Genomic DNA, 71846 nt, shown 5'->3' on the forward strand with positions numbered 1-71846 from the left:
ACAAGCCAGTAATAAATAATTTGATCTTGAATAAAATTTCATTACAATTGTGCCAACCCACTAATATATAATTTCTTAGTATAATAACATTTAATTCTAAAAGCATTATAGTGTGTAGTCTATAGAGATATAGATACACATGTTCATCCCGTTCATCCCCCCATTTATGTAGTAACCAACAAAAATACAAGACTTGCCTCTAAACTCCAACCTTAACCACAGGTGTCTTCTTCAACAAAAACAAGTGATGATCCTTTGCATCCCATATGATCTCAATTCTCAACCATTCCCAGTTTCCCATCACAATCCTCTGCCACGTGCTACATGCAATGCAAATTAATCACATGCTATGATTGCATTATTATCATTCTCCATCAAAACTGCCGCCGCCGCTCGTTTTAACGAGAGCGTCCCACAGCCGTTCGATCTCTCCAAAAACATCATCAGTAGGGAGCCGGAACCTGCAACAAGGACACGTGTTCCTCTTCTTGAGCCAAGGCAAAATACACAGCCAATGAAACAAATGCTTGCATGGTAACTCACACACGTCCCTCCCCTCTCCCATTTCCTCTTTACATATAACACAACACTGATCGGCACCGGCACCGTCCACCGACGGCAGCCCCACCACGGCCGCCACCGCCGCCGCAACATCTCTCCCTTCCTTCTCCCCACCACGAACACCACCTCCTCCCATTGCGTTTACAAACCTCCTACACCTCGTCACCATCTCAACGTACGGCAACAAAACCGCCCCTTCGTAAGCACCGCCGACAATGCCCGAGAGAGACAAAGCGCTTTCGCAAAAGTGCTTCCCCAAGACCGCCGGCCATTTCGCCTGCGGGGCGGCCGAAAGCGCTTCTGGGTCTTGTTGGTGGACCTCGCAGAGCAAGAGGAGAAGCAAGACGGCGTCGTGATCGCGTCTCTTGATTTGATAAGTCGATGAATGGGGAGGAGGTGCTCGTGGAAAGCACTGAGTGAGGAGTTGGAGCGAGAAGAGGAGGTGGCGAGCGATGAGCAGGGTTTTGTTCGGGAGGGAGAGGGAGTGGAGGTGGTGGAGAGTGAGGGAGAAGAGGATTGGGGAGGAGATGACGGCAGAGAGGCGCCGGCGCCAGTGGTCGGAGAGTGAGAGAATGGTGTGAGTGAGATCTTTGAGTTTATTTGGAGTGAGAGTGGAGAGTGCTGAGATGATGATAGTTTCTTCTTCCATGATATGGGATCGTGTGCTTTGTTTGCTCTTTGAGCCTGGGAGATTTGAGAATGTGGATTTTTATATGGGATTATTATTATTATTAACTAATTTGCTTATTACTGCTTATTATTGTAATGACCATGCAATTATATTATTCTATAAAACTCTTGTTTATATGCCATTGGATCGACTCTATGATATTTTATGTGTGTGAACATCATTAAATGATCAGATTTTATTAACGTTTGCTAATTTTTTTTAATAATTTTAACGGTGCCAAAATTATTAAGAGTACAATACTTCCATTGACGGTCATTTTTTGATGATATTTTGAGTTGTTAAAAAGTTCTCACAACACTAGTTCTATTTTTTCCTCTTATTATGTGGCGGTTATTTGCTTAAGAATAGGAGGAGATAAAACCACCCATTAGACTACTCCTTGGAATATGGCAGGCAATTAGTTTTATAAAATTGTAAAGAAAAATGTGGGTCTCTTGGTAACTTGGTCTTACAAACAAAGCCTATTTATTTCCATCAATTTAGGTCGTTGTTATGTTTACTACAATCCTATAAATCTGCTTTTGTTATTTGAAGTGGTGACAAATGAATTCTCAATCAGGTCAATTTCATCGAAGGAGGAGAATTATATATAAATGCTCTCTCTTTGGCATTCACTGCGTCCAACATCACAATTTTAATTCCAAAACTTGAATCCTTGAATGTTTGATAGTGCCCAGCTCATGGTTGAAATTTGAAAAATTTTCATTTGCAGTGGTACTTCATCATCTTCTTCCTTTAAAAATGTTACAAACAAAATATACAATAGTTTTATCTGATAAAAAATAAGCTAAATATAATTAGTCGAATAATTACTTTAATTGTGCCACATCGAGTTCACATATTAGACCTCTATATTAAACCCGACATAATTAATAAATATATGATAATAAAACCGGTGGAATTAATAATCCTATATATATTTTTAATTAACTCAAATCTATTAACTGATGTTGCGTTTGTATCTAAATGGTTGAGTAACTCAAATCTATTATCTGATGTACATAAAAGTTAGTGTGGACAATTGACCCAGCTCAATGAAAAAATTCTTTCTCATAATACTAACATTTTAGAAAATTTTGTTTGAATGGGAATAAATTTATAAAAGAATTTTGACACTGAGACTAATTTATAAATTATTAATTTTTATTATAATTTTTCCTCCAACAAATTAAATTTCTAGATCCTCCCTGCTCAAATTGCATTGCATTAGGAGTGCAATCATGGGTGGAAAAGAAGAAAGTTAGGCTCTGGAATAGAATACTAATGGATTGGCTGAGACTGTTGGGTTGTTTGTCCAGAAGCATGTGTCCGGTTCAAACAAGTTTTGACACAGTTCATTTCTTTATATTATCTCTAATAAGCACTGCCTTAATCAAGTAAAAGAAAACAAGCGCAAGATAGAAAAAGAAACATTTGGCCCATCCATGGCTCTTTCCTCTTGTCCCCTATAACCTAAATTATTGGTAACAATGCAAATCTGAGTGGAATTTAGGAACTGTGTCACCCTTCACACTAGCATGCACCGCCTTCATCTCGATTTGTATGTTAAAAAAGTTGTGATTCTACATAGTAAAAATGAGTCCATGGACCATTCTGTCCATCCTTTACTGAGAATTTTGGTAAATTTATGGAGGGCATTATGGTGATAGGTGAAAGTAGGTATATCAAAGGGGAGACATGATGGGTGGTAATGATTTTGTGACAACCAAATTACAGTCAGACTTAGGCCAACCAAGGAAAGATAATTAATAAATTATGGCCTATTTGGCAGTATGGCCCAAAAATATGGCATTGGATGCTTAATCTACAGGTAAAGATTACCCATAAGAACAAAAGAAAGAGAGATAAAAGCGTCTAAAAGCAAAGAGCTAAAGATGATCCTGTCAACTGGGCATTCTTCATGTTCAAGTGATGATTAAAAGGTAAAATACTGTTGAAAATAATCCTAAGTGCAATAGTTCAAAAGTTTGTTAAAAAAACTGAAAGCAGTGCACTCTTCTCCGAGATTGTATCTATGTCAATGTTCTTTATGATTGGTGTCTATACCAACTCATTTTCTCAAGAAAAATGTAGACATTTCTTTAGAATGGGATCCAAAGTGCATTTTGCCTTTTTCATCGAAACTTCTAAGGCATCGACAAAACTGATTAAAAAGTCAATGTACACTGTTTCTTACCGTCCTTTTGCTTTGTTGCTTAATTTAATTCGAAGCAAGAGGCAATAAAGACTAGCCAATCAGCAGCCATCCGGCTCAAAGCTCTTCAACATGTGGGATGCTTAACAACTGACTTGTAAGCATATTATGCTGAAACATAAGAACAGCCGCTCTAGCTCATTTTTCTTACAAACCGAATCCTCTCAGTTGAAAGCAATAAATAGGTTAAAATTACAAGGTGTATTTGCCTCAGTAATGTTCTTAACAGTAGTAAAACTGCTGCTTCAGGCATTTAAGTACTGTGACCAGATTGCTGGGCATCTCTCAAAGCTTCACAAGGTAAAAATGGCCTTAGAAAGCACCTTGTACGTTGGATTCCCCAGCTGCCTTATAAGTTATTGTGATTCTGATACTCAGGGTTTTAGTTTCAAACATAAGCGCTCTCCTCCTCAACCTCATCCTGTAAAACATAACCTTCTTCTCTCATTAACCCAAGCAACCTTTCCAATATTAAATATATCTGTTCACTTTTATCACCTGATGTGTCCTTTGCAACGAAGCTTTGTAATCCTCCACTGCATTCAATCCAACTACGGCCTGGGATTTTTGCCAGACCAGATTCCTTCATTTGTTCTCTGACCCTATCAGCTTCATCCCATCTTCCTGCTTGTGAGTATAAATTTGCCATGATGATATAATTTCCAGTGTTTTCGGGCTCAATCTCAAACAGATGATCACAAACGAACTTCCCCAGTTCAACATCACCCGAAATTGAAGCCCCATAAAGCAATGCACCCCAAACCTTAGCACTTGGTTTGACTGGCATTTTAGATACAAATTCTGTTGCTTCAGATATCCTTCTGGCTCTACTTAGGACCCCTACCATGCAAGCATAATGCTCGACTGAGGGCTGAATGCCATATTGCCCAGACATGGCATTGAAGATGTCCCAAGCTTTGTCCACCAACCCTGAATGAGCACAAGCTGACAACACTGCTGTAAATGTGACCGGATCTGGCTGAATCCCATTGTTCAGCATCTCATTAAAAAGACTAACAGCCTTACTGGCATCCCCATGGGCAGCATAGGCTGAGATTATTGCTGTCCAAATAATCAAGCTCCGACCTTTGAACCGATCAAAAACCCGTTGTGCTCCATGAAGAAACCCTGTCTTTGCGTAAGTATCAATAGTGGCAGTTGCAACATATATATTACGATCATATCTATTTTTAACTGCATAGCTGTGTATTTCTTTCCCTCCTTTTAAGTTTGAGAAATGGGAAAACAATGAAAAAATGCTCGAAATTGTCACTGCATTTGGTCTTACACCAGAAGCCTGCATTTCTCTAACCAAATCCAAAACTGCCTCATGACGGTTATTCTGAACAAGACCCGAAATCACAGCATTCCAAGTACTCAATCCCGGTCGTTTCATTACTTGAAACAGATCCATGGCTTTCTCAACAAACCCATGAACCATGTAACCAGAAATAATTGCACTGTAAGAAACTTCATCCTTATCACTCATCTCTTCAAGCAATGCTCTTGCATAATCCAAACTACCGCATTTTGCATACATTCCAATCAAAGCATTACAAATCCAAAGGTCCATTTTAATATGACTCTCAATGACAAAGTTATGCACTTCCATTCCGAAAACTATATCACTAGATTGCCCACACGCCTGCAAAACACTAACGACTGTCACCCCATCCGGTCTCAATACCGGTGAGTTTAACATCTCTCTAAACAATGCTTTACACTCTTCGTAAAACCCTCCTTGGGAATACCCAGCAATCATCGAATTCCACGACACAATATCTCTCTTCGACATTCCATCAAACAACGCCCTCGCTGAAGCAACATCATCGCATCTTGAATAAAATGTTATCAAACCATTAACAAGAAACAAACTTGAATCAAGCCCACATCGCAAAACATAGGAATGAACCTCCTTAGCGAATCTCGAGTCGCGGAACAAACCAGTCAATGCCTTCAAAACACAAGTAATCGTAAAGTTATCAGGCTTCAAATCCTCTGAATAAGACGACGCCAAAGACGAAAACAACCTTAACGTATCAGTATACATGTCGTGAACAGAGTACGCGATAAGCATGGCGTTGTATGAGAAGATGCTTTTGCTTGTAATTTTATCGAACACGTGTCGCGCTTGAATGAGACTGTTAGATTTCGAGTAGAAATTGATGAGTTTCGATGCGAGGAAGTTGTCGGGTGCAACGGAATGGAAGATGAGGCGCGCGTGGAGTTGCTTGGCTTGGCGAGGAAGGCGGTAGTCGGTGAAATGTTGGATGAGTCGGCCGTAAGCGCCACAGTCGAGAGTCTGAAGAGCTCGCTGAATTTGGCCACTGTTGGCGCGCAGATTTTGAATGTTTAACGATAGTGAGTTCGCGTGCGTCATTCATTTGGTTTGCTGGCTGCCGAGCCGAATTCACTAATTTGCTTGGTGTTTCTTTCTTATAACCTTAAGGGCTATGGATATGGAAAGAATCGATGGGGTTATGCATTCAAACGGCACCGCGTAGGAAATGCCGAAATGGCACGCCACACAAGCAACCTGTGTAACCTTGCCACGTCGCGAAAATTCGCCCATTTGACTCGATGACACTTTAATGACATAAATATGAGTGAGAAATTAAAATTTGCTAAAATTATGACAAACCATTAGTGAAAATATGTTAATGCCCTTTCTATAAATTTCGTCAAATTTCTCGACTTTTAGACTTATTGACATTTTATGAATTCTATCAAAATTCATCTATAGAAGTCAACAGGTCAAGAAGTTTTTTAGACCCATAATATTTTTTTTTTTTGAAAGGAAGAATTTCATTAAACAACCAAGGAATCACATAACCAGGGAGGAGAAACAAAACTCCACTCTTCCGAACCTGATAAAGAACTCTCCACCCGAGCAATAGTGTGGGCAGCGGAGTTCGCAGATCTACGAACAAAAGAGAACGCCACTTCTCCTAAGGACTGAACAAGGGCTCTACAATCGGCAACAATAGAGTTAAAACTATTTGGATAATCAAACTTATCATGTAAAGCATTAAAGACTAGTAAACTATTCATTTCTAACACAACAGACTTAAAAGAGAAGTTCTTTAGTCAGCTGAGAGCTTCTTTAACACCAAGAGCTTCAGCTTCACGAGGATCAAAACTACCAGGCAAGATGTCACTTTTTGCCGCAATAAACTCACCCCCAGCTGACCGAATTACAGCCCCAAAGCTAATCAACCCTCTTGGCCTAACTAGAGCAGCATCAACATTGCATTTGTACCATCCAGAGTCAGGCTTTTCCCAACAATAGACGCATAATTAAAAGCACCAAAAATAAGTATTAATAGTGCGTTTGAGATTGAGGTTGGGCAGTTGTAACTTAAAAGTTACAGCACTAAAGTATTTGGTTAACACTAGCTGTTGTAGTTTGGAAGATATATTAATATGATTTTTCACTTGTATGTGAAAAATCTATTATATCTTTAATAATTTTATCAAAATTACTATTTAAAATTTATATTTATTACATATTATTAATTTTTATTTTATAGTTACAGTTTTTTTTCCACAGCAGTTGTAACTTAAAAGTTATAACATCTCAATTCCAAACACACCCCAAATAAGTTAACACAAATCTCATGAAAAAAAGAAAGAAAGAAAGTTTATAGTGCTTATATTGGACCTAAAACTAATAATTCATGGAATACCCAAGTGATTTGACACATTATGTTTCTCGATAAAATCTTAAGTGTTTGTCTCAAATTTATTGAAAGTTTTGATTCCTTTTGATAAAAATGGAGGGTATTTTTGTCCTTACACCTCTAAATTGTCATAACAATACATTAATTTTTAAAGTTTTGTCATATTTGCATAAAAATTAGGGATATTTCTACCTTACTATTCGTGTAAACCCAACCCACCTTCCTTCTAAAAAATATTTACAACAAATTCACATTATTTTAATAAATATAAATTAACAATAAATTTTTTTACAGTTAATCAATTAATTTTTTTTTATAACTTTATTGTTATTTTTGGATTTTTGGATGATATTTGACTATTCAAGTTACTTTAACATAAGTTCTATTTGATTATTTTACCCTTATGACATAACATAAACAAATTACACAAATAAATATTTGTTATTGTATATAATAGTTTAGTTATTAAATTCTATAACTTATAATCTATCATTTTTAAATAAAATCTAATAATTTTCAACAACATTGATGTCAATTATATAAATTTGATATTAATAATCATAATAATAAATTAATATTGACATATATTTTTAGAAATAATGAATTCTATATAAAAATTAAAACTAATATTGAAGTTAAAGTAAATTTTTGGTATTTTTACCTTATAAGGAATAAGGATACCTACTCAATTTAAACCTAGGTTAAGTAATAATCTAGATTAAGTAATCTTAGTAATTAGATATAGGATGAGGTTATTTGAACTCACCAAACTACTCACCTAATCCACTTTTTGAAAAAATATTAATGATTAAAATACCCTAAATTATATTACAATTATTGACGCTAAAATATAGTAAAAAAAATAAAAAAAAAGAACTTTTTTCTTTGAATCCATCTTTACATCTAATATATTTTTGTTAAGCCATAATCGACTCGAGGCATATTTCTTCTTCTGTGCCACTTATTCTGTAGTACTGTACATTACAGAAAAAATCTTCTAACGCTGTCCAAGTACCTTTCACCTTTTATTCTTTTTGTTTTGTGAAGTAATTGCCTGAAAATAAAAGACCTTATTCTTTTCTTTATTGAGTGGGTGGATTTTTTTTTTTTTTTTTTGTCAATCATTTGGCATTATTAACCAAATGATATGTCGATTTTGCGGTGAATGGGTCATCTTCTTGCACGCTAACACGAGTCTATGTTGGGTGGTTGATAAGCTATTAGGCATATTTTTTGGATTTTGAATAATTACATTAGAAATTCAATGAAACATTTATTAAAAGTTTATAAATGAATTTAATGGATTTAATAAGTAAATATATTATTATTATACACATTGTGTTTAGTAAGGACATATTGGGTATTTAGATAGGTTTATTGAATAAAATTTAAAATTTTAAAATATGAGAGTGAATTTATTTAGTAAATGAGTTTAATAAATAATTTAATAAGTTTAAATAATCCTACCCATAAATATAATAAAAAAGTCTGAATTAAACAAAATAAATCAAGAAAAATTTTAATTAATTAGTTCGCTGAAAATTCTTGTTAGTTTAACATTTTAAAAAATTACGTAAACTTTTTTAATTATTTTTTAAAAATAGCGTTGGCTAAATTTTAAGCATGGATTGGATGATATAATAATTAGGAAAATTATCATTCGTATATCCTATAGATACTCTATTATTAAAAATATTACAATATTTTGAGGGTGTATCAATCGTTCACCTTAAGTTGATAAAATATATCTGTCGTTCACCAAACCGTTACTTACCGTTTAAATAAGGTAATACCAGAAGGATAATTTAATTTTTTCATATGATATAAGTGATAATTTAAGGGTATATAAGTAATAATAAAAAAAATTTAAGAGTATACAAGTGATATTTTTCAAGGATAAAATCATCAATTCACTATAATTCTATTAATTTTCAAACAACAGCTAACAATTTAATAATCGATAAATAATTTTTTTTAATTTAAAATAAATAATTAATACACTCTCAAAATATTATAATATTTTTAATAACAGAACATCAATAAGTAATACAAATCATAATATCCTAATAATTAACTCCCCCAACATTTCGCTGTTCCAGTGCAGCAGAGCAGTACGTCACTACGTTGTGGTTTCATTGAGAATTGTTTCATTCTTTTTCAGTTGTTCTGAAGAATTTCAAGGTAGTTACTCTGTTACTGCCTATAACTGCTCTGCTCCCTGAAGCACAAAGGGTTCGTTCTCTGTTACGTGCACAAGTTAGGGTTTTATTGAACAGGAGTAGCAATAACTCGCTGCAAAATCGGAGCTAATTCTTTCATTTCTGCTTCATATTTTGATCGGTACATTTATTTACTCAAAGCTAAACTCACTTGTTAAATGAATTATCTTCCTTTTAGGATCAATCAATACTACCCTTTATAAATAATTTGAACCCTAATTATCTTGTTACAATTATTCCGTAATTTATTGAGTATTATTTTGAATTAAGCTTTTTTGTTTTCCGTGAATGGTTTAAAAAAAAAGAAAGAAAGAAAGAAAGAGCTATAGTATTGAATTCTTTTAAGAGCAAATGAAGCGGTTCTGAAACTCTAGAGAGAATTAATGACCAATAGATTGAATCAATTTTCTCTGTTTCTTTGCTTGATAACTGAGAGTTGTTGACAACTATGTGTATTTGCCACTCCATTGTGTTTTCTAGTTTCTTCAATTTAGGGTTCTATTTGTAAATTAGAAGCCTGTAAAAGTCGATGCAGAAATGATTCAGATTAATATGACATTGCTTCAGTAAGTTTGCTTATTGAGATTTTAAAATCTTGTATCTGATATTGGCGTGGTGTGAAAGTACTGATGAATTTTCTTGATTAGTTTCTTGACATTTGGGATGCAAGTTTTGTCGTCTGTTTATCTTTGTTAAAGCAAAATGTCACAAAAGATATGTTTCAGATGGTTTCCCAGTATTTTACTTTCATGATCGTATTGTTTTATTTGATAACTTTCTTGATGCAATGTTCTTATTCGCATAACAGATTTTCTTATGGATGATATCAATTACTGTATACTTGGTGAAGATTTCTTCTGTGATGTGATATGTGCTGGAGTATGTGTTTTTATTTTCCTTGTCTCTGGAGAATGCCCCATATAGTCTATTTTGTCAGGATATTATCTAATACCTATCAGCATTATTAAGCATCAATCTGTTGAATTATATGGTTGAAAGAGTATGAACTATTTTTCTTACATCTTCAAATCTTTGACACTTCTTTCCAGGCTTTATGTAAAAGAGGGCTATATATGGAAACCATGCACAAAGAGTTGGAATCTGAATCTTCTTTGACAGGGGTTTTTGAGTTGCCAGGAGAGCCTGCTGTTGTTATCAACGGGGTGCCTGAAATGCCTTCTATTGACAATGCTATTGTTCTCTCTAATAGTGCGAGTGATGCTGAATCACCAGGAGATGCTGGTTTTGGTGAATGGTTGGAAGGGAGGGAAGTTCGGAAATTGTTTGGGGAGCAATATTACTCCGGTACCGTGACCCAGTTTGACAAGGAAAATGGCTGGTATAGGGTAGAGTATGAAGATGGTGATTTTGAAGATCTTGACTGGCATGAGTTGGAAGAGGTGCTTTTGCCTCTGGATATTTCAATTCCACTGAAAACATTGGCTATGAGGGTTGTCAAGAAGAACCAGAAACCAGTTCAGAAATCTGGTAGAAGTAAGGCTCAGTCATGGAAACATAAAGCCCAAAGAACAGAGAATAAGGGAAACACTACGGATGCAGATGAAGCTTCAGGGACACAATTAAATATTCCATAGAAGGTGAGTGGATTTGTGACACTTCAGAAACTGATAAGCAGAGGCCACAAGTAGTGAACCAGCTAAAGAAATGCAACTGACCCAGCTATTTATATTCAGAATTAGGTAGAGACTTCTTGAGTACAAAATTTGGGAGCCAAGTTTCGAGGTGAAACTTAAAAAATCCTATGTTTCTAGCAATTAATGTGTTGTTCGTGTTTAATGTCTTTTCTTGCTACATATGTAATGTCAAGAAAAAGAAAAGACATTTTTTTTGAACCTGTGTAAAAACTGATGCCTGTTTATACTTGAGGTAGAAACAAACAATTTATGTTATTTCTCGTCTACAATTTGCTTGTGAGCCTGCTACCCTGTTGTTGTGCTCATGAATTTAGTTTCATTATTTGTGGTTTAATTCTAGATAAGAACTGGGTGAAAAATAGCTGTAACAGTTCAATTCAGCAGTTCTGATACCTATTAGCCGAAGTTTTCAGAGCAGGACTATATTTTTGTACTTGTGAGATTGCAGCATGAAACGTCCTGCCCCTAAGACTTTCGTTATATGTATTCGTGGATGGTACAGTTGTCAAGATGATGCCTTTGTTGTTGCTGGTTAAGTAAGAATTGTGTGCTCATTTTGTTTGCTAGAAACGAGAAAAGTGCGTGCTATTTAGTCACAAGGATTATAGCTGATTGTGATATTCACACACCTTTCGTTCACTTAGTCTAAATATGTATGGCAAAATAATTTAACTAATTGTTTTAATTCACTTCTTCAATATTTTCTCTGATATTAATTTTAATATATTACTGTATTTTTTTTTCGTTTTAAACAATTTGCTAACCAAACAAGGTAATAGAAAGAACTGTATGAATATTAGTTTCATTCTTACTTTTTTTTATTCTTTTAAATTTTTAAAAGACTTATTTTTTTGTATACTCTTATTTTATCTCATTTTAATTAATATTAATTATTGAAATATTGGAGAAAATTTAAAATAAAAATTATTATTATTAAGGCAGGCCCGAATTGAAAGTTTGACACTGCAAATTGTGCTCTTACTGTTGGAATCGTTGAAGAGCCAAAAATGGTATTTTATGATATATTGTTGACTTGATTTGTACTGAAACCATCTGTGGGACGCGGCATCAGCTTCCAGAAAAAATTTTGTACCTGTCGAAGTGAACTTGATGATCATAATTTTCTATGGGCATCGGCTAAGTTACGAAATTCTGTAAATAGCAACCATCCTTTGGGAATTGTTAGATTTCAAGACTTTATGATGTTATTTGACAGAGGTGAAAAAATCACTTCAAAGAAAATTAGTGGTGGGCAACCTGCTAATAAACTAGTATCACGTTGCAAACGCGTGATTATTTTGGTTTTACTAACAAATGTTTTACGATTAAATTGTTAATGCATTTGGTCTAAACATTCTATTGTTCTACTTCTCCATCTTATTAAAAATAATTATGAATAAATCAAGGATAGTATGTTGGATAAAGTTAAAAAATAATAATTATTTTTATTTCAATTTATGTGTGGAAATTTATATCTCATCTCTCATAATTAAGGATAGTAAAATGAATAAACGAATTGAATTTAAATAGAATCATAAATGAACTTACCAAAATTTGATAGATTCAAATTAAATTCATTTATTAAATTTATCATAATTTAGGGATGTGGATTTGATTCATTTATTAAATGAATATTCGTTTAATTCGTTTTTTTGTACAAAATTAAATGAATTGAATCAAATTTAGATTCGTTTACAATCTATTTAATTCGTTTGTGCATAATTAATAACAAATCAACCATACGTAGATTTGTTTACAATTCATTTACAAAAATAATAATTAATTAAAAAATCAAGCAAAAAAAATAGAAAAAAAATCACAAAATTGACATCCTACAAAAATACAAACGAATCTTAAACTAATAAATAAGTCAGTGACCTCAAATTTGGATTCAATTAATTTATTGAACAAATCAAATAAATGAATCGTATCCCCAAATCACCACCCCTACTTATAGTACCACTAATAATGATGATATTATTTAGTATCAGACAATTAAATAACAAAACTATCTAACTGGCTAACTTAGCTTTATCAACAATAGAAGTAGGATTTCCTTGGTCTACCCCTAAAATAGAAAGAAAGAAAGTGAGAAATCCAAATATTCACTATTTAGGTTTGAGCTGGGCTAAAGCACCTACTTGAGCATTGAGATTGAACAAATACGGAGATTCTACAGAAAGACTAACTTCTTTCTCAAATACAGAATCAACGAAATTAAAATCAAAATCACAAATAAGGAAACGCCCAGCGGGCAGGTAAAGCCAACAAGAAAGTTATAGAAATTGGCTCAAAAATTGAAAAATTTTATTTTAACTCATCCCTCCATCTTGCTAAGAATAGCATTGTCCTATGAAAAATGTTAAACAACACAAGTGACTTGCAATACTAGTACTAATAGAAATAATTTTCATATAGAAAGAATTATTATGACTCATGTGTTGTTAACTAATATTAATAAACTCGTGTGAGACACATTGGACAATAAATTTTTCTTACGTGCATAAATGTGTGTTTGTGTGTACACTCTTATTAATCCAAATTGATTTCAAAAGGTAAAAACTTATTTTACCTTATGCGTATGTATAAATAACATAGAAATGTATTGTCTGATACATCAAATAATATAAGTATCTTATGCATATGTCGACATTCTTACTAATAAATGTTGATTTCATTTGTGAAAGATTGATTATAACTCATTATTGTTAACTAATTTTTATTAATAGTACGTAGGGATTAGGGAATGTATCTGACTGGGTAGGGAGTATTTCATTTTTAATAAATAATACAAAATCCAGGCCACTTTTGAGAGACAGGATAAGAAGGAGGAATCAGATTAATTTTTGAGATTACTATTATAGTCCCGGGTTTGGACTTATTAATAACATTTTGTACTAAAATAAAGGGACTACCGTGAAATTTTATCATTTATGCAATCACCACTGAGATTGCAGTGAAAGTGGTGATTTCAGAAATTTCGAATCTCAATACAAGTCTAATAAAAATTACTCAAATCTTTTTATTTTAATCTTGTAGAATAATATGAAGAATTGACTTCTCTTCTAAGTCCTAACTATTGAATTAATTTTCCATAACATAGACAGACCCCTATGTTTGATGTTCAATATAAAAGATTTTACGAAGTTGAGACTCACGTTTATTCCTTTTTAATATAAATAAAAATTGTTATCATTATAAATTAATTAAAGGGAAAAAGACATCCCTAAAGTTTGAAAAAATAATCACAAAAATTTTTAAGTTTTAAAACTAGGGATATGGAGACTTTTTTTTTTTTCTAATAATACCATTTGACTATAGTAATTAGAAAATTGACTTTTAAAGTTTAATTAATATAAATTTAATATGAATTATATATTCTATCTAGTAGACTAATAATATTAAATCATTTTTTAACATATAAAATAAGTTAAAATTTTAAATTATTATATTTATTTTAGTAATAAATATATTTGTAATATTATAAAATTTTTAAGTAAATCTTTGGGTTAAATAAATTTTACAATTAAAAAAATCTTTATATTAATAATATTAAAATTAAATTTTACATAATATTTAAAATAATTTTAATTTTAATTAATTTATTTTAATATTACGTCTGTATCTATTATTAAAAATTACTTTAATATAATAAAATAGGTCTAATAGATTGAAAAATATTAAAATATTTTTTAATATTAAAATTATTTTGAAATGGATATATTATTACATTTATTTTAATGCTATATTTCCATTTGTTATAAAATTTTGGGTTATTTTTTGGGAAATTTATAGAGTTAAAGGGTATTATGGTAAAAAAAGAGTTTTGGTATCCCTTTTGTGACCGTTTTTCTAAACCTTGGAGATACATAACTATCCTTTTTCCTTAACTAAATAAAAAAAAATTAAAAGTTAATCCTAATGGGAATTTGTCAAACTTAAATAAATTGGTTTTGCGTGTAAACACACAAAATTAATAATTTTTATAAAAAAAAATATTTGATAATTTTTGCGCATTATGATTTTTACCTTTCATAAATTTCCAATTTTTTCCCACTGGTGAAGGAGACAAATCTCAGCGAATGCACTTTTTGAATATTTTTTATTTTTTTTCCCTGTCTAGTATAGTAATATTGTAGTTTTAAAATAATAATTATTAGTTGTGTTGTAATACTAAAATAAATATTTTATATTATTAATTTTATTTTTTATTATGTTATTTTGATATAATTAGTAATAATAATAATTTTATTTCCTAATTAATAAGAATAATTTTAGATTTTTATAGTATATATGAGGATATATATGAAATTATATTAAGTATAAAATTAATTCTTAAAATTATATTTTGAAAGATTTCTTTTTTTTTTAATGTGATGGGGACAATATAATTTTATTAAAAGTGATTTTTAAAAAAATTCACTAAATATTAAAAATAATTTTTTAATTTTTAAAATTACTTTTAAACCTCGGTCTCAAATTGACTAACTCAACCCTCATATGTACTTATCAGTCTTTTCACATTCAAGATGTGCACACTCTGCACCAACGACCCACGTTTATCCAATTTTCCTCTCAAGAAAAAATAGCTTCTGCTGCTTCTTTGGTGACGTGATTTATAAAACTTCTCCTTTATTAGACTCTTGCCATTCCCTGCTCTGACTCTCACTCTCTTTCCCTGGCCTGTCTCTAGGGTTCTTAACGATCAATGCTCTCAGTTTTCGTTTGTTTCCCCAGAAAATAACCCCAAGGTACTGTTGCTCACCCTTTAACTCCATGTTTTTTCATTAGTTAGAATGAATAAACGTTGTCTGGGTCGTTATCATACATGCAGAGTTAGTTAAGGCAAAAGAGATTTTTTTTTTCTTTTTTCGGTCTATAATACATGGAAAATCAAAATACATGTTTTTTTTTTTAATTATCTTCTCTTCATGGAATTGAACTTTTCAACCAACCAAATGGGTCGTGATCATTTTATTTGTTGTTCTCTTATAAACATTTCATGGATGCCTTGTGATTGCTACGGTTAAGTTTTGTTTCATGGATGCCTTTTGTTTTGGTTGCATTTTTGCATTTTGTATTTGCAAGAATCAATTGGTACATTGTCTAGTTCTATACTAGAACTCGTATTTGCTAATATTTGTGATTAGTCTTCTATGCTTTGTTTCGTTTAATTCCAAATTGAATGCCATTCTGAATTGTGCCCAGAGGTTGTATTAACCTGTTAGGCCATGCAAAGTTTTGTTTTTACTGATCATTTCATTGCATAATGAGGAGTCTTTTGATTCAATATTTTGGATCCTTTTGCTTGATTATACCAGCAATGAGGCATCATAGTTGGATTTGATATTTTTTCTAATCTTGACTGTCAAATGCTTGGTTTTAGTTGGATTTTACAGTTGGTAGATGTTGAAAAAGGCGACTAGAGCTCCAAATGTACCTGAACCTGTTTGCGTGGATAGTGACTTTATTCCATATCTCTCTTCTCAACATCAGCATGTAATCTCGAAACCCGAGAAAGATGGAGAACCAAGTTCAATTGGGATAGTGAAGAATGTGGGGTTGAACCTTTCACAGATGGAAAATTTGTCGCATCAACATCGTTGTAGAAAGAATAAGCGTAAAACAATTCCCAATCAGTCAGATAGTATTGCGTGGTATCCTTCTTATCTCAATCAGATGGTGCAAGGAAATAAGTTTGGGGCTGCTTATGGTGCAAGAACAGGTCGAATAAAGGGGGAGTATGGTGTGGAACTATCGACCTGCATTGACGCAGCTCTGGCTTTGATGGAACTGGCAAATGAGAGTTTGGGTTTGCCTAAGAACAGATTATACTCTAATGTTGATCAGACACCAAGTGGTTTGGTGTTAATGGATCAATTGAATGATACAATTACCTACAGTAACCATTCTCAAACTGCTGGTTACAAGACCAAGCTGTTTGAGAAGTTCCAACAATCTTCAGTTCATAATGAGGAAAATGGAGAGAGGTTACCCAAGAAGAAGAAGAAATTCAGGAATGCACCCTCTTTGCCTCCAACAAAGTACAAGAATGATGATGATGGTGAGGAGAATAATTTGCAGAACAAAGTACAGCAACGTGTTAAAGCTTGTATGAAATGGGGTTGTGATCCATTAGACATGTCAATGATGTCATCATTCAAATCTGAAACAGAGAAAAAGAAGCAGAAGAAAAAGGTAGGTGTACCATTCATGTCTGGCCTGGTTGAATATGATTGTATTCAGTTCGATTCAAGAAAGGTCCTTGATGAACCAGTTATTTCTACTTTGAAGAAACATGCTTTGACAAAAGGAGAAACTAATGATAGCTCTTCATATGGGTTAAATGCTAATTCATTCCTGTCAAAAAGAAGAGCTAAAAATAATGCAATGCCAGAAAAAAAACCATTAGGAAAGCTGGAATTACCTCCAGTAAGCCCCAAGGTTCATAAGGGATTCTCATTCTCCATTATGCATTTTCTTTCTGCCATTCGCACTGCAATGGTCACGCCAGAAGGAGAAGAAGATACTTCTGTAATTGGCAAGCACCTTCGGAAGGACAATTTTAATATTGCACAAACAGAGAAAATGAAGTTGCCTTCTCTCACCATACATCAAATTATTGAACGTGTGAGAAGAAGTCCAATAGGTCCTTGTATTCTTGAAGCCAGGGAGCCTCTTGAGGATTTAGTGAGAGGTGCTTTGCATATATTTTCTTCTAAGCTAGCACCTTTAGGTGTCAAGGATTGGCAGCCACTCACTTCATATCTGAAATCGACGAAGAGTTGGTCCTGGATTGGTCCAATTTCCTTTAAGCCAGCTGAAACCATTGAGGAAGAGGTATCTGTTAAAGCTTGGGGTCTCCCACACAAAATGCTAGCAAAGTTAGTTGATTCTTTTGCTAATTGGCTGAGAAGTGTTCGAGAGACACTTCAGCAAATTAAAAGCCTTCCTGCACCACCTATGATTTCAATGCCAAAAACTGCAGATTTGGAGCAAAGATTAAAAAGTGCAAGGCCTCGGAAGTGTACAGCCACCATTAGCCCATCCTCTGCAGAACTAAGGGCTTATTTCCATATTGAGGAAGCTCTCAGGTATTCAGTTCCAGAAAGAGCTTTTTTATATACAGCAGTGGATGGTAGAAAATCCGCAGTTGCTCCTATGAGAAGGAGCAGTGGCAAGCCATCATCAAAAGTCAGAGACCATTTTATGCTTAAAACAGATCGGCCACCTCATGTCACCGTGCTGTGTCTTGTGAGGGATGCAGCTGCGAGGTTGCCTGAAAATATGGGTACCAGGACTGATGTTTGTACGCTTATGCGTGACTCACAGTACATTGTTGAAGATATCTCTGATGAACAGCTTAATCAAGTTGTTAGTCGTGGTCTTGATCGTTTGCATTATGAAAATGATCCCTGTGTACAGTACAATGGAGATACAAAGTTATGGGTTTATTTACATGGAGATAGAGAAGAAGATGACTTTGATGATGATGGTACCACCCATAGAAGAAGCTGCTAACGGCAATGGCAATGGCAAAAACTGGTAGGAATTTCTTGTAATCATATAGGTTCTGTTCTCATTATAACTGCTTCTCTGATATAAGTGATCTAGTATGAACGTTGGTCATAAGATTGATCTTTTCATGCGTCCTGCAACGAAATTTTCTGGATTATTTTTTGTTTGAAATCCACCACTATTAAATTGACACGTCAAATTTGTGTTTGAATATTCTTACATGAAAAATAATATAGGTGTGTTCGTATTAGCTCAAATTTGGTACGATTCATTGAAAACATGACATAAATATAAAATGATTACATCAAGTACCGACATTAGTTATAGAACTTCTTGTTGGATTTGCTATCTTTAAGAACCAACTTATGTGGTAAATGCGTTGCGGTTGTATAAATCAGAATGTGGCTGAGAAATGATAAAATAAGTAATCATTTTTTTAAGAATGCAATATTATTTGTCCAATTCGTTGTGTTTGTATTATTGATCTAAAACATTAGACTAAATAAGTTTTAGATTTTTTGGGGGTTTGAAGAGACTTAGCTGACTGGTTTTTAAGTGGTTTTATTTGACTAACTAATCGAAGTTAAATTTAAAGGGGAGTATTGATAATATCCCAAGCTTTTAATTTTAAATTTCATCTCAAATGATGTGTTATTAATTGAGTAGTTGGTAATTTTTTATAAGATCCAAGTGAATTAATTGTACTATTTTATCAATCAATTAATGAATGCTACATCATTTGTGATATATTTTTATGATAAAAATTTTGGAATGTGTAGCATTACTCTTTTAAGAGAAGTAGAGTCTTGAAAAATTAATTTAAACTTTATCCACCCTTTACTTTTAGAAAACAAAAATTTATTTTTTTAATGTAATTTAGATACGTTTCTTAAAAAAAAAAAAATAGAATGTTACTATTTTAGAAATTTAAAAGATTTAATTTTGTCCTTATATTTGGAATGCTTACCCTAATCCCAATTGTATATTAATTAATTAAACCGAAGGTGCGGCAAAGATGCCCGTATTAGAACACACATGCTTACAAGCACGACCAAGCACTAAGCCCTTAGATTAGTTCACAAATGAATCATAGGCTGCATGTTTTCACGGGGTTTTGTCAGGTGTGAATATTATTTTTCTTCGAACATGTACAAAAAAGAAACCCTGTTGTGCTATACAAAGTCGCCAAACTCTATCAATCATCTATAGGTCTTCCTGTTCACAAAAATTGAAACAGACATCGTCAAGTAAGAGCTTACACAAGGCTCTGAGAGTCCTTGATAGTTGATATCATGTCGCCCAGAACTAGAGTCAGTACAAAGACCGAAGTCCGTCTTTGGCTCATTCAGGACTTTCTACAAACAGATTCCAAGCATCTCCATTCGCAACAATTTAACCATGATTTCACCGGTACAAATTCAACGTTTGGATCATCAAATGTATTTGATCAGTTGCTTGACACTTCTGTTGTTGATGTGGAGAACTCAATCTCCATGCATCATGATTTGCACAGGGAACGGCTGAAAATTGATGCGAGTTTTTTTGTCAAATGCCAGTGACTTCATGTGGGTCTACACGGAACATCCGTGGTGGTACTCAGTACCAGTGCTTAGCTGTAAGAAGTGGGTTTGTTGCAAATGTTTATGTAGGGAGTTCTTTGATCAGTTTTTGCGGCAAATGCGGCGAAAATATTGATGTATATAAAATGTTTGAGAAAATGCCCGTTAGGAACGTAGTGTCATGGACAGCCATCATTGCTGCCTTTGCTCAAGAATGGGAGGTTGATATGTTTTTACACCTTTATTGTATGATGAGAAATTCAGTGTTAGAGCCCAATGATTTTACGTTCACTAGTGTTTTGAGTGCTTGCACGGTCACTGGAGCTCTTGGACGGGGAAGAAGTGCTCATTGTCAGACGATTCGTATGGGTTTCTTTTCGACCAAATGAAAACTTTAGCCTATTTGCCCAAAATGCACGAGGAAGAGGTTGATGATGCTTTACATGAAAGGATAGATAGAACCGTCTTAAGTTATAAATAGTCAAAACCCTAACGTTTGTTTTCATCTAAAGCTCACGCCATCATTGTCACTTGCTGCCATCGTCAACACTTTCATGTGCGCTATCAATTGAAAACTCCTGAAATCCGATGGTTTCAGTTCCATTCTCAAGATGATGGTGCATTGGACGCAATTGAGTTCACAGAGAGATAGAGATGAAGATCTTTTCTAATCTTCGCTTAGAAGTAGCTTTGATTCAACATAAAAGGCTCGAAATTGTTAGGTGAGGTTCTATCATTTCCAATTTCATAGCTTTTATTGAAGCATGCCAATGATGATTAGTGACCAGTAATACCTTGATTGCTTTGCAATTGATTGATGCTGATACTGTATCACATTATTTATTCGTGTGTGGTATGTGTGAAAATGGTTATGAGCAGAGAGCTGAATTTGTACCGAAGTATTTGATAATCATCTTGCATAATTAATTAAATGCCAGATGATTAGCCAATATCACTCAACCTACTAGCCAAATTCCCATGTAATATCACTGTTTATTGCTGGCATTGCTATAATAAGGAGCCAGATTTGTCTAAATTCATCATATAAATTGAGTTACTTGTTTTCAATTCTGTTTGAAACGCTATCAAATCATTGGCTCTTGTTCTGGAACTTGCGATTGTAATTAGTTTAGAGTGGAAGTATGTGAATAATTACAATTTACTAGTTGAGTATATTCTCTCAAATTAGTATAAGTGTCCAGGTTGAAGCAGTAGAAGCGATTGATCGTAGCATAGTATTTTCCCTTATTTTTTATTTAGATCATCTATATTTCCTTTTATTAGAGTTTTTTTTATTCTGTTTCTTCCTTTTTCCATTTTCCTTTTAACTATTATATGTTTAGAAAATTTATGATTCTTTTCAGTTTTCACTCTTGTCTAAAGTATTAATTAAACAATGGTCCTGACATTTTTCAGGATTATTAGGCTTGCACCACATGGGAATTTCAAACAACAATTGGCTTGGCAAGAGTCCATATTGTTAAGGTTCAATCGATAGACTGTCTCTTTCCTTTACCCTGTAGACAATATGGCTGTGATGAATATTGAAAGTGAGATTCTTGAGTAATTACTTGGAAAACATGCTTTTGGCTTAAACTAACACTCAGAGACAAAAATAACAATGGGATTTGGAGAGGCCCTTCATTCTCTGGACCTTTAAAAATGCCCAATGGATGAGACCTTTACTATTGGTAAACTTCCTTATCTTTTTACTTAGTAAAGTTAAGAGTCTTTGATGCACAAAAATTAGGCAAAGAGCAAAAGAATAATCCAAAATTAATTAAAATTTATTGCATTCAATTTATTTACAAAATTGTTATTTTTGATATTGATAGAAGGTGATTTTAAAATCAATATTGTGTATAAGTTACCTCATTCTTATGTAAGAAATTACTTTCCAGGTTCTGCTGAAGGAAGACTAATGCAAGTGGTTAGACAGTTAGTGAAGGCAATACGATAAGGAGAAAGTTGGATTATTTAGGTTAATGGTTGTGAAGATATTTTGGGATTCATAAATTTAAAGGGTAACCTTCAAATGGTATTGGCACTTTTTGTCTTATTTTTAGAGTTATTGCATTAGTAGGACAGCTCGAGTAAAAGCGACTTTCCAGCACTTATTATGGCATGCTACATTACTGAATCAGCTGATATTGGATCAAATGGGATATCGAGACTCAGTAACAACGTTCTTGCCGGCATTGCAAGCTCAATTTGAACACTAACAAGTTCAGAGATGCCAAAGCAGGGGAAGCAAGTTCCTGTTTTTCATGGTAATTGCTTTTTTCCAATTCATTTATCTAGCATTTGATTAAAAATGGGGGTTCTATTTCATTTTGCCTTTACTTTGCAGGTATAACAGACTTTGCTGAAGTGTATAGCTTCACAGGGAGTTCCTTTAATCTGGCACCAAAGGCCATTATGAAAAGCCCGAAGAAATGAATACCATATATTTCTGAAACAGTGAGTTAATTTGTACTGTTTTGTCAGCTTTACTAGTACATGCTATTGGTAGGTACCTAGTTTAAGATACCCTTATTTCACATGTTGCTCTGCTCTAAAAATGATTAGTCTTTATGAGTTATTTGGAAAGAGAAAATGATTACCGTTTGATGCTTTATCTGGAATTTTTTTTTTTGTAAGCTTTTTCTCTTGTTTGGACATTATTTAGGGCTGGGCATGCGGTTTGTTTTTACCGAACCGAACCAAAATTGCTCAGTTCATTTTGGTTCGGTTAACAAGTGAAAACCGAACGTTTAGTAGTTTATGACCGAATAGTTTGTGTTCGGTTCGGTTGAAGGCACAAACCGATTGGTTCATGGAAATTTCAATTGAAAAAGATAAAGAAAAACCGAAGCTTTTAACTAGACTAAAACTTAGCAGAGCAGCAGCCATCGCAGCAGGTGCAGCGGCGCAGGAGCAGCCGCAGCCCCTTCTCTCTCTCTCTCTCTCTCTCTCTCTCTCTCCCTCACGGCCACGATAACTCTCGACTCTCTCCGTCTCCGGGCACCATCTTAGCCAACTCGCGGGAGATTGCAGCCTTGTTCAGCATCGATTGGCTCGCAGCAGACGGCGGACATTATCGTGATTCAGCTATAGGTCTCGCAGCCATCGGTTCTTGCATATATTTGGTTTTTGTCCTCTGGTTATGTTATTGGATAAAAGATTTGTAAATGTGAACTTGATTCAAGAGATTGGAGACTAACAATCGTGTGATTCTTTGTTTGATGGTAATGCTGTCTGATAAAGATTACTGGGCCAAAGCTGGCGAGCTCGCTGTTAAAACAGCAAATTATAAATCTAGATAAATTTAGAAACTGAAAAATTTTAGAACTTCGGTTCAGATCTAAATTTCGGTTCATTTTTTTGAAACCGATCGGTTTCAGTTAGGTTCTTCGGATTTGGATCAAAACCGAACTGAACCGTAAATTGCCAGCCGCTAGACAATTTTCTTAAAAGTTAGTTCGCTTTATTAGCTATTTATAGATTTCCTGATCTGAGATGGTAAACTCCTTGACGCATAGATCCAGATTCTTAGCGTACATAAATTATTACTTATGATTAGTGTTGACACATCATAATCCACACATCCAATTGTAAATTGTTGATTGTCTTGTACTTGGATGAGCAGAGCATTAGAAACTACTTACAATCTAAAAGGGATCATGGTCTGCTTTGGAAAGTTGATGAATCAGTTTGCCTAGTTGGTGGCTTCTCCATAAGTTTCTCACTTGGTTTCTCTATCAATATGGGAAGACCACATGGAATATTAACTCCTAGGTTTCCCAGAACCTTTCAGCGATATATTTTTTTTATCAAAGGCATCATTTATGTTAAACAATTTATGGTTCTCATTGTTACTAATTATTATAGTCAGATAGTTATAACGAAATGAATTGATGTGTTGTGATCTATTGTATTATCACATTATATTTTGGGTATTTATTCTTTTTATTCCTTCATTTGGTGGGTCTTGAATCTTGATTAATGGAGGTGTTGTGGAGTGGTTGAGCTTAGAATTTATAAAAAGTAAGATTATATGACAAATGGTCGAAAGGACAGGGGGCTGTTATTCAAATTTCGTCATTGTATTTACTTTTGAATGCAAACTTAATAACTGTTTGCTCATGCTTAAATTTTGAAATGGTTAAATGGGTATTAGTTGATGTACTAGTATGTGAATACGATGCCGATGCAGTCCCTTCATGGGGCTGTCCTTTTTGCCTTTTTAGGGGCTCATACATTTTGCAGCCACTCATCCGCTGTCGCTAAATTCTTGCGACGCCTCGTATGTTTTACGATGACCACATTGCTATAAGTGCGATGGCTTTTTAGACTTCACAAATGAAAAATAACGCGATTACTCGCATCAACTTTCTCCCGCTGTATTGCTGTTGTTGAGGGCTATCAGAAATGTAAATAGCCCAGTGGCCTTTTTCTTGTTGCGACTTCTAACTTTTGCTTTGAATAATAAAGCTAAGGAGGATAAGAGTGCAGTGGATAAAGTGCTTGCTAAGTTTATAATTTCAAACCACACTTTCCTTGAAGTTTCTGAATTTGAACTACAATTTCTAGTTGACTTGAGTAAGAACATTGAAGAATTTTTTCCGTACTTATGATTTACCAAATTCTACGACCGTATACGTATGAAGGAATTGAAAAATACATTTGAATATCAAGAAATTTTTTACGTACCGGCTATACACTTATTTCTTAGACTAAAAATAACCAATTAAAAGTCCAAACATGCACATGCCGCACCAAGAAAATACAAATTTACTAAAACCAACTTCCATTTTCATTTTTTCAATCTGACGGTGAGCATCTAAACGGCTGACTGCTGATTTTGTGGCTCCAAAACGCGGCGATTCATCATTGTCCCCAGCAAATTGAATATCTGGGGAGTTGCTTCATAAAGCAGGTCATAGAGTTGCTGATGCCAGGCGTGCGCTACCGTTACAAAGCAAATGACCCATAAGACCAAGCTGAACCAACCCACAGGCGGAACAAGGATTATCAGAAGCAAAATTGAAGCAAGAGCTCCGGCGAGGAGACTGATCTTGCCAAAAATTGCATGGCGCAGCTTTATTTGAGTAGCTAGTAGTATAGCATGTACAAGCAGAACAGCAAAGAATGCCACCATGACCCTGTAGTGTGTGTCAAATGGGTTGGCATCTTTTGACTGGAGTTTAACTTGGAGCAGGGTGCACGATGTGTTGATTAGAAACACGATTATGGAAGAACACTGAATGTAGAAATTCATTCCTCGCTCGTTCTCGCTGTCTCCATTAGAAGAAAAAATTGCATTACAGTAAGTAGGTTTGAAAGGAAGTTGTCAAATAATTAACTAAATCAAAAATGAAATGATGACCTAAAACGCATGTTAATTAAGAAATTTTGCACTAACCTTTGAGTCGTACCGAAATCATTTGCATGGTTGTTTGGCATTTTATCCAGTGTTTTCTCTAAACTCCAAATCAATCTCTGACTGTGGTGTTAAGAAGCAATGTTAGCCTCGTTGGGTTTGTTTTTATAGGCAAATTAAGCATTTGCATGGTCTTAGCATGCAACTCAGCATTAATTAATCATTCGCATGGTCGGAAAGTTGACTTGCCAGGGGTTGAAGTCAAAAACAAATCAACCCGTCTATTTTTCCGTCTTATAAACCACTCCCGAATAATTTGTGGAAACAATTATAATTCGTTAAGAAACGGCCCGTTTAATTGAGTTCTTCAGTCTTACTACTGTCACCCCACTCCAGCAATATTCGTTTGAATGAGAGGGCCGTCATTTATTTATTTATTTATTTTTGCATTAGCAGAAAATTATAGAGTTGCTGTATTTGCACAGTTTCATTAGTCGCATAGAATCCTTATTTTATTAAAATTATTTTCAAGGACAAATATAGATAAAATTAAATCCAGCTACTCCCATCATGGATCCGCCAATGCGTATCAGAACATTTTCTTGCATATTAATTAAAACTCAATAACGAAAATTAAATGGAAATAAAGCAATGCTTATAAGCCATACAATCAATCTAATGACCTCTTGGTATTTGAGAATTTATATTAAAAAAAGAATAACTGATAAAATTGATTTACCGAAGATTTTCTCTATCCCATGCATCTGAGATAACTAATTCTTTCTTAAGGAAAAAGATTTCACTTCTATAATAACTTTATTATAAGAATAAATTTTAATATATCCCACTTAGAATGATGATCTCTAATTTATCCCTAAGGTTTGCAAACATCAATTTATTCCCTTTATCATTGGAAAAAAAAAAAGTAAAAAATTTCATCATCCATGTGACCAATTTACCTTAATCTTTTTAGTGATAAATCGAGGTAAATTAAAATTTTTACAATCTTTGAGATAAATTGAAGATTGTAATTCTATATGGACATGGACATCATAACTAACATTGCCTTAAAGCGTTCTAATTTGAGTTATTTGTGACCTCGTCTAACCTCGTCTATTAGCTAGTCCCCTTCAATTCGTGAAAAAAAGTCCCCGTTGCTTGAATTCTTAGTCAAACCTCTTTCTCACCATCCCCTCCCGCGGCCTCCCGTATAATTCGAATAATTCGCGGAAACAATTATAATTCGTTAAGAAACCGGCCCGTTTAATTGAGTTCTTTAGTCTTACTAGTGTCTGCCCAGCAATATTCGTTTGAATGAGAGGGCCATCATTTTCTTCTTCTTCTTTCTTTCTTTCTTTCTTTCTTCTTCTTCTTCTTCTTTTTTTTTTTTTCCAGCAGAAAATTGTAGAGTTGCACTATGTGCATAGTTTCATTAATCACGTAGAATCCTTATTTTATTAAAATTATTTTTAAAGACAAATATAAATAAAATTAAGTCCAGCTAATCCCATCATGGATCCGCCAATGCATATGAGAACATTCACTTACATATTAATTAAAATACAATAACAAAAGTAAATGGAAATGAATCAATGCTATAGGCCATATAATCAATCTAATAACCTCTTGGTATTTGATAATTTATATTAAAAAAAAAACTAACTGATAAAATTGATTTACGGAAGATTTTCTCAATCCCATGCATCTGAGATGTAAATAATTCTTTCTTAAGGAAAAAGATTCTACTTCCATATAACTTTATCATAAGAATAAATTTTAGTATATTCCAACTAAAATGATGATCTCTAATTCATTCCTAAGGTTCTGTTAGCTATTTAATGTAATAATGTAAGTCTTAGTTACGTATATCTGATTGTAAATATTAGTGTAATGTATACTATAATAATAATTATAAATATCTATAAAATACAGTAATCTGATGCGTAACCAGTATTAAAAAAAAAAGGTTTTGTTAGCTAGTCCCCTTCAATTCTTGGAAAAAAAAAAATTGCCCCCTATGCTTGAATTCTTAATCAAACCTCTTTCTCACTATCCTCTCCCGTGGACCGCCGTATAATTCGTTAGACAAAGTCCCCTAAACGGGACTACTGTCACCACCTTAGGCCGGATGGGCGAGTGTCGCGGCTTGACTTGTGGAGAAAAGCCGTGTGACAACTATCCACCTCAGAATGAAACCGATAAATAATTCAATCGCTAAATCACATGATGTTGTCATGTTGTGCATCCATTCGAAGTAGATTTAAATTTAGGTGGGGAATCTTGGGTTTGTAGATTAAAAAAAAATAATAATAATAAAGTAGAATTAAAGTTAGCACCGCATGAACGTTGTGTCGTTGGTGGACTAGGCGTCCAACTCAATTGGAAAAGTTTACACGAGCACTCTTGGGTTTGCGCTTTTTTTTTTGTAATTTTTTTTCTTTAATAATGTTATCTTTAAATGAAAAAGGAAAAAGGCGTTTGTTTTTTTATTATAAAAGAAGAAAAAATTAAATGTAAAAAAGATAATTATATTTGTTTTATTATTATTAATTACATAAGTAGGGGTAATAAAATTCTCTAAGGGTTTAGAGTTCCATAGGGCTCCACACCCAAATAAAGTGAATTTTTAATAATTTTTAAGAAATGTAGTGGGGAATATGGAAAAATAATCCTAAATTCTTAATGAGTTGGAATTTAGTTTTGTACTCTCCATCCTATCTCCACCCCATTCCTTATTATATATAAATATTTTTTAAAATTTTTATTCAATAATTTTTATTTTATAAATTACAATGTTGGTTAATAATTTTTTTTACCTAATATAAATAGGTTATGACTAAAAGAAAATCCCACATTATAATTCTTATTCAATCCTAAAACATTGTTATTTTTTCTTTTTTCTCTCAAGGTGCTGCTCTCTTCAAATATTTTTTAATTTTGATATTATTTTAAGATATTATTTCAATCTTTTAGAGTTTTTTTTAAATAATTTAAATACTTTATAATATGACATGGATTTTATTTAAGTCTCTAAGTTTTATTTTACTGAAATCATTTATCCACACTTTCTATAAAATAAGTAAATGAGGGATGAGATGAAAATGGTAAAATCATTCTTCACATGGAATTTCTCATGTCCATTTTACTAAATTTATTAGAGGATTAGGTAGGGAACGCAGACGAAATTTTTAATGTGTAGGAAAATAGAGTAGGCCTCCCCACCCCCACCGTTTTCTATTATTCCTATTCATAACAGTGACCAAGTTGGATTCACTCCACAAAAGATAACTCATAACAATAAATATATATTGAAGGATCCCCTATATTATATGCACGTAACTTACAATCCTCTCACAACAACAGTAAATTTTTATTGAGTACCGAATCACTGTTCATATGAGAAGATTGTAAGTTATATGTATCTAACGTAACATTAGCCTATTTTGAATATTATCAGCTCCACTAACAATTACTGTCATATCATAATTACACTTGTTTATGATTGCGTAGCATAATTAAAAGACAAATCCACGACGTGCTGGTTAGATGTCGGCAAGCCCGTCGCCTGAAATTTCTAGAGACTTCAATCGCTAAATCATGTCCATAAGTTCTAGAGACTTCAGAGGAAGTCTTACTTCCTCTGTTACCTACCGACCTTTTAATTCGCGAATGGACGCCCCGTAAAATTGCAAAAGAAAAAGTCGCTTGTTTGACTCGTCGGATAATTCTACTGTGACAAACATGTCCATAAGCTCGTCGTACTTTGACTTCAAGTCTTGTTTTGACATTGCATTTCTTTTTTTCATTTCTTTTTTTAGCATCACACCATTCAAAAATTTACCAATTTCTTTGCTTTTTCTTGCCTTTGAGAGCATGTCATACGTACAAGCACCAAGCTTTTGGCAATTTTCTCTCTTCAAGTGGGCTTCTTACTGAGAGCTTTAATTCAAGAAAAATCAGTTAAGTGTATGGTTAATTTCAGTCAATTAATTGTTCATGTTTCTACATCACGTTACTTCTCTTGTACTTGCTGATTGATGCGTCAGGGTTCATGGAATCATATATTATTTGCATGTATGACCATCATTGTTATTTTCTTTACCTTGTTTGGGCTGGCCTGGTCTGATTTCAGTTCTCTCTTATCTTGTAAATTCTCCACTTATAGCGTAGAATTATGCTGTCAGCATGTGAGCTTTCACCTTAGGGAAGAATATTACATTCTTAGCTTTCATGTCTTTTAACCTTTTTAAATGCTAAATGTTATTATGTCATGTCCTTGACCGTTAAATTATCGTGAGCTGAGCTTTTTGTTTTTTTACTGTAGATATATTTGAATAGGTTTCGATTGGATTCTTCAGTCATTGACAACTATTGTTTTTCTGTGGAGTAAAAGCAATTATGGTTAGAGACAGAGATTTTGGGAATATTTGAAGTACTTAAATGACCAATTTATTGTGCGGAGGTTTTGGTATATATGGAGAAAATTACACTTCCCGGGGAAGGGAAATCCATCATTTTATAGATAGTGTGCACGGTATAAATGAATCTTTAGGGCCTAAATATGTTGTTTAGGGATAAGGATTCGGTACTTAGTTGAGCTTGTACATGATATAAATGAATATTTGAGTACCGAATCAATGGTTAGGATTTGTCTAATATAGGTCCCATCAAATCTTGACTGTTGATTGGATGCTCAGTACAAGTTCAGTTCAACACTGTATCCTGGTCTGTTGTTCAATTCTTTCTTGATGATAGTGAAGATATATGGTTGAATCCTTTTCTGATTTAAGGATAAGTTTTTTGTGGAAGGCTTGGGGACGATCCTGAGGAAGTATCTTTTACAGACCCATCTCAATGTCCTAATGGTTAACTTGGGTTGTGGTGGGGGTTGGAAGGAGAGGACTTTAATTTTGGTGTTCATAAAACTTGGAGAACTTTGATTCATAAGACTACTCCATTGACAAAAAAGATTTTCAAATATTTGTTCTAGCATGAGATCACTTTGTTCTGCTCCCATGGAAGGAGCAGCATATAAGAAATAAGGAATATAGTTGCAATGGTATGACTAAGATTGCCATTGGAATATTTATCCTTAATTTAATTTTGGAAGTCAAAAAAGAATTACAGGTTGCTGCTAACAATTGTTTGTGCATCTTCTAAACAGGAGGAAGGGTTGAGTACTGAAAATGATGTAGCTCATTGTGAACTTGGGCTGGCTTGATTTTAAATTCTGCCTTATACTGTATTTTGTTTTCTCATTCACGCATATAATTTCTATAGCCAGCATGCGGACTTTCAACTTTTAGAACAGGATTACATTTTAAGCTTCATATCCTTCAACTTGTGAAATCTTAGACTTAGGGACCATGTTAATTTTTGTTTACTTTGGAATTCGTTCAATCATTTCATTGTTGATTTATAATGGATCTTTATTTGGATTCCTTATTAACTTACTCTTTTTTTCCTCTTTCCAATCTCACATAGAATAAAAAGCAAACATGGTAAGAGTGAAAGATAAAATTTGGGAATACATCGAGGTCTTGGAAGATGATCGACTTTTGTGCAAGTTCTGTCGAACGAGTTATGCTGCGGGCATCACTAGGATGAGATACCATTTCGCTGGGCTTAAAAGGCATGATATTGAACCTTGTCCAAAGGTTCCTGAGAGTGTTCGAAATGCAGTATCTCAAGAAATTCAAGCTTCAGATAGAAGTAGAAAAACAAAAATTGTTTCAACTTCATCTCCAAAACAGAAATCTAAGACTTTTCATCAACCTAAAGTTGCAGGGGCACGTAAGACGGATAAAAGTAAATTTATTACATCACTTGGCAGGTTCTTAGATTGAAACAAATTGACAGTGGATGCACCATATTTGGATGACTTGCTGAGAAGCGTAATAGAAGTTGGGCATGGTTACGAATTACCAACTGATTCAGAACTCCAATCACAGAAGAACCTAGATGCCGAAAAGAAATTGAGGAATACATTGGAAAGACCAAGAAGTTATTTACTAAAACAGGTTGTACGCTGATCATATCTGAGGTAGAGATAAATTCAAAACTTGAGTGTCTGAACTTTTTTGTATGTTCACCTGGTGGCTGGTTTTTGTTAGAGAAAGTTAGAATTCCGGAGGAAGGGCTGACATTTCGTAGTTTTAAAAATAATGTATGCCGTATAATTAAAGAGTTGGGGCCTGAGAATGTTGTTCAGGTAATCCTTGATGATCCTAAAAATTGTATGGAGTGCTGCTTTACTGATATCAGAGGAGACAACTTTTTCTCTGAAGTTAAAGAGGTGATTCAAAGGGAATACGCTTGGATATACCTGTCTAGATGTGCTACCAGTGAACTGTGGCAAATTTTGCTGCACATATGCTCTAAAGTTCGTTGGATTCGTGAGACTATTCAATCGGCAAAGCAGATTTTCAAAGACAAGTTCGAGCATAATAACACTTTACAGTTGCCAAGAAAGCAGCAGCATCCAAGAAATAAGGAATACAGTTGCAGGGAAAAGTATAAGATTGCCATTGAATTCTCTATACTTAATTCAATTTTGCAAACCGAGCAAGAGTTACAACCATTGCCGATAACAATGGCTCCTGCTTCTCACAAAGGGGAAGGGTTGAGTAGTGAAAATGATGCGGCTATGTTTGTGCAAAAATATTCTACAGAATTTTGGAGCAATGGGAAAAAGGTAGTGCAAGTTTTGCAGCCAGTGTTTCAAGTTCTTGAACTCCTAGACAATTATGAATCAACTTCAGGATATTTAAATGAAGCATTGAAGAGTGTAGAAGATGTACTCAAAAAGCATTTAGATGGTAAGGACTGGAGTGAGGTGCTTAGAGCTTGGAGAAGTCGTCTAGTCCAACCAGTACATGAAGTTGCAGGTTTTCTTAACCCTGCAAACGCGTGTGGTCTGAACTTTTGTCATGACTATAAAATTAAAATGGTTTCGGACAGTCTAATTTTATTGGCTTCTAATACTGAAAGGGAAGATCTCTTGAAAGAAGTGCAACTCTACTATCGGAAAGACTCAGATTTGTTCAATGAAGGAGCAATGGCAATGTTAAAGACACTCCATCCTCGTAAGTTCTGTTGATTTAACTTGCATTCATTTAACCATTTCCTTGTTGGATGAATTTTTATTGTGTTTCAGTTGTTTTGCAAAATTGTAGGGAAGTGGTGGGACTGTTATGGTGATCATTATCCACTACTGCAGAAAATTGCTGTACGGCTTTTGGGCCAAACTTGTTCTACTTCATTATGTGATCACATTACCTTTTGCCAGAATCCATCTGTTAATGAATCAACCATGAACAAGACTATGATGGAAAAATTTAATGTGCTTAAATCAAAGAATTTGAAGCCGATTGACCTTCAGAGAATCAGTGGACTTCCTGAATATTCTCACGAGCATGTTCAAAATTTTTTGAAGGATCTGGATGTGTCGGACAACAACATCAATGATGAGTTTGCTATACCAGAGTATAGGAATTTAATTTGTCAGTTGAATTGTGGGTTAGGTCCTGAATCGACTGTGTGTGAACGGAATCTGGAGCCTCAGCAACATGGTCACGAGAAGTTGGAGATAGAGATTCTGTCTGAATTTGATTTGGGGCAATTTTTCCCCATGTCTCCTCCTTCGCTGCCTTTTGTTCTGGAGCCTGAGCAACGTGGTCATGTGAAGAATTTGGAGTTTAGACCTTTATCGACTGTGCCTGAATGGAATTCGGAGCCTGAGCAAGGTGATCGCTTGGGTTTGGGGTTACGATCTATATCAACTCTGCCTGACTCTAATGCGGAGGCTGAGAAATGTGATTCCCTTTTTTTCACGGATGATTTCAATTCAGCTCCAAAATGGGGACTCCACTAGTATTCGTCCATTTTCTCAAATTATTCTCCCAATCAAGGTAAGAAACTTGTGTTTTGTTATTAATTTTTCAAAATAGAATGTTTATCTTATTAATTTGTTCAATTAATTTATAAGACATTTCAAATTTTGGGCAAAATTGTATTTTCGCAGGGGTAAGTGACCCCTCCTTTTGTCATTTTCAAAACATTTTTCAGATATCTTGGGAATGAAAAACAAGCTCAAGATCAATGGAGGAAGACTCGGAATCAGATCAGCAAAACTCACCCACCTTTTAATCATGCTTCGATTAAGTCGGTTAAATCATATATTTATCTTGAATTTGCTGATCCATGTACATTGTTCTGCCTGAAAATTTCACATGCAACAGAATCAGATATACATTCCTGTTTGTGTCAAAAAAAAAAAAAAACCACTAAGCTATTCATTTTCCATGACAAATTTGTGTATTTGTTCGAATATCAGGCATGATTACAGGTGTAAAGCATGAACGAATGTCTAAATCGCTGGTTGATTTTCTGATTCGGCATGCTTTCTTAACAAATTAGTTCATGAATTGTAAAATATGTACGTTATAGCTTCAGTTTCTTTGGATTGGTTGTTTGCGGTTACTGAAAATTTATTTTTCTCTTAAAGCATGCTAATGATATATTTATGCCAATATGCACGATTGAATTTAGTAAAATCAGAATTGATGCAGTATCCTTTTCATACTATTTGAGTTTATTAAATGGAAAAAGGCTAACCACACCCCAAAGTTTATTTAAATAATCACACACACTACCTTAGTTTTAGGGATGGCAATGGGGAGGGGAGGGGAGGGGACTAATCTTCCCGTACTCATTCCCGATATTTTGCGTATGTGTCCGTTCCCTCCCCGTCTCCGTCAGAATTACTTGAGAGAATCCACATTCCCTCCCCGAATAATAACAGGAGATCCCCGATGATTACCGATCCCCGAATAACTAATACATTTTATTTTTATTTTTGATTTTGAGTTAATCATATTAAAATAAAAGTAAAGTTCGAAATATATCTTACATTAATATCAATTACAAAAGTCACATACATTAAATTAGTAAGTAACGCAATATGCAAGAGATACAAATTTTTTTTACAAATTATCATGAACAAATTAATAGTTTAATACAAAATTGTTACAAATAAAATCGAATTTAGTTTCAAAATTAACTTTTTCAATAGTGGCGTGGGCACTTTATAAATGTGGACTATTTCCTTTACAATACAATAGTTAAATCGGAGCAAATTAAGAGCAAATATTAGATTAGATTAGATATTAAAATTGTGATTCGCTGTGGGCAATTATAACATCTAAAAATAAATAAAAAAATAGATTTAAGTTTAAAATATTTAAAGAATATTAAAATTAAAAATTTTTTGGGCTAATAGAATCTACTCGGTCTTTTTAATGTCCTAAATAAAAATTTAGGATTTTAATTAGTTAATTAGGCTTAAAAGTTTAATAATATAAATATTTTGATTTTTTTTGTATTTTTACCAATATTTACAATTTTATAATTTATTTACTAGTAATTTTAAAAAATTAAAATAAAATTAAAAATTAAAATGGGGAAATGGGTAGGGGATGGGGATTCCACCTCATCCTCGTCCCCTCCCCGAATAAGAAATTGGGTAAAAAAAATTCTCCGTCCCTTCCCCGAATAAGAAATTGGGTATGAAATTATCCTCATACCCTTCCCGATTGGGGAAAATCCCCGAGGGTACCCGTCCCCGTCGGGATTTTTGCCATCCCTACTTAGTTTCATAAATTGTCACAAAAATCATTTTTTTACTATTATACCCTTAATTATGATAACCCAATAATTAACTTTAAATAAAATTTTATAATAAATAAAAATAAAAATAATATAATATATATATAATAAGATAAAATTTATAAATTATTTTAACATTATTAATCTATTATATTCTTTTGATAATAATGAAATCTACTTGACATATTAATAATATTAAAGTAATTATACCTAATATTTGCAATAATTTATAAAATTTATATTATTTTATTTACAATATTTATTTTAATTATTTCTATATTAGTATAAATTTTGAAGTCAATTTTTAGATTGATAGATTTCAATGTTAATAAAATCCGTTGGGAAAGACTAATAATAACGTAATATTAAAAATAATTTTCATTATATTTGTGTCGTATGATATTTATTTATTAATTTTATCTTATTGCTATATTTATATTTATTTGGGCTGTTATAATCAAAGGGTATAATAGTTATTTATGAAATTAATAGAGTTGATCATTAATGAAACTAAGGGGATATGTGTGACTATTTAACCAAACCTTGGGGTGTGGGTGGCCTTTTCCCTTATTAAATTTGTGAATTTGCTTTCAGTTCACATGCTTGATTTGCCGTAAGAATTGGCTTCGGATCGGAAATTATAACTCATACTTAAAATCAAGTCTTCCGGACATACTTCAAATTCGATTCCAATGCTATGGATATAAATTTTTGGACAAAAATCTTTAAAAAAAAAGGCCATTATAGAATCACGATATGATGTTAGCCTGCCAAATGTTTGACGGAATGACTAAATGCTGCCTTTCTACTCTCACATTTTTCGTGAATTACAGGACATAGAAATGTGTTTAAGACTTTTGTTACTTGCAAGGATAAAAACTCATTTAGTCTCTGTATTTTAATATTAGTGTCTGTTTAGTCCTTATATTTTTAAAAATGCCTCGAAACATCCCTGCTGTTAAAGTATTGATACCCCTACCGTTACTTTTTATTTCTTTTAGCTTACTTTTACAATATTACCCTTTTATAATAATTTTTTATTTGGACATTAATAAAAAATAATTAAATTACCAATTTAACCCTAAAAAATAAAAAAAAATTATATTAATTTTTTTGCAAACACCATTTGCACACTTGGTGGTTTGCATACAATTTTTTACAATTAAAAATTAATATAATTTTTTATTTTATTTTTAGAGTTAAATTGGTAATTTAATTATTTTCTTTTTATTAATATCCAAATAAAAAATATTATAAAAGGGTAATATTGTAAAAGTAAGTCAAAAGAAATAAAAAGTAATAATTTAATTTTTGACAATTAAAAATTAATATAATTTTTTTATTTTTTAGGGTTAAATTGGTAATTTAATTATTTTCTTTTTATTAATGTCCAAACAAAAAAATATTAGAAAAGGGTAATATTGTAAAAGTAAGCCAAAAGAAATAAAAAGTAACGGTATGGGTATCAATATTTTAATGGCAGAGATATTTTGAGGCATTTTTAAAAATATAGGAACTAAATAGATACTAATATTAAAATACAAGAACTAAATGGGCTTTTACCCTACTTGCAATATTAAATGAATATTTAAGTGCAAATTGTGTAATGCTTCTCTAAAAATAATAAAATGAATAATCAGATTGCACAAAATATGGATTGGTCACGGATTTTGTTGTTAATTTAAATTTTCAATATAGACACAAAATTATTTTGAATCGTTGCACTTAGTGAGTAATGATATTCATCTTATGGTAGTTACATTACTAGTGACAATACTGGATTAATTCATAAATTTATTATGTGCTTAAGTGTTCTGCTGAGACCGCATATCAAATAATTTAATTTTTAAACAATAATAATATACTCACTTAGTTGGAAATACTCTCAACCAACGTAATAAATGATGCGTTATGATTTAATTAGTTTAAATAATAAATAATTATTAAGTTTTATTATTTTTAATTAAAATAATGAATTTCTATTAATGATACGTTAATTGGAATACAGATTGGGATTACCAAACAATATAGGCCCCACCCAGCAAAACAATTGTTTCGATTAAGTCGTATGTACGTCCATTAACTTTCGGCGTCATCCATCTCTCAAACAGCGAGGCATTTGTGAACTCAAAAGCTGCCACGTAATCTGATTTAACTTGGCTTTTATTTTATTCTATTTGATTTTATGAATATGATTTTTATGATTCTTCTTCAAATAGCAACTCTACGTGTGTGCAAGTAGAGATGTCAAATAAATTCGAATTTGGCCCCGATCAGCAAAGATATGAAAGATTCGGATCCGCATATTAAAAAATACGAATTTGGATGTGAAAGATAGGGATCCACACGGATCTATATCCGGATCCGGATAAAAATGTATTTGGAAAACCGAATATTTGGATTTGGATAAATTTTATTTTAAATTATAAATTAAATTAAAAAATATATTAAAAATTAAATAAAAAATTAAAAATAAATTTTATTTGTGGATTTATTATGTTGTTTTATATTATTCATGATGATTTATTAATTGTTGGATTATGATTGAATTTTATTTGGTATTATTGGGTAAATTATTGAATTTTATTTTTAATTAAAAATTAAATTCAAAATTAAATCAAAAATCAAAAATTAAATTTTATTTGTGAATTTATGATGTTGTATCTTATTTATGTTGAATTATTAATTTTTGGATTATGATTGAATTTTATTTGATATTATAAGGTAAATTATTGAATTTTATTTTAAATTAAAAATTAAATTAAAAATATGCATTAAAATTAAATAAAAATGAAAAATTAAATTTTATTTGTAGATTTATGAGATTATTTGTATGTTATTCATGTTGAATTATTCATTGTTAAATTATGATTGGATTTTATTTGATATTATTAGGTAAATTATTAAATTTTTAAATTATATATTAAATTATTAAATTTTAATTTTTGCGGATCCGGATATCCTGAATATCCGCCCGCATCCGTTGCGGATATTACCCGCATCCGGATTTTGCCAACTCCAGCAAGTGTTCTGATTGGGGATGATAATGGATACTAGGGGTGTTCACAGATCGGATTTTACGGATTAGACATCAATCCATATCCGATCCATGATTTTGTAGATTATAATTTTTCAATCCAATCAAATCCACGGATTGAATAAATTCAATCCAAATCCAATCCATACATCTGCGGATCGGATGCGGATTTAACTCAATCCATATCTAATCTACCATTTTGCGCATTAGTTTCTAAATTAAAAATTTTTAGTTCTCTCCAATCCATGAACTAGGGTTGGTAATGGGATGAGATGAGATGGGATTTACCAATCTCAGTCCCGTCCGTATATGCAAGTGGGATGAAGAAACGTCTCATTCTCGTCTCTATATTTTTTTTATGACAAAAATATGTCCCGATCCCGTCCCAAAAGAGATGGGATCCTGCAGGATCCCATCCCAATTGAAAAATATTCTCATTCTTAGCTGGCAATGAGACGGATGGGACGGAATTTGTCAATCTCACTCCCGTCTCGTGTATGCAAGTGAGATAAAAAAAAAGTCTCAGTCCCGTTCCTAAATTTTTTTATGGGACAAAAATATGTCTCAATCTCGTCCCAAATCGCCATCCCTACCATGAACTAATGAAATAAAAAAAATCTAATATAAAAATAAATTTACTACTGATTAAATTAAAAATTGAATAAAATTTAAATAAATTAATTGTTTAAATAAAGATAAAATAATACATTCATAGTTTTAAAATATAACACATCGAGATTAATTGTTCAAATAAAACTACAATAATACGTTCAAAGTTTCAAAATATAACACACTAAGATTAATTGTTCAAATAAAGTAACAATAATACATTAATATAACAAATAATACATTAATATAACACCGAAATTAATTGTTCAAATAAAGCCACAATTAATTGAAATGACGAAGTTTTTGAAATCAAATACAGTCTGATCCTTCACCAGGGCTGTTGTGCCTGTCGAAAAGTGGTGATTACAGAGCCGTCAACGATGGGAACCAAGAGAAGCCATACAGGTGACGGTCTTGAAGGTTGTGATAGTGCAATTGTTCGGTTGGAACCAGTGATTGTGAAGTGGCTCGATGGACTCGGGGAAGAAGATGGCTTGCTCTAGCCGGAATCGCGCGACCGACGTCCTTCAAATCGGTGTTGAGTGTATCAAACCAGTATTGGGTGTTGCTAGTGCGTGTGACGGCGCAGAAGGTTAGGGTTTTTTGTTTCCAAATTGTTGGTGACTTGCATTATGTTAGGTTGCTTTTGCTAGTGCGTGTGACTTTGCTTTTATTTTGTTTTACAATTTTTACAAGTTATATTTGTATATTTGATTATTTAATTATTTTTTATTTTATATTATTATTGGATAATGGCTAAGATATGTTATAGTGCTTATGTAACTATGTAATGTCACATTTATAATATTTTTAATTAAATTTATAATATTTTTTAACTAAATAAATAAATAATTTTTTTTTCGGATTCACGGATTTTGTGGATTTACAGAAGTAAATCCATATCTAATCCAACGATTGCGGATTTTTAAATTTCCAATCTATATCCAATCCATCAATCCACGGATCGGATTTATACGGATCGGATTTTCACGGATCAGACGGATTAAGCGGATCAGATTGGATTCTGAACACCCCTAATGGATACTGCCCGTAGTGAGTTTGCTATTATAAAACTTGGAGCCGCACAAAATTTAAATTATTAAACCCACACCTACACCCATTATGGGTTTTAATTTTTTAAAAAAAACCCACCCGCTGTGATTTTTGACAAGTATCAGACCCGCAATGGTATCCGATATATTTTTTTACGAGTTCTCATATTTAGAATCACAAGTGTTCAATATGTCAATTTATATTAATAACCTAAAATTTCACATAACATATTCAATTCTAAATTTAATCGATATAAATAGGAAATTAAAATTTCAACATTAATCCAGCACAATTTCTCAATTTTAGGTATGAAATATATAAATCTATTAAAAAAAAACACAAATGCCATGAAAAATTCATAGGTGTGTGGCTGCGGCTCACGGGTGAAAGGGAAATAGTTTGAAAGGTTAGGTTTTGCAGCTGCTGTTCACAGGTGAAAATGAAATAATTTGGGTTTTCTTTAGATTAGGTTATGAGTTACAACTTGCACACACTACACATGACATGTTTGCACTTTACATTTATTTAATTTATATATTTTTAGATTTAATTATTTTTTCAGTTAAAATTGCATTAAAAAATTTAGGAAAAAAAGTTACGGATTTGGCTGATATCTATGCGGATATCCATAAGATATTTAGCTAATACCAAATATACCCGCAATGTAGTGTCAGTTTCAATTTCTAATATCGAAACGCACCCGTAATTCACAAAATTACTCACAACAGGCGGATTTAGACAAATTTACGGGTATCATTGCCGTCCCTAGTTCTGATATAAGGCAGGTCGTTTCTATCAAAACGACATTTCCTCATCTTATTAAATAGTAATTTGCATTTTTGTGAGACTAATTGGTTGGGGACCTTAAAGTTGAAGAGGGAACAAGTCCCACGAATATTCATTCATCGTAAGTTACTCGAAGAGGCCTGCTCAACTCAAAAATCTTTTAAATGGGAACCATGGATGTTGACTGGCTGCCACTGGGGTTGTGCTGCTGGCTGTTCTGTTGTCGTTTTTACAGAAGCTTGGGTTAGAAGGAGAGATGATTTGCTCCATTGTCAGAGCTTTTCTTCAGCTCTCAGTTATTGGGTTTGTTCTTCAGTTTATTTTCAGTCACGATAACAGAGGATGGATTATTTTAGCCTACCTTTTCATTGTTTGTATATTTCTTCTCCATTTCTATAATATTCCTGTGTTTCATTTCACTATATATTTGCTTGTTTGCTAAGGAAAAATGCTGTGTCCATAATCTCGTCAGAGGTTTTCTTTTTTTATTCTTATATCTCTGATTGCTGGTGTAATTGGTGGGATTTTTCTGTTATAAGCTCAATGAATGGGAGAAAAAAAAAAGAAATAAAGATATGTTTTAAAGAATTGATAACAGGGCATAATTTAGCTGTCAGTTTGGAACTTTTGTTGTACGTATACAGAGATTGCATGTTCTAGTTCAGCTTATCTGATATGAGAGGACACAGTTGTACTTATTGGATATCTACTTCATGTAGGACAATTTTAGAATTGCATAATCTAATCTTTGTTTTAGATTAGAGCGTCATACCCTCACTATGTCTAGAACTACTGGGCTCTTCTTTCTGGAATTCGACATAGTGATTTTATCCTTCATTTTGTATATGCAAGAATCAATTAGTACATTGTCTACTTTCTAATTTCTATATTATAACACATATTCGCCAATGTTTTTTATTAGTCTTCTATGCTTTGTTTTGTTTAATTCCAAATTGAATGCGATTCTGATTTATGCCCAACGGTTGTATTAACCTGTGAGGCCGGCAAAATTTTGTTTTTACTGATCATGTCATGGGTAATGAGGAATCGTTTGATTCAATCTTTTCACATCCTTCTGCTTGATTATCCGAGTAATGAGGCATCATTGTTGTAATTGATATGTGTGTGTGTGTATATATATATATATAGAAATATTCTTGTCCGAAATTTTAAAGTGCGGAAAAGTTTTAAATCCGCATGGTTTTAAAAGTTTAAAACTGTAAGCCTTTAAAGCCGTGTCGTTTTAAAGTTTTTCTACACTTTAAAATCCCTATATATATATATATAATAGTTTTTTATCAGGGATTTTAAAGTGCAGGAAAGTTCGGGAAAGTTCTAAAACCGCACGACTTTAAAGGTGTACAGTTTTAAGCCTTTAAAACCATGCGGTTTTAAAGTTTTCCCGCACTTTAAAATTCCGGATTGGAACATGTATGTATGTATGTATGTTCCAATCCAAAATTTTAAAGTGCGGGATAGTCCGGAAAAGTTTTAAAACTGTAAGCCTTTAAAGCTGTGCGTTTTTAAATCTTTCCCGGATTTTCCTGCACTTTAAAATTCCGAACAAAAAAACTACTATGTATGTATGTATGTATGTATGTATGTATGTATGTATGTATATGTATATTTCTAATCTTGACTGTCAAATGCTTGGTTTTGGATGGATTTTACCTTATTGTATGGGCAACCAGTCTATTCCCAATGTCTCTTCTCAACATAAGCATATGCATGTAATCTTGAAACCAAGAAACAAAGAGAACCAAGTTCAATTGGGAAAGTGAAGATTGTGAGGTTGAACATTTCGCAGATGGAAAATTTATCAAGCCAACGTTGTTCTAGAAAAAATATGTGCAAAACAATTCGCAATCAGTCAGATAGTATTGAGTGGGATCCTTCTTATCCCGATGAGGTAGTGCAAGGAAATAAGTTTGAGGTTGCTAATGATGCAAGAACAGGTCGAGTGAAAGGAGAATACGGTGTGGAACTATCAACCTGCATTGATGCAGCTCTGGCTTTGATGGAACTGGCAAATGAGAGTTTGGGATTGCCTAGGAATAGATTATACTTTAATGTCGATCAGACGCAAAGCAGTTTGGTGTTAATAGATCAATTGAATGATACAAGTACCTGCAGTAACCATTCTCAAGCTGCTGGTTAAAGACCAAGCTGTTTGACAAGTTTCAGCAGTCTTCAGTTGAATATGAGGAAAATGGTGATAGGTTACACAAGAAGAAGAAGAAATTTGTGAATGAACCCTCTCTTCTTTCAACAAAATACAAGAATGGTGATGATGTTGAGGAGGATAATTTGCAGAACAAAGGATGGCAACATGTTAAACCTTGTCTGAAATTCGGTTGTGATCCATTAGGCATGTCAATGATGTCATCATTCAAAAGTAAAAGAGAGAAAAAGCAGCAGAAGAAGAAAGCAAGTGTACCATTTGTGTCTAGGCTAGTTGAATATGATCGTAGTCACTTCCATTCAAGAAAGGCCCTTGAACCATGGTTTGAAGAAAGGAAAAACGGATGCTAGCTCTTCCTATGGGTTAAATGCTAATTCATTCTTGTCAAAAAGAAGAGCTAGGGATGATGCAGTGCCAGAAACAAAACCATTAGGAAAGATGGAATTACCTCCAATATGGCCCCAGGTTCATAAGGGATTCCCATTCTCCATTATGCATTTTCTCTCTGCCATTCGCACAGCAATGGTCGTGCCAGATGCAGAAGAAGATACTTCTGTAATTGGCAAGCATCTTGGGGAGGAACTTGTGAGAAGAACTCCCATAGATCCTTGTATTCTTGAAGTGCGGGAGCCACTTGAGGATTTAGTAGGAGGAGCTTCGCATATATTTTCTTCTAAGTTAGCACCTCTAGGTGCCAAGGGTTGGCAACCACTGACTTCATATGTGAAATCCACAAAGAGTTGGTCCTGGATTGGTCCAATTTCCTATAAGCCAGATGAAGCCATTGAGGAAGAGGTATCTGTTGAAGCTTGGGGTCACCCGCGCATAATGCTTGCAAAGTTAGTTGATTCTTTTGCTAATTGGCTGAGAAGTGTTCGAGAGACACTTCAGCAAATTAAAAGCCTTCCTGCACCACCTATGACTTCAATGCCAAAAACTGCAGATTTGGAGCAAAGATTAAAAAGTGCAAGGCCTCGGAAGTGTACAGCCACTATTAGCTCAGGCTCCGTAGAACAAAGAGCTTATTTCCATATTGAGGAAGCTCTCAGGTATTCAGTTCCAGAAAGAGCTTTTTTATATACGGCAGTAGATGGTAGAAAATCCACAGTTGCTCCTATGAGAAGGGGCACTGGCAAGCCATCATCAAAAGCATAGACCATTTTATGCTTAAAACAGATCGGCCACCTCGTGTCACCGTGCTGTGTCTTGTGAGGGATGCAGCTGCCAGGTTGTCCGAAAATATAGGTACCAGGTCAGATGTTTGTATACTTATGCGTGACTTGCAGTATATTGTCGAGGATATCTCTGATGAACAACTTAATCAGGTTGTTAGCCGTGGTCTTGATCGTTCGCATTATGAAAATGATCCCTGTGTACAGTACAATGGAAATACAAAGTTATGGGTTTATTTACATGGAGATAGAGAAGAAGATGACTTAGATGATGATGGTACAGCACATATAAGGAGCTGCTAACGGGAATGGCAATGGCAAAAACTGGTAGGAATTTCTCGTAATCATATAGGTTCTGATCTCATTATAACTGCTTCTCTGATATAAATGATCTGGTATGAACTTTGTTCATAAGATTGATCTTTTCATGCATCCTGCGATGAAATTTTCTGGATTATTTTTTGTTTGAATTCAACCACTATTAAATTGACACGTCAAATTTGTGTTTAAATATTTTTACATGAATAATAAATAGATCGTGTTCGCATCAGTTCAAATTTGGTAAGATTCATTTAAAACATGACACAAATACAAAATGATTATATAAATTATTGCCGTTATTTATAGAACTTGTTGTTTGATTTACTATTTTTAAGAACCAACTTATGTGGTAAATGCGGTGCTGTTGTATTAATCACGATGTCGTTGAGAAATGGTAAAATAAATAATCATTTTTAAGAATGCAATATTATTTGTCAAATTTGTTGGGTTTGTATTTTGATCCAAATCATTAAAATAAAGAAGTTTTAGATTTGTTTTGGGGTCTCTACAGACTTAATCAAGTGGGTTTCAACTTTCAAATAATTTTAATTGATAAATTGATTTGAATTTTGTCTACCCTCTACCTTTATAAAAGAAAGATTTATGTTTTGGATGTAATTTAGGGGTCCGGCTACGGTGCCCCTCTGATACCATACTCTCACTTTTTGTCTTTTGTTGTTGATAAATTGCACTTAACTCCTTACTTTCTTTTTTATTTACATTTTCACTCAAATGTAATGAAAAATTATAATTAACTCGTTACTCTAACTCCTAAAATTACTCTTCAAAGTTCAAACATATTTTCATTTAAAATTTTTTATTCCTAAACTATCCTCATATAATGAATATATTTATAGGTTCAAATAGTCTTATCCTTTAATTTTAGTTTTCACTCATTAAATTTTCTAATATTTGATCATGCACAAAATATAATTCTCTAATATAATAAAATCTAAAAAAATATATTTTATAATGGTTTAGGAAGTGAGAAAATGAACGAAAATGGGGGGACATGAGAGAGAGAGGAGAGAGAAAAAAGAGTAATGATTAAAAATTAAAATATTATTATTGAGTATTGTCTCATAGCATATGTAAATGCCATTGCACCTAGAAATTATAGCTTTAAATTCTTCATGTCTAGAAGCGGGTAAAAGGTTCGGTGGTTGAAATAGAAAGTTTTGAGCAATTTATTTGTAATCATAACAATAAAATTACCAGTGATTGTATGCAATTTTTTTTTTAAATTATAATGATTAGAACCAAAATGAGAAAAATATTTTTGGAAACAATTGTGATGGTAATTAATCTTTTTCTTCCTTAATTTTAATAGGGGTATAATTAAATTCTATATGATCAAGGTGGTTGATGGTTAAATAAATAAAAAATCTAATAGATGAGGATGAGCTAATCACATTTCAAAATATTAAGAGCAGAGTAATAGATGTCAATTTATTTAGTGTGCAGTCAAATTTATCCTATAGTAAATAGTAATTATTAAATAATATATAGATATATTATATATTAAATAATTAATATATATTAATGCAAATTTTAAAATAAGTTATAAAAAAGTCAAACTAGGTAATGGACTTAGGTGTAAAAATTTAAAACGATTTGGAGTTATATTTCAAAATGTTGAAACTTTATTATTTTTTAACGAGCAAGCAAACAATAGGGATTGTCGAGCTAATAACCTATTAAATCCATCTAAGCCATTGAACTACTTTGATGTTAAATCTATGACTCATAATAGTTGATAAGAAAATGATAAAAAGTAGGGGTATGGTGTCACAGGGGCACTATAGCCAGACCTGTAATTTAGATGCATTTCTTTAAAAAAAGAAAAGAAAAAGAGAATGTTACTATCTTCAAAATTAAAAAATTTAGTTTTGTCCTTGTATATTTTTAATGCTTACCCTAATCCCAATTGCATATTAATTAATTAAACCGAAGGTGGCGGCAAGATACTTACATGCTTACAAGCACGACCACGCTGGCATTAGAACACACATGCTTACAAGCACGACCACGCTGTAAGCCCTTAGATAAGTTCCCAAATGGATCATAGGCTACATATTTTCATGGGGTTTTGTCAGGTATGAATATTATTTTTCTTCAAACATGTAGAAAGAAGAAACCCTGTTCTGCTTTACAAAGTCTCAAAACTCTATCAATCATCTATAGGTCTTTCTGTTCACAAAAATTGAAACAGATATCGTCAAGTAAGAGCTTACACAAGGCTCTGAGAGTCCTTGATATCATCTCGCCCAGAACTAGGGACAGTACAAAGACCGAAGTCCATCTTCGGCTCATTCAGGACTTTCTACAAACAGATTCCAAACATCTCGATTCGCAAAAATTTAACCATGATTTCACTGGTACAAATTCAACGTTTGGATCGTCAAATGTGTTTGATCAATTGCTTGACACTCCTGTTGTTGATGTGGAGAAATTAATCTCCATGCATCATGATTTGCACAGGGAACGGCTGAAAGTTGATGCGAGTTTTTTGTCAACTGCTGTGACTTCATGTGGGTCTACACGGAACATCCGTGGCGGTGCTCCGTACCAGTGCTTAGCTATAAGAACTGGGTTTATTGCAAATGTTTATGTAGGGAGTTCTTTGATCACTTTGTACAGCAAATGCAGGGTAATAATTGATGCATATAAAGTGTTTGAGGAAATGCCCGTTAGGAACGTAGTCTCATGGACAGCCATCATTGCTGCGTTTGCACAAGAGTGGCAGGTTGATATGTGTTTGGAGCTTTATCGCATGATGAGAAATTCAATGTTAGAGCCCAATGATTTTACGTTCACAAGTATTCTGAGTGCTTGCACGGGCAGTGGAGCTCTTGGACAGGGAAGAAGTGCTCATTGTCAGACAATTCGTATGGGTTTCTTTTCGTATATTCAAGTTGCTAATTCTCTTATCTCAATGTATTGCAAGTGTGGTAACGTTGAAGAGGCAGTTTATGTATTCAACAATATGCATGGTAAAGATATTGTATCATGGAATTCCATGATAGCTGGGTACGCTCAGCATGGGCTTGCAGTGCGTGCGATTGATCTTTTTGAAGAGATGATGAAACAACGTGTGAAACCAGATGCCATAACTTTCCTTGGTGTTATCTCTTCATGCCGCCATGGAGGTCTGGTTGAAGAGGGCAAAGTTTACTTCGATTCAATGGCTAAACATGGTTTGAAGCCAGAACTTGACCATTATTCGTGTGTTGTTGATCTTCTTGGCCGAGCTGGATTACTTGAAGAGGCTCGAGACTTCATTAAACAGATGCCTATATATCCCAATGCCGTTATATGGGGTTCTCTGCTTTCTTCCTGCAGGCTTCATGGGGGTGTTTGGATTGGCATAGAGGCTGCGGAGAGCAGGCTATTGCTGGAACCAGAATGTGCTGCTACCCACGTGCAGTTGGCGAATCTTTATGCAAGTGTAAGGTGCTGGGATCAGGCGGCAAGAGTGAGGAAATTAATGAAAGATAAAGGGCTGAAAACAAATCCTGGGTGCAGTTGGATTGAGATTATGAATGTTGTTTACAGATTTCGGGCAGAAGACAAGTCGAATACTAGGCTGAGTGAAATACTTCCTGTTTTAGATTTTCTGGTCGACCAAATGAAAACTTTGGGCTATGTGCTCGAGGTGCACGAGGAAGAGGTTGATGATGCTTCACATAAAAGGACAACCCTTTTGAGTTATAAATAAGCAAATTCCTGAATTACAATCCTGCAACTGTGCAGTTTTTCGTGTACCAGATTTGTTCTAATGTATGTATATTTTGCCTCTATAAGAACATCCAGTAAAATCATGTCACACTGATTTAAATTTTTAGTTCACTTCTCTCAAGTACTGTCATAATTGATTAATTAAAAATAAATGTTTACCATATAACGATTTTATTGGAGTATACAAAGACTTGATGGAAACATCCCCAATAGATATGACTGGATTTGGCGATATGTACAGAAACTAGAAAACCAGAAAAATGTCAAAGAAATTAAAAATCATGAAAACCTTCGCCCAGATAAAATCAAATATACAAAATAAAATAACACAAGCAGACCCAACCAACCAACCAACCAACCAACCAACCAACTAACAAGAAAATGGATACAGTTATCTCACAAAATCATAGTGGATACTAGTCTCTTTTTCATATATTTTTTTTTTTGATGCGGTCTCTTTCTCATACTTGAAACATCGGAAATGTTTTATGTTTCCAGACAAAAATACTGAGATCTAAAATGTATATGCAACAAGCAGATAAAATTTTCAAATTTCTATTAGGCAAAAGATAAAATAAGAAAAAATCAGCAAGGCTCATCAGTGCACAAATCCACCCTAGCCGGGGTAGGAGGAAAAAACAGTTACTGCAGAACTCGCACCGAGACTTGATTATTGAGACAGAAGCCTCTATTCTTCCTAATGAATGCATCCATTGCCTGTGTCTGTGATGGGAAGCGAACAGTTGCCCATTTAATGGAATCTGGGAGTGACTGCCTGCAATAATATAATAGGAAACAATAGAAAAAAGGAAAAGAAGTTAATGCATGAAGGTAATAACAAAGATCATTGTAATACTGTCCAACTGCAATGTAAAATACTAGGCATTAACCTCAACATAAAACTGATGGAGGATGCCTCGTATTCACAGCCTGAGAGAAAGCGTTCTACATCTTCTGCAACAGCAATTCTAGGAACATTTTGCAGTAAAACCTGAAAAGCAGCAGATGAGATACAGTTAGCACCAGCTTAGATGTATCAGGGAAAATGTCTACATGCAAAGAACTTGGAGAGTCACAATGCACTAAGTTGCAGCTTTCAAACTTTATGAATATGGCAGAGAGCACCACAATTACCAAATCTAATATCTACATATTAGAGGACTGAAGCAGGTACAGGAACACAAACACAACAAAGTGGTATCCCGTAAGCCTCAACAGACTTCAGAATCCATAATACTAAATAACCCAACACAAACACAGATTTACAGTTGCTTGAGAGAATTATTGCCTTATGGCACAGAAAAGTCCACACACTACTGATATTCACAAAATACTATTCTAAAGACTTAAAAGATAATTCTACGAGCAAGAGCGATAGTAAAGTTTGCAAAACTGAAAGTTGTAGTAGAAAGGGCCTGTCATACAGCCAGCATATTAACACAGTACCACAATCCTACCACATGGCGCACAGCTTCCTCTCTTACAATGTGAATTGGCTAAGTGGCTTATAGAATCTCACAACAGTTAAAAAAAAAAAATTGTGACTTCCTCTAATTTTTATGTTAATATGATCTCGTATCACAACTGACAAGACACAGATGCTACTCTTTCCCAGTGATCAATGACCCAATCTCCTTTAGACTGTCGATTCCAATTCATGTGATTTGCTGATTTCAGACAACTCATCAAACAGCCAGCCTCACAAGTTAGCCTCAACAGCCAACAACTTCTTGTAGGACAAGCCTTCGTTTTTTTTTTCGTTTTTTCTTTAAGATCAGTACAGGGAAATATTGTAAACATCAGATGATCAGAATGATCAGAACAGTAAATATGGGGGGGGGGGGGGGGTGCTCTTAATTACAGTAACATATAAGAGGCATGAGTAATTGAGAACCCTTTTTTATCATTATTTTAAGAATAAATATAACCAAGAACATTACTTACAGTTTTTCCATTATAGGGCATGACAATATCCCATTCACTCTGTTCAGCCTGATATTCAAGCACAGAAGTATAAGACCTATAAAAAATTTATGGTAAAAAACAACATAATCTGTCAAAACTTGGCGTGTGTATAAGCAGCAGCATTACCCTTTCCAATCTGTACAAGCGGCCCTTTCTCCCAATAAGCCTAAATGCATTATCATATGCACTAAAAGAAGGGAATTGCATCATCCTGATCACAAGAGAGAACATTTAGAAAACGAAAAATCAAGCATAAAAATTTCTAAACAAAATTCCAGCTAGAAAACATATAAAATAAAGCAACGAGAGCAAATACATTGCAAAGGGCATATAGTTGCGGGTGTAGTTGACTTTGAGATCATCTGGCGTCAAATTACAGCCCTCAAGCAAGTTGATTATATCACTCTTCAGTGTTTGCCTTGATATGCCCAACAATTTCCCATAAAACACACCTAATAACAAAGCAAAAAAAAAAATCAAAAAAATAATTTTTTTTTCTGTCGTCGAAGTTCCGAATATAGGAACCCCGGTTCAATAAATAAATAAATAAACAAATATATAGCTGTAGTTAAACAAAATAAATTCATATAAATGATAAAATTCCTTAAGTGAATTATTTTTTCCCTAAACCCTAAACCCTGATTTCGACACAAAATAGCGAAAAATGCGATCAAGTTAATTCCAAAAATGCGACAGAATTAGTACCTTTAGTTGGTGTTTGAAGAAACAGATCGATTGACGCATCATTTGGCGGCGGCGGCGGCGGTGCCTCTGTTTCGGTCGAGAAATGTTTCGGTGATTGACGAAGAAGAGACGGGAGGCTGTGAATCGGCTTAATCGTTCTAAGCGAAACGCTCGATTTGATTGCGTTTCGAAGAAGGCTCATGGCTTTGGAGTAATAAGTAATCAGGGTTTTGCGATGGCTTCTGTCGCCGGGACTTGTGGGAGAAAGGCATGTGGGGAGTACTGACCGTAACGAGTCGATGATGATCCGCTGCGTTTTGGGAGCTTGAAGTCCAAATTGTTGGCCCAAACTGAATTGGACCAGTGGGCCTATGGCCATACTTTCTTTCCCAAAACCGAGGCATTTTTTAAATTAAGAGTAAATTTCAGTTTATCCTACCATGAATTGGTAATCTTTAAATCATTTTTTTAAAATATCATATTATTTCTCTGTTATTTTTTACCGTCATAAAGATAAAATAATATTTTTACATTCTCCTTTCAATCAATTAATAAAAAAAGATCAAACTTCTATATAATGTAAGCTAATTTTCATAGGCCTAAATCTTTTTAAATTTTTTAAAATACACACAAATATTTCAAATATTTATAGCACGCACGTAAATACTTTAAAAATTTTCATTTTACACTTGTGGATACCAAACCTATGGCCAACCAATTGAAATTAAGAAGAGATAATTTAAAATTGCTAGTTAACAAAATTGTTAAAAAAAAATGATATTTTCATATTTTAATAAGTCAACAACAGTCAATCATTAAAGATAACTACTTTTAGGGGTAATATGATGTTTAAATAAATGGGTAATTTGAAGATTATCAATTCAAGAAAGGGTAATTCGAAATTCACTCTTAAATCAATTTTTAAAAAAGATTCCACATAGGTATCCTCAAAGCATGGGAAAAAAATAATTTTATTTGTAAGCTAAGATCAAAGGAAAATTTTAATAGCTAAGGATTTACTAACTTAATAGTCAAAATTATGTTAATAATTAGATAATCTGAAATATGTTTAATATATTTAATGTGTCTGATTTGTTTGAGTACAATTTAGATGATAAGGAATTGTGCCGACATAATTTGAGGGTGAGTTCTTTCTTAAGTGAAGGGAACTGATATAGGTTAGTTGTATAGGTTGAGTAGGGTGTCTTTTTGATGATATAACTTGAGCTATTGGTGTTTGTTATAGGCTAATAATATATCATTGTAAAGTTTGCGATGAGACAAAGCTAAGCTATATTGCCCCCATGGTTTAGTTGGAAATTTTATTTCTTTAGTAGTCATTTTGTGAGTTTAAGTTCTTTTCCTACTCTTTTCAAAATTTTTATTTCTTTTAGATAGAGTGCCATTTGTTTTATCTTTCTTATTCCAATTAGTAGAATTTTATTAGATTATATTATAATAATTTGGACTTGCTTATTTGGGTAAATTCACATTATTTAGGAATAATACGAAAGGGCCTTAAAACCTTAATTTGTTATTCAAACTTTTATCAATGAAATTTCAGACTCCCATAAACTTTCAAAAACTTTTATTTCTCTATCTTTCAATCTCAACGTTTATGTTTCATCATTATATCTCCTTTAGTATTTTGCCGAAGAAATCAAAGTATCTATGAGGGAAAAATTGAATCCATATTTTGCTTGCTGCTGATTACCCTTTGATGAACAGTAAAATTTGAAATGAATCATCTAATATAATTATGTAAAAAATAACTTCGGACCCGTGCGAGATTATTGTATTAATTAATTAATATTAAAATCTCAGGCTAATTTTTAGTTAACACTATAACTACACACAAATAGGACACTACTTTTGCTATCATCTTTTAAGTTCTTTATCAAATTTCCCGTTGGATAGCCAATATGACTTATGCTTCTGGACAAAACTATCTTAACCCCGTTACACCAAACACCATTTTACTATTTTCTTCAACAATCCTTATTGTTTTTTGTAAATAATAAAAACTATAAGTTTTAATAATTTTATGTAATAAACCCAATTAAAATATAATAATTTTAAAATTCTAAAAAATTTATACTCTCTATCTCCTTCTCAATCAATTTTAAATTTAAGTTTCATTCTTTAAAATTTTAAATTTAAATAATAGAATAAATATTATATAATTTATTTGTTTTCATATTAAATAAATAATTGATCAGCTTCATACGTGGGATTAAGTATAAGTAATTTTACATAATCTCAAATTTGCATATACAAAATTTATTAATTTGAAAATATTATTTATAAACTCTATAATGAATTTAAATGACTATCCAAGCATTTATTTAATATTTATTTATTTTTCATTTTAATATTGTCAAAATTTATATAAAACCTTATCCAATTTTGTGTTACACTAAATACAAAATAGTATTATTAAAATATAATTAGTATTTTAAGTAAATAGAAGTGGAGAGTATTTTACCAAGTTAAAATAATCCATCCACATCTTTAATATATAAATATGTTTGTTTACTAAATTACCTTTGACAATAAAATATTTAATGGACCAATGTGTCAAAATTTTAACATTTAATATTTTCTTATTCTTTTAGTAAACATAAGGGACTACATTGTTAATAACTAAATTATAACATCTAAGCCGTTAGGAATAGCTTTTGTAACTCTTAAATTGAATCCGATGGTTGGATCATAAAAAGACAAAAAAAATGATATGTACCCTATGCTTCTTACATAATATATGTTTTAGTTTTACTATCCTCCGTTTTTTCGTAATGATCTCAATTGTCTGAAGGAATCTCAATCTTGCGTACGAAAACAATATAAAAAAACAAAGGATGGTACAGGCAAGGACGTAGACATTTGAGGTTTCTTGTTTATCTTAGCACGTGTCATTTTCTTTCTTTCTGCCTGTCTTAGGAGTTGGAACTTGGAAGAGGACTTGTCATTTTCTATTTGCACTAAATCATTAGTTAATTTTAAGCATTTGAGATTCCTTCGTAGCTAGCAAGGAATTCTGCTTCAGCACTGTAAGCAATTGCCATATTTACCCTTTGAAATTGTTTAATTTAAAATTGCTTACACGTAGTTTACGTGAATCGTCATTCACTTCAATCTTTAATTCTTCATTACTCGCAAGAGATAAAAACAAAACTTTTGGATTTTCTTTTAATTAAATTATTTTTTTCAGGGAAAAATAATAATAACAATCACAAATTTAAAGTGACGAAGAAAAAGCTGAAGGCTTATCCCTCCAAAAGCATCGTCATCTTAATGTTTGAGTTTAAATAATATTGAATTAAATTAAATTAAATTATTTTTAGTAACATTAAGTAAATTACCCTTTCAAAAAAAGTAAATTAATTTCAAAATAATGTTTAATTAAATTATAAACCTAATTATAACTAATTTATTTATTTTACTATTTACATTTCAAATTAAATTGTTCCTGAATTCAAAAATTTTAAATTATATCTAATAATAACTATTGAAGATTTTATACTCCGTAAACATCGTGTATTTTTTCCCCTAAGATTCCACTCCAAACTGAAAAAGAATTAAATTTCCCTTTACGCTCTATTTTTTTCCCCTCTCCACTCTTCTTATTTCTCTTCTCCTCCCCTCTCCTTTATTAGTTCTTACTACCAAACATGATCTAAGGGATAGCTCAATTAACTTGTCATTTGTCAAAGAAGAAAATCGATTCATCTAATACTAGTTTTGAGGAAGAAAAAGAATATGAAAAAATTATGTAATTTGTGTTTATGTCTGGAGATGATACGAGACTATAAGCAAGGTGGGTGGAAAAAAATAAAAAACCAATAGTTCAACGAAACATGACTTAAATATAGTTGCATTTATCTTTTGGCTTGAAAATTGAATAGATCGAAAGTTTGAATCAATTTAAATATAATAATAATGTTCTTTTTTTTTTTTTTTAAATTTTCAATTGATACTTGTATAGTATTTATAAGTATGACCTTCTAATAAAAACAGTAAAGTATTATAGAGATTATACTATATCACTTCTCCAACAAAACATTATTGGTTACTTGCAATATTGAAAATATTTAATTGTAAACTGTGTGACACTTCTCAAAATAATAATAATAACAATAATAAGAGATCTAATCTAATGTGCATCATCACATATATTACGGTGTGTGATAATACACATGGCGAGTTTTTATTAATAAAAATATAAATTTAGAGCATAATTATGTAAATAAAATTTTTTCATGTACATCAGCACGCATCATAACGTGTGGGACGGCACATCTGATGGAAATTCATAACAATATTGATCGGATTGGACTAATAGTTATCTAAAATAATTTATTCTTTAAACGACAGTTAACCGTTTGATTCGGTCCAGAATAATCGTTTTGGCTTCCCAGTCGACACCAGTTAAGTCGTGCAGAGTTATCAACACTCAATGTAGGCCCCACCCACGACCGATTGTTTCGTATAAGTCGTACGTACGCGGTACGTCCATTTAACCTTCGGCGCCATCTACTCTCAACAGCGAGGCATTCGTTAACTCAGAAGCTGCCACGTAATCCGACATATCTTTGCTTTTATTTTATTCTTTTTGATTTTACGAACATGATTTTTATGATTCTTCTTCAGATAGTAACTCCACTAGGTTGCAATTGTTTTGATCTAAGGCAGGTCGTTTCTCTATAAACGACACTTCCTTATCTTATTAAATAGTTAATTTGCATTTTTGTGAGCCTGGTTGGTTAGGGACCTTAAACTTAAAGTTGAAGAGGGAACAAGTCCAGGAAGATTCATTCATCGTAAGTTACTCGAAGAGGGCTGCAAAAACTCAAAGATCTCCTAAATGGGAACCATGGATGTTGAGTGGCTGCTTGATTTTCTCAAGGGCATGATAAAGCCACTGGCTGCCACTGCGGTTGTGCTGCTGGCTGTCCTGTTGTCGTTTTTACAGAAGCTTGGGATAGAAGGAGAGATGATTTACTCCATTGTCAGAGCTTTCCTTCAGCTCTCCGTTATTGGGTTTGTTCTTCAGTTCATTTTCAGTCAGGATAACAGAGGATGGATTATTTTAGCTTACCTTTTCATGGTTTGTATTTCTTCTCCATTTCTCTAATATTTTTGCGTTTCATTTCACTATATATTTGTTTGTTTGCCAAGGGAAAGGAAAAAAAAAAATGAGTTCATGATCTCGTCGGTGGTTTACTTTCTTTTCTTTTTTTTTTTTCTGATTGCTGGTATAATCGGTTGGATTTTTCTGTTATAAGCTCAACAAATGGAAAAAAAAAACAGAAAGAAAAGACAATGAATTAAAATAAGATTTAAAGAATTGGACACAGGGCATAATTCAGCTGACGGTTTGGAACTTTTATTGTACATATACAGAGATTGCGTGCTTTAGTTCAGCTTATCTGATACGAGAGGACATAAAGAGACGATAGGTGATTTGTACTTATTGGATAGCTACTTCATGTAGGACAATTTTAGAATTTTAATTTTTTGTTCGTTTTAATTAGAGTTAGATTAGGTAGATTAGGTATGTCATTTAGTAATACTCTTATTTTAGCTAAATTCACTTTTTAGCTTATCATAGTCTTGGTTTTTTTTTCATTAGAGCATCATCTAGTCATCATTGTGTCTAGAATTATTCGACAAAGTGATTTTATCTTCAATCTGTTACCCCAATGCATCACTACTAGTGACAAATATAAAAATTTGAACATGCAAGGCCTTGTGTGGCTTCCAATCTTTTTTTTCTTAAAAAAAAAAATTATTAATCTCTTTTGAAGTTATGGCATATTTCTGGTCATTGCTATTTGGTATTGGTATGTCTCTCATGGAAGCTTTGTTATTAAAATGTATAGTTTCACTGTTTCTTGTAGGTCATTGTTGCTGGTTATACAGCCGGTCAACGAGCTAAACATGTACCCCGTGGGAAGTATGTCGCCGGAGCTTCTATTCTGGCAGGAACGGCAGTGACAATGCTTATGCTTGTCGTACTAAACGTCTTCCCTTTTACCCCAAGATACATCATCCCAGTCGCAGGAATGATGGTTGGAAATGCAATGACAGTAACTGGGGTTACAATGAAAAGGCTTCGAGATGATATCAAGATTCAGTTGAACTTGGTAAGTGTCAATGTAAGAAGTACCAATTTCGAGTGTCGGTTCCTTCGGATCCGTGGAATTGGCAACATTGATTGTCAATGACTTCTTTCTAATTGCGGATTTACTTTTACAGGTGGAGACGGCATTGGCTCTGGGCGCAACACCGAGACAGGCAACAAAGCAGCAGGTGAAGAGGTCTCTGGTCATTGCACTGTCTCCAGTTCTGGATAATGCCAAAACTGTGGGTCTCATCTCGCTTCCCGGCGCAATGACTGGCATGATAATGGGAGGAGCTTCTCCTCTGGAAGCCATTCAACTGCAGATTGTTGTAATGAACATGCTTATTGGCGCTTCCACAGTTAGCAGCATCATGTCCACATACCTCTGTTGGCCTGCCTTCTTTACCAAAGCATATCAGTTGGAAAGTAAGGTCTTCCGTACAGATTGAGGCTTTTATAATTTTATTCCCACTGCTCAGTCCCCTTTAAATTAATGTAATGCCTCAATGGGCTCGATTATGAATTGTTTTATCCCCATAGCAAAGTTACAGTGGGCCTTCAATTATTAGTCTTGTACCATTGAATATAAAAGTCTAACGATGGACTTCAGATGGAGGCAGAATTTTGATCATTTAGAACTGTGCTTTTGGGAACTGTCGATGATGTCATCAGTCTCTTTACTTACTTCTTGCAAGAGAATCGGAACCAATGAAAAGGAAATCCATTTACAATATGAAATTGTCTTCAATATCTCCTTCCATCAAACTTTCAGAATGTTGCTCCACAAATTTATTGGCTGCACTACAAATATATATATCGAGAATCCCAATAAATTTCAATTGTAATATATCTATAGAACTATAACGAGTTCTGGAAAATTAAAAAAAAAGAAAGAAACTCAACAATATTTGATGCCATCACACAACTTGGAGCAAAGATGCCAAATGAAAGTAGCAAAAGCAACTTTTGCAGGGGGCCGAGTCACATGTAAATATGTAAGCACAAGCCTGCTACCCAAACTTTAGAGATGCTTTCATGATCATGTTTTTCTTCTCTGTACAATTTATTACACTTTAATGAAATTGTGCGAAATAGATGATACACACACACATGTGTGTGTGTGTGTGTATGTATGTATATGTGGGCATTGTTTTGTTACATAATAACGTAACAAACATGAGATAAATACCAACGTGTTAGCTTTTAAATTTAAAATATAATGGCTTGAAATGAAACATAACAGTAATAGGGTAATTGTGGGGAATTAGGACAAATTGTTTAGAAACTAAATTGACTATAGGGTAAAATAGTAACTGTGATATATGTGATCTATAAATAAAAGGGCAGTGGCACAGGGTTGCTATGCACCTGCTACGCTAGCTCGTGCCAATAAACCAAAGAATGTTCTGCATTATGCGCTAAACATTTGTATTGCTTTTTATTTGATCCCAGCATAGCATTTTGCTTTCAGTTTCTTGGGAGAAACCTTACCATACCACCATCCTTGTTGATTGTGTGCGTGATTTAAAGTTAAATTTCTAGGTGAAAGAAATATTAATAAAGGATGTTTGGCTAGCTAGAAAATGAAAGAAAAAGAGAGAGAGATGAGAGAAGAAAGATCTGGAGACTTCTTGTTATTTTTATTAACACACTAAAAATGATTACAACGACTGTATTTATAGAAGCATCTTTCGGCTAAACTAATTCTGTTACATACTCTGATGAATGCTTAACAACTTCAACGCTATGCTGAGTTGGCTTAACTAACTATGCTCTGTTATCAGCTGAGAACCAATCTAATGTGAGCGAGTCTACAAAACTTATCATGCTTCACTATAATCACTAACATCCCCACTCAAGCTAAACTGTCTAGAATTGACGTTTAGCTTGCTTCTTAGATAATGAAATTGTCCAAATGTTAAAGGCTTGGTTAGAACATCTGTTGTTTGGTCTTCACTGGGAATAAAGCATACTTCAATCTTCTTAGCAACAACCTTTTCTCTAATGGAATGATACACTAGATTGTAAGCCAAAGATATCGCTCCTTGATTGTCACACCACATAATAGGCACTTCAGCAACAAAATTGTATTAAGCCTCTGTACTTGATCTTTAGACTACTGCCTGCTTCTTTGAAAACCATGATATCAAGTTTGGACCAATATACACTGCATATCCTGCCACTGACCAAGATACACTGCATATCCTACTATTGACCTTCTATCATCTCTATCACACGCCAATCTGAGTCACTGAAACAATTGATTTGCATGCTACCACAATAATAGAAATGCAACCCAAAATGAATAACACCCTTAAGGTATCTCAATAGCCTTTTACAAGCTTCCTAATGTGTAGTTTTAGGACAGTTCATAAGTTGGCTTAGTTTGTTTATAGAGAATGCTATTTCAGGTCTGGTCAGTATAATATACTGTAATGCACCAACTAAACTTCTATATTATGAAGCATTAACAATAGTTGTACCTGAATCCTTGGTGATATATTGCCCTATTGATATGGGAGTTGGTACAGGACTGCAGGCAGCCATGTTATGCTTGGATAAAAGATCATCAACATATTTGGCCTGATATAAATGAAGACCATTGGCTGTTTTAGCTACCTAAACTCCAAGAAAATAGTTCAGTTCCCATAAATCCTTTAAAGCAAATGTGTGCTGCATATCTAAAACAAGTTGCTGAACAAGAAGGGAGCTTGAGCCAGTAATGATTATGTCATCTATATAAACCAGTACCAAAAGCACATGACTAGTTACTCTTTTGGAAAATAAAGAACTGTCTGACTTAGAACTCATGAAACCACATTATTGCACCATTGCTATCTTCAGTCGATCAAACTAAGCTCTAAGAGCTTGTTTAAGACCATGGAGAGCCTTCTTTAGCTTACATATATAATGAAGCTTGGTAGTATCAATAAATCCCTCGGGCTACTCTATGTATACATCTTCAACTAAATTGCCATTGAGGAAGACATTATTGACATCTACCTGCCTAAGTGACCATTTGTTCATGACTACTAGATTGAGTACAATTCTGACAGTTGAAGCTTTTACAACTGGACTAAATGTTTCATTGTAGTCCATTTCTTGTGTTTGATGAAACCATTTGGCTACAAATTTAGCTTTGTAGTGAAATATAGAACCATCCGAGTTGTATTTAATTCGGAAAACCCACTTGTTACCTACTACTTTAACTGATGCAGTTGGTAAGACCAATTCCCAAGTATTATTAGCTTGAAGAGCTTGATACAGAATGCATGTGATGAGAAAGTTTTGTTTGTAGGAAATAGATGTGTTAATGTCTATACCATTAATATAGATTGTGTATCGACAAATGATAAATGTTTATCCGCATTGCATGATGATGGTTGGTTGTGACATAGAAGATTAGGTCATGCAAGCATGGATTTGATTTCAAAAATCGTGAAAAATGATTTGGTTAAAGGTCTTCCAAAAACCAGTTTTAAAAAAGATAGAATTTGTGAAGCTTGTCAATTTGGAAAACAAATCAAAACTTCTTTTAAAAGCAAGAATCATGTTTCTACTTCAAAACCACTTCAATTACTTTACATAGATTTGTTTGGACCTTCTAGATATGCTAGTTTAAGTGGCAAGTTTTATGCATTTGTAATTGTAGATGATTATTATAGATACACATGGGTATTGTTCTTAGCTAATAAGGATGATGCCATTGATGCATTTCGAATTTTCAGTAAAAAGGTCCAAAATGAAAAAGGTTATTCCATTACTTGTATTAGAAGTGATCATGGTGGAGAATTTGAAAATCATGCATTTGAAAGTTTTTATAATGACTTTGGCATTGAACATCAATTTTCATCACCTAGGACTCCACAACAAAATAGAGTTGTAGAGAGAAAGAATAGGTCTATTCAAGAAATAGTTAGGACCATGTTGAATGAAAATTCGTTACCAAAATATTTTTTGGCTGAAGCCGTCAACACCGCTTGTTATGTTTTGAATCGTGTGTTGATTAGACCTAATCTTAATAAAACTCCATTGGCTATTTTAAAGTCTTTGGATGCAAATGTTTTGTTTTGAACATAAAAGATAATTTTGGTAAATTCGATCCAAAATCTGATGTTGGTATCTTTCTTGGTTATTCAAACTCAAGCAAAGCTTATAGAGTTTATAATAAAAGAACTTTGGTTGTGGAAGAATCTATGCATGTTACATTTGATGAGTTTAACCCCTCTTCTATGGAGAAAGTTGTTGTTGATGATAACGCAGAAGAAAAACAACAAGAAGAAGCATCAAATGACAACAAAAAAGGTGCATCACATGGAATTCAAGAGGAACATCATGAAGAAACAAATACAGAGCAAAATGAAGGTACTTCTCAAACACTCGCTAAGGAGTGAATGTATGTTTCTTCTCACCCTAAGGATGTAATTTTAGGAGATCCCTCACGAGGTGTTACAACTAGATCATCTCTTAGGAACACATGTGAGCATGCTGCATTTATCTTTCAAATTGAACCAAAATCCTTTGCAGATGCGGAAAATGATGAATCTTGGATTATGGCTATGCAAGAGGAGTTGAATCAATTTGAAAGAAACGATGTGTAGGAATTAGTTCTTAATCCAGAACATCAATCCATTATAGGCACTAAATGGGTATTTAGAAACAAAATGAATGAATCTGGTGTGGTTGTAAGAAATAAAGCTAGATTAGTGGCTCAAGGTTACAACTAAGAAGAAGGAATTGATTTTGATGAAACATTTGCACCTGTAGCACGGTTAGAATCCATTAGGATGTTGCTAGCATATGCATGTCATAAGGATTTTATTTTATATCAAATGGATGTCAAGAGTGCTTTCTTAAATGGTTATATTATGGAGGAAGTTTATGTGAAACAACCTCCTGGTTTTGAAAATGAAAAATTTTCAGATCATGTATATAAGTTATCTAAGGTTTTGTATGGACTAAAACAAGCACCTAGAGCTTGGTATGATAAGCTTAAAAACTTCTTGTTGGATAACGATTTTTCAATAGGAAAAGCGGACACAACTTTATTTGTTAAGTATAAGAACCAAGATATATTTATTGTTCAAATTTATGTTGATGATATTATTTTTGGTTCTACTAATGAGTTGTTGTGTAAAAAATTTTCATCGTGTATGAGTAAAGAATTTGAGATGAGCATGATGGGAGAGTTGAAGTACTTCCTTGGACTTCAAATCAAACAAAACAAGGAAGGAATCTTCATAAATCAAGCCAAGTACGTGAAAGATCTACTCAAAAGATTTGGCTATGATAATGGAACGGCAAAAAGCACTCCAATGAGTACTACCATCAAGCTGGACAAAGATGAGAAAGGTAAGGAAGTTGATATCAAGACATATCGAGGTATGATCATATCCTTACTCTATTTGACTGCTAGTAGGCCTGATATTATGTTTAGTGTATGCTTGTGTGCTAGATTTCAATCTTGTCCTAAAGAGTCACACATGCTTGCTGTCAAACGCATTTTTCGATATTTGATTGGCACCATTAATCTTGGCCTTTGGTATCCTAAGGGAACTCATATTGACTTAACTTGTTATTTGGATGCCGATTTTGCTGGATATAAGGTTGATAGAAAAAGTACTAGTGGAACATGTCACTTCCTAGGCCATTCACTTGTCTCTTGGTTTAGTAAGAAACAAAACTCGGTTGCGCTATCAACCACCGAAGCAGAATATATTGCCGCAGGTAGTTGTTGTGCACAAATTCTTTGGATGAAACAAACCCTTAGAGACTATGGTATTAAACTTGATCAAATACCTATCTTGTGTGACAATACTGGTGCTATAAATCTTTCCAAGAATCCCATTCAACATTCTAGGACTAAGCATATAAAAATTAGACATCATTTCCTTAGAGATTATGTTCAAAAAGGAGATGTTGTAATTAAATTTGTTTCTACTGAAAATCAGCTTGCGGATATCTTTACAAAACCTCTTAGCGAAGAGCATTTTATAAAGATAAGACATGAGTTTGGAATAGAGATGGCAAAATTCAGGTCCGGGTCCGGGTTCGGTCTTTCCGATTCCGAACCTGGATGACAATTTTGCTATATCGGACTCGGATATAACCCGGATATTTTAATTCTGGGTCCGAACCGGGTTGAACCCGGAAAAATCTGGGTTTCCGGATTGCGAGTTCCAAACCCGAATATCTATTACAATTTTTTTTTCTCTCGATGTTACTTCCTCAAATCTCCAAATCTCAAATCACCAAAATCCCGAAACCATAGTTAAATGAATGTTGAGGGAGGATTGCTGAGTTTTCAAATTTTTGGTGGCATTGGTGGTGTTGTTGTCGGCGTCGAGGAGAGCATCATCAGAAAGTTGCTGTGGAGATTCGGCAGTTTCTGGTGACAAAAAACCAGCAAGAGTGGGGGAAAGCAGCTGTAAAAAACCAGCAAGACTGCACGAGTGACAAAAAATGAGGATCAGCCTTAATGGGCGCATTCCTCTTTGTCTTCCTTTCTATACAAAGATTTTTCCAAGTCATTTGAGTGAATAAAAGAGAAATTGGAGAAGAAAGAAAGCAGTTGCAGTGGGTTTTAATGAAAAGAGAAGATAGGGAAGAAAGAAAGAGAAATTAGAGAAGAAAGAAGCGGCTGCAGTATGTTAAGACTTAAAGCATTAGGGTTTTTTTTTCTTTTTATACTTAAATTATCCGGGTCCGGGTTTCGGACATCCGGGTTAAGATAAAATTGGATCCGGACCGGAATGTATTCGGGTTCAAAATATCTTTTCTGAATTCGCATTGTATTACCTTCCGGTGTGGGTTGAACCCGAACCGGATTATCCGGGTCCGGGTTAATTTGCCATCCCTAGCTTGGAATGATGAATGTTGCATCTTGACTTATGTTTTACTACATGGCTTGATATGTTTGTTATTATATAGATTTAAGTTTCATGAATTAGATAGCTTGATATGCTTGTAATTTTATGATTTTATGTTTCATGCATTAAATGGCTTATTGAAAAGTTTTAAATCTCGAAATGATTTAAAATTAATCAATTTTAAAAGCCAAAAATAAAATGGTGTGTGTAATACAAGTATAAGCGCTTGCCAAAATTCAATTAGAGTAAAAAAGATTTCCAAGTCTTAACTGGTACACCACTTCCTCTCATCCGGAAAACCGTTTTCTTATTGATTTCTTTCGGGACAAATTCCGGATAACCGGATTTAGCAAACCAGTAAGCCGGATTAGCTTTGGATGCTCTCGGGTCAATATTCGGATAATCGGATTTATCAATCTGGAAAACCGGATTGGATAAGCTTCCTTTCTGCCTCAAAATCGGCCTGCCGGTTCTTCATATCTGGTAAACCAGTTACAGTTTGCATGGTTCTGTGTCATAACTGGATAAACCGGTTATAAATCCGGCTAACCGTATTCGCGTATAAACTTTACTGGATTTAACCAGATAGCCGGTTATGTAGGTCTGAAAATCTAGATTCGAGCTGCACTTTGGCAGCATTTTGGACTCATTCGGCCAATCGGTTAAAGAAAACCGGTAAGCTAATTTTCACTTGCTATTTTCTGGATCCAACCGACAAGCTAATTTGTGATATCCGGAAAACCGGATTTGCGTGAAGGACTTGCTGGAACAAAATCTGATTTCCGGTTAAATACATCCGGCAAGTCGTTTTCAGCTTTCTAGCTTCTGGATACTAACCGGTCAGCCGGTTAGTGACATCTGGCAAGCCGAATTCACGGTTAAAAGGGCATTGTTCTTCTTCCTTCTTCATTCGGCAATCCGATTCTTGTTCTCTCTCTAAAATCCGGTTCCTCTCTCTCATTTTTCACTCCAAAATCCACCATTTCTACTCGGTTTTGATGCAAATAAATCCATAAATCTTAATCCCCATCCGTTCTTATGCACAAAATCATACTTCAAATCCATTTTCAACATCTAAATCTCTAGATCTTAAATTCAACCTAGGGTTTCAGTCGAATTTTCTCTCTCTAAGTTTCTCACTCTCAAGCGGTTTTCTATCCAAATTGCTTCCCAAAATTACTTTCATTCTTCATCATCTTCATTCTCTTTGCTGTTTTCAACTTCAAATTCATCAAATTCACAATGTCAAGCTCTCAGCCGGTTCGAAGAAAAGGCAAAGAACCGGTTCAACCAACCAAGCGGTCACGACAAGCAGGGGACACCTCCAATCAATACAATTTTGAGTCCACACACTTTCAGAACAAGAAACATCTAGCCAAACGTTTTCACCAACAGCTCATGACTCGTGAGGTACTCCAATACTTTTTTATTTTACCGGATTGGTTAAATCATCTTAGTATTAGCAATAGTACTTTATTGCCATTGTTGGAAGATGTTGGTTGGCTTAATGCACTTGTTTTTTAGGAAAATGTATATCCTAACTTGGTGAAAGTGTTCTACTCGAATATGGATTGTTCCGCGGAGAAAAAGAATCGAGTAATCACCACAGTTGGAGGAGTTTCGATTGAGTTTGATGATTCGAAGTTGAACTCTATCCTAGGAACTTCTGATGATGGCCTAGAAATTTTTTCAACTAGGAAACCTCTTGATATTGATGTCTATGTTTATATTGATGATGTTAAGAATATATGTCGTCGTATCGACCTTTCCGATAAAGATTGTACTATCCATTTTCGCACCCAATGTCTTTGTCTTTAAACTCGGATATTACTTCGTTTTATTCAGAGTATTGTCCTTCCTAGATCAGGCCATTTGGATGAGGTCTCTTATATGGATGTTGCCTTGATTGATTGTATTCTTAGACATCGTCCAATCGACTTAGGATATACCATTGTCCGAAACATGCTCAGTATACCTAAGTTGATTACTCGTTCCCTTCCATATGGTCATTTCATTACCCGAATCCTTAAATATTTTGATGTACTGATTCAAGAACCGTCGTGTAGACAGTCTAAGGGTATCGAAGATGATGTTATTTTTGGCTTAGGCTTTGAGTGGAAAAATTGCACTTGGGTCAAATACACTGAGAACAAGTTTACCTTTCTTGCTCTAAGTGATGATCGGCCACTTAATGCTGTAGTTCCAGCCGGTCAGCTACCCATTTTCTCACTCTCGTTTTGAGGGCAGCGTAGACGCCGAGATTCTCATGTGATTGCTTCAGCTCCTGGTGTCTCTGCATCCGCTTCATCACCTCTACAGCATCCTACCTCTGAAGAGGTTACTCTTCAACAACTTATGGATGAGGTGCGGACACTCTCGGTGCGGCAGACTGAGTTTTATCAGCGGCAGCTCATTCATGGACAGTGACTTCTCTTTGAGCACTTCGGCATTCCATATCCGTATCCACCTCCATCACCACCATCCTCACCACTTCAGTAGTCTCTTATGCTTGTATTTGGACACACCTACATTTCATTTACTGCATTATGTTCTTTTATTTTCGACTATATGGATGGTTATTATGCTTTTGGATTATGTATTTGTTTTGGATAATATGGATTTGTTTTGATTGTTTGTTATGGATTATATGGATTTTCTTATGCTTATGGATATTTTTGAACTAATGTGCTTATATTGCGATTTTAATGATTGATCGGGGGAGCTCTTATTCTTTTACTCTTTTTTATGATGAAGGGGGAGAATAATAAAAAGTGTTATAAAAATATGCATGTATCCAGGGGGAGTATGCATGTATGCAGGGGGAGTCTTTTTAAATAATTTTCAAATCAATTTTTTAACCTTGCATTGATTAAGGGGGAGCTTTTCATAACTAGATTTTTATTCTTTTATAATGTGTTTTGTCATCATAAAAAAAGGGGAGATTGTTAGCCTATATGGCTATAGCTATTGATGTTGATGATAACAAACCATATGTGTTGATTAAACAAAGATTTATGAATTGTGCTTTTACAATAAGAAAATAATGTTATGGAATTAAAGTATTTTGGACTAAAATGAAAGTATTTTAAAACCTTTGATATTGTTTTAAAATTTCAGATTTGGACCTATTTGAAACTATTTAAATATTTTGGGTCATTCTATAATTTCACATAGTTTAGGTGAAATCATAATTTCAGAAAGTTTTAGGATTGACAAAGCATTATTTAAAAATTCTGAAATTGGACCTATTTGAAAGCTTTCATAACGTTTTGGGCCATAATACAGTTTTATAAAGTTTTGGGGTCAAACTATAAATTTAAAAAATATTTCACTGTAGCATCTACTTTAGCAAGCGGCTAACCGGATCCTGAAAAACGATAGACTGGATTCGGGCAGAATGTTTCTGGAACTTAAACGGCTAGCCGGATTTTACAAGCGGCATACTGAATGTTCAGAAATTCAAAATTGTGGCTGTAACGGTAACATTAAGTGGCTAACCGGATGTCCATAAACGGTAAGCCGGTTATGACCAAAATGTACATAACGGCTAGTTTTTGAGCTCAAACTATATAAACTCAAATCTAATTTATTTTCAAGCTCTCCAACAAGCAAAAACAAAAAGCACACAAGATATCTTGAGCTCTCAATTCGCAAATCACAAAAGACATTGAATCATCTCTTGTTCTTTATTTTTGAATATCTACTCTTTGAGTGAGTTTTATTGTAACTTTTATTTCTTCATCTTAATTGTAAGAGTTTGAGTGTGTGAAACACTTGAATGAAGAGATTGGGAGATAATCTCTTTGTTGTAAAGGTTCATTGACACATTGAAGTCAATTGTAAACAGTTGAAGCCTTGGAAATGATCGGATAGTGAAATCCTCAAGCTTAGATCTCTTGGAGGCGTGGACGTAGGCGGGGATTGCCGAACCACGTAAAAATTCGTGTGTTTGTTTCTCTTCTTCCTTACTCATTTGTTATTGTGCTTTTATTGAACTTATTGCTTTCAATTTTTATTAAGACATTAGATTTCTTGTTGTGTGGATTTGCTAGGATCATTTTTAAAATTCTAATTCACCCCTCTTGGGTTGCACACTTATATTTCAATTTGTTCAAATTCAAACATGTAACTAATTTTTTTATTACCTATATGAAGGCATGGCTACATCATAAAATTTCAATTTTCCAAGACACTCATAAACTTTAAGTGTTTAACTTATAGGGTGTACTTGGGGTTCTGCATGTAACCATCAACCTCACAGTGGTGTATATCAATCAATAAAATTCATGAGTGGTATCAGAGTGTAGGTTTCAATGCAAAACAAGGATGCAAGTGCGAGAGATTTTAATCAAGGAAGTTCATCGTGGTTTAATTCACATCTATTGCATTTTCTATTATAAAAGTATTCTGGACGTCGTAATCAATTCTAAGAGTCCAAAAACACTAAGTTTCGACTTTTGAAAGGGCAGAAATCATTAATTCGCAAAGGGTTGTAGGTGCGTGTATCACACGTGGTCCACAAGTTAAAGACACATGCAACAGTAATTGTAGGTAGAGGTGGCTAACGGGCCGGACGGCACGAGGCACGGCACGTGTCCGTACAGCACGGCACGGCACGGCATGGCATGCACGCGGGCTTTAAAAGCATGGCACGCGAAAAAGCACGTAATAAGCACGTTTTATTTTTTAATGAAAGTAAACTTAAAATTTTATGATTTTATAAATAACTTGAAATTAAATCTTTTAATATATTTTATTGGCTCAAGTTTTTTAAATTTATTTAATTCTTAGTTTCAAAAAAATTATAATTGATTTATGTTTATAATATATTAAATAAATAATTGATATCATGATTTTAATAAATAAAATTATAAATATCATGATTTTATAAATATGTATTAATATCCTTATAAACTATTATATATGACTTTACGTAATTCCAAGTTAACAATTAAGTTAACTTTAAAAAAAATTATTATTGTTGTTGTTGTTAAGTACTAAAAAAGAATTCTAATACCATAGAGTCAAACTTAGCAACTAATATTACATTCTCTTATTATTATTAATTTATTATTATTGAATATGGACTTAAATTTTAAATTTTTTATTCTATTAAATTTAAATAAAACACATGGATCCAAAAAAAGTACATAAGATTGAAAAAATAAGACAATAACTTGGCATGCGCTCTTAAAAAAATAAAAAAAGAAAAAAAGCTTAGTGGGCTATTTTTCCTAGGCACGGCACGGCCCACGACACGTCACATGTGGGCACGACACGAGTGGACACGAGCACGTGTGGCCACGGCACGTTTGCCGAGTTGGCACGGCATGACACGACACGAAATGAATAGTGGGCACGACACGACACGAGCACAAGCACGCGTGGACTTCCTTTGATGGGCCTGGGCCGGCACGGCACGACCCGTTGGCCATCTCTAATTGTAGGTAAGGATTACACACGCGCTCATCCGTGCCCTTTTCAATCGATCCAACCCAAAGTGCGCCAGACCAGATCCTTGCTTGATCTACATTTAGATCCACGTGTTGATCTGCTACGATTTGGTTTCGACCCGGTTTGACCCCTCGTTGACCTAGAGTTTGACAGTATAAACAAACTATCTGTAGACCGTGACTTGATCCATTTTCAGTTTGTTCGAATTAGTCGCTCATGTCAAATCTAGTTTAGGTATCAAATCAACTCCAAACTGCATTAAATTTTGCATTTCATGGTTTTGCACTAGTGCGGAGTGCTCTGTGGCTTCATAATTCAGTTTTAAGGACTCATAATTCAGAAATTTATTGAAGTATAACTAATTTTGCAATTATACCCAAGCATCAGAATTCTCATGCGAACTCTTATGCCTGAATACTTCTGGAAGCCACCAAATCTTAAAGAAATCAGCTTCTCTATCCCAGATTTGAGCGTGAGGGAAATCAATTATGGTTAGCACATTTAATGTCCAAGTCCATAATGTCTTATAAGGCATTTTAAACAAACTAAATCAATTTACTTGCGCCAACTCTTTGACGACAAGAAAATCATTAAATTTCCTGATCTAGTACAGTACTAGTAAGACATTTGTCAAGATAGTAGTAGTAGTAATTCTTGAAAATGGGAAGTAAAACAAATTTAAATAAAGTTAAAGTAGAGAAATTAAATAATGTTAAATTTAACATTTAAAATGAAGAATTTCTTATTATTTGTTAACATGTGAAAGAAATTTGTATATAATTACTAAAGATAAGCCCATAGATGACATAGAAGTGACAAAATAAGAGGAGAATGATTCCTTGGCAAAGGCTACAATCCTCAAAAGTATTTAAGATGATTTGATCCCATTATATGAAGGGCATGATACTACAAAAGAAATCATAGATTTGTTGGAAACTAAATATGGGCCAAAATCTAAAATTTATGTACAACTTCAATTGGCATATTAATGGCCTTCGTATGTCTGAAAATAATAGTGTGGCCAATCATATTATAAAATTAGAAATTCTTGCAAAAAATCTTTCTAATGCAGGCCACTCTATTGTAGAAAAAAGATGCAAGTATCAATCTTTCTCAATAGTTTGCCAAGAATTAGAGATCATGCGGTGACATCTTTGACGTATGAGCAAAAGGAATTCTGCATGAGCACTTTACCATATGGAAAAAGTTAGATTGAATAGAAGGAAAGACAAGAATAGTTCTAATAATCTTCTCTTGGCAGAAAGCTCCCACAATAACACAGCCAAATCCACAAGCAATAAGTTTAAAAAGAAGAAACACACAACCCAATGGAAGTTTGGACACAGCAAATAGAACAAAAAAAAAGAAAAAAAAGAAATGGGTGTCTCATATGTGGAGGTATTGGTCATGCAAAGTAAAATGTCCAAAGTGAATGAAATGCAATAAGAATCACGAGGAAGTTGTTTCGACAGTCTATGAAGCAATCATTACTGAATCTAATGGTTGATGGTGGCTGGATTCTGGTGCTGCGAGGCATGTTAGTAATAACAAAGGCCATTTTGTTAAAATTGAAGATAAAGCACTAGGAGAGCATTGCCTATACATGGGAAATAATACCTATATTGATGTGTTAATCATAATAGATTATAAAATTTTCTCTAACAATTCCACCATCATATTAAAACATGTTCTGTTTGCTCCAACAATAAGAAGAAATATGATCTTTGCATCTTTGTTAAAGAAAAAAGATTTTAAGATTAGATTTAAGTTTGGATTTACAACCATAGGAAAATATGGTCTTGCAATATTAAGGGGAAATAGAATTAATGATATGTATTCTATTGGCTCTATTATTAATAAAATTTATTTTTCTAATGATGTTTATCTGTTTGATTCTCATGATAATACTTTTCTTTGGCATTTATGATTAGGTCACATAAATAAAAATAAAATGTGAATAATGAGCAACAAAAGAATGCTAGCTGAAGTAAATATTGATGATTTTAACGTAAGTGAATCATGTGTTAAAGAAAAATTGTCAAGAAAATCTTTTTCAAAACATTGGAAATCATCAAATTTACTTGACATAATTCATTTAGATTTATGTGGACCTATGAGAATAAAAACGTATAAAGATATAGAATACTTTATCACATTTATTGATGACTATTCATGATTTAGGCATATATACTTGTTAAAACACAAATTTGAGACTTTAAAAAAATTCAAAATATACAAAAAAGAAGTCGAGACTCAATTGGGTCGATCTATTAAAATCTTGAATAACGATCGCGGTGGTGAATATGAAGTGTTAAGTCCATTACTTATAGAGTTGGCATCTTATAGTAAGTCTAGTTAAATTGAAATTTTATTTATTGCATATCTTATAATAAGGATTAATTTATAAATTTCCTAATTTAGTGAGCAATTTATTAGGAATATTTTTTTGTTTTATTAAATGTCTAATTTAGTAAGTCTATTAATGGCGGGATTCTATAATTGGCGCATAAGATCTATTTAGAGCAAGAAGTTGGTTCAAACATGAAGTTTATTAAATACTCTAGATATTTCTTGGTAGACAAGTAAGGTAAGAAGATTAGATTTATTCATATTCAGATTAATAGGAATTATAAGAGAAACGAAACTCGTATTTGGAAAGAATCCAAATATTTTAGGACTTGCAATTTTTGTGAAACCCTAGTGCCTATATAAAGAGAGGTATTTCATAATTGAAGTTACACAACACA

At 33.5% G+C, this 71846-nt stretch overlaps 8 protein-coding genes and 1 long non-coding RNA gene across 10 annotated transcripts; 6 read left to right on the plus strand and 3 right to left on the minus strand.

The window, feature by feature from the left end:
- Positions 1-126: 126 nt before the first annotated feature.
- LOC18038239 (E3 ubiquitin-protein ligase SGR9, amyloplastic) lies at positions 127-1269 on the minus strand. Its single transcript, XM_006428888.2, has one exon. The coding sequence runs from the start codon at positions 1208-1210 to the stop codon at positions 365-367; it is 846 nt and encodes a 281-aa protein (XP_006428951.1). The 5' UTR covers positions 1211-1269; the 3' UTR covers positions 127-364.
- Positions 1270-3423: 2154 nt separating this feature from the next.
- Positions 3424-5910, minus strand: LOC18039912 (pentatricopeptide repeat-containing protein At2g37310). The gene has a single exon (XM_006428889.2). The coding sequence runs from the start codon at positions 5824-5826 to the stop codon at positions 3835-3837; it is 1992 nt and encodes a 663-aa protein (XP_006428952.1). The 5' UTR covers positions 5827-5910; the 3' UTR covers positions 3424-3834.
- Positions 5911-9212: 3302 nt separating this feature from the next.
- Positions 9213-11333, plus strand: LOC18039913 (dirigent protein 17). 2 transcript variants are annotated; one of them, XM_006428890.2, is made up of 2 exons: positions 9213-9466; positions 10395-11333. In XM_006428890.2, the coding sequence occupies exon 2, from the start codon at positions 10419-10421 to the stop codon at positions 10938-10940; it is 522 nt and encodes a 173-aa protein (XP_006428953.1). In that variant the 5' UTR covers positions 9213-9466; positions 10395-10418; the 3' UTR covers positions 10941-11333. The 2 variants fall into 2 exon arrangements, with proteins under 2 accessions (XP_006428953.1, XP_024037908.1); XM_024182140.1 differs by having other exon boundaries at positions 9213-9307.
- Positions 11334-15676: 4343 nt separating this feature from the next.
- LOC18039914 (nuclear factor related to kappa-B-binding protein) lies at positions 15677-18593 on the plus strand. The gene is made up of 2 exons (XM_006428891.2): positions 15677-15751; positions 16387-18593. Exon 2 carries the CDS (start codon positions 16407-16409, stop codon positions 18519-18521), a length of 2115 nt encoding a protein of 704 aa, XP_006428954.1. The 5' UTR covers positions 15677-15751; positions 16387-16406; the 3' UTR covers positions 18522-18593.
- A 955-nt stretch (positions 18594-19548) lies between these two features.
- LOC18038559 lies at positions 19549-23282 on the plus strand. The gene is made up of 4 exons (XR_002904810.1): positions 19549-20799; positions 21494-21768; positions 21979-22347; positions 22428-23282. It is a non-coding gene; the product is annotated as an uncharacterized LOC18038559 (long non-coding RNA).
- Positions 23283-30937: 7655 nt separating this feature from the next.
- LOC112097355 lies at positions 30938-33188 on the plus strand. Its single transcript, XM_024182549.1, has 4 exons — positions 30938-31272; positions 31377-32524; positions 32615-33134; positions 33185-33188. Exons 1-4 carry the CDS (start codon positions 30938-30940, stop codon positions 33186-33188), a joined length of 2007 nt encoding a protein of 668 aa, XP_024038317.1.
- Positions 33189-46265: 13077 nt separating this feature from the next.
- On the plus strand, positions 46266-48109 carry LOC18038898 (pentatricopeptide repeat-containing protein At2g37320). Its single transcript, XM_006428894.2, has one exon. It carries the CDS (start codon positions 46364-46366, stop codon positions 47981-47983), a length of 1620 nt encoding a protein of 539 aa, XP_006428957.1. The 5' UTR covers positions 46266-46363; the 3' UTR covers positions 47984-48109.
- A 261-nt stretch (positions 48110-48370) lies between these two features.
- LOC18038899 lies at positions 48371-50958 on the minus strand. The gene is made up of 6 exons (XM_006428895.2): positions 50674-50958; positions 50285-50420; positions 50095-50179; positions 49948-49995; positions 48894-48994; positions 48371-48778 (listed from the first exon to the last, which is right to left on the minus strand). Exons 1-6 carry the CDS (start codon positions 50852-50854, stop codon positions 48646-48648), a joined length of 684 nt encoding a protein of 227 aa, XP_006428958.1. The 5' UTR covers positions 50855-50958; the 3' UTR covers positions 48371-48645.
- Positions 50959-55289: 4331 nt separating this feature from the next.
- On the plus strand, positions 55290-57407 carry LOC18038900 (protein ALUMINUM SENSITIVE 3). Its single transcript, XM_006428896.2, has 3 exons — positions 55290-55759; positions 56553-56798; positions 56911-57407. Exons 1-3 carry the CDS (start codon positions 55517-55519, stop codon positions 57223-57225), a joined length of 804 nt encoding a protein of 267 aa, XP_006428959.1. The 5' UTR covers positions 55290-55516; the 3' UTR covers positions 57226-57407.
- The last annotated feature ends 14439 nt before the right edge of the window (positions 57408-71846 follow it).

This window comes from Citrus clementina, unplaced genomic scaffold (genome assembly GCF_000493195.1).
Source record: "Citrus clementina cultivar Clemenules unplaced genomic scaffold, Citrus_clementina_v1.0 scaffold_6, whole genome shotgun sequence".
NCBI lineage: Eukaryota > Viridiplantae > Streptophyta > Magnoliopsida > Sapindales > Rutaceae > Citrus > Citrus x clementina.

Coding starts and splice junctions, on each gene's coding strand:
- LOC112097355 (XM_024182549.1), top strand. CDS start 30,938: ATGGTAAGAGTGAAAGATAAAATTTGGGAATACATCGAGGTCTTGGAA. Junction 31,273..31,376: donor TTTATTACATCACTTGGCAG/GTTCTTAGATTG, acceptor CAACTGATTCAG/AACTCCAATCACAGAAGAAC. Junction 32,525..32,614: donor GTTAAAGACACTCCATCCTC/GTAAGTTCTGTT, acceptor GCAAAATTGTAG/GGAAGTGGTGGGACTGTTAT.
- LOC18039912 (XM_006428889.2), bottom strand. CDS start 5,826: ATGACGCACGCGAACTCACTATCGTTAAACATTCAAAATCTGCGCGCC.
- LOC18038239 (XM_006428888.2), bottom strand. CDS start 1,210: ATGGAAGAAGAAACTATCATCATCTCAGCACTCTCCACTCTCACTCCA.
- LOC18038900 (XM_006428896.2), top strand. CDS start 55,517: ATGGGAACCATGGATGTTGAGTGGCTGCTTGATTTTCTCAAGGGCATG. Junction 55,760..56,552: donor TTTTAGCTTACCTTTTCATG/GTTTGTATTTCT, acceptor TGTTTCTTGTAG/GTCATTGTTGCTGGTTATAC. Junction 56,799..56,910: donor TCAAGATTCAGTTGAACTTG/GTAAGTGTCAAT, acceptor TTACTTTTACAG/GTGGAGACGGCATTGGCTCT.
- LOC18038898 (XM_006428894.2), top strand. CDS start 46,364: ATGAATATTATTTTTCTTCAAACATGTAGAAAGAAGAAACCCTGTTCT.
- LOC18039913 (XM_006428890.2), top strand. CDS start 10,419: ATGGAAACCATGCACAAAGAGTTGGAATCTGAATCTTCTTTGACAGGG.
- LOC18039914 (XM_006428891.2), top strand. CDS start 16,407: ATGTTGAAAAAGGCGACTAGAGCTCCAAATGTACCTGAACCTGTTTGC.
- LOC18038899 (XM_006428895.2), bottom strand. CDS start 50,854: ATGAGCCTTCTTCGAAACGCAATCAAATCGAGCGTTTCGCTTAGAACG. Junction 49,996..50,094: donor GCTTGTACAGATTGGAAAGG/GTAATGCTGCTG, acceptor CTTGAATATCAG/GCTGAACAGAGTGAATGGGA. Junction 48,995..49,947: donor TGCCCTATAATGGAAAAACT/GTAAGTAATGTT, acceptor GCTGCTTTTCAG/GTTTTACTGCAAAATGTTCC.